Below are 66,636 nucleotides of genomic sequence, written 5' to 3'. Positions count from 1 at the left end.
CAAAATGGATCAAAGACCTAAATATAAGACCTGAAACAATAAACTGCATAGAAGAAAAAATAGGCACTAAACTTATGGACCTTGGGTTCAAAGAAGATTTTATGAATTTGACTTCAAAGGCAAGGGAAGTAAAAGCTAAAATAAATGGATGGGACTATATCAAACTAAAAAGCTTCTGCACATCAAAAGAAACCATCGACAAAATAAGGAGGCAACCAACCAAATAGGAGAAGATTTTTGCAAACAGTGCATCCAATGAGGTGTTAATATCCAAATTACATAAGCAGCGTATACAACTCCACAACAACAAAAAGAACAAATAATCAAATTAAAAAATGAGCAGAGGACCTGAATAGACATTTCTCCAAAGAAGACACACAAATGGCCAACAGACATATGAAAACATGTTCAACATCACTAATCATCAGAGAAATGCAAATACAATCCACAATAAGATATCACCTCACCCCAGTCAGAATGGCTATCATCAACAAGACAAATAGTAACAAGTGTTGGAGAGGCTGTGGAGAAAAAGGAACTCTCATACACTGTTGGTGGGAATATAGACTGGTGCAGCCACTATAGAAGGCAGTGTGGAGGTTCCTCAAAAAATTACAAATAGAATTAACATATGACCCAGCAATCCCTCTCCTGGGTATCTAACCAAAAATATCTGAAAACATTTATCCATAAAGACACGTGTGCTCCAATGTTCATTGCAGCTTTGTTTACAGTGGCCAAGACATGGAAACAATCAAAATGTCCTTCGATAGATGAATGGATAAAGAAGTGGTGGTATATATACACAATGGAATACTATTCTGCCATAAGAAAAGATGATATAGGAACATTTGTGACAACGTGGATGGATCTTGAGATTATCATGCTGCACGAAATCAGTCAGACAGAAAAAGATGAGAACCCTATGATTTCACTGATATGCGGTATATAAAACTGAAAACAACTAAAGAATGGGACAAAAAAATGAAGAAACAAAAACTCATTGACATAGACAATAGTTTAGTGGTTACCAGAGTGTAACGGGGGCGGGTGTTGGTAGATGAGGGAAAAGGGGATCCAATATATCGTGATGGAAAGAGAACTGACTCTGGGTGGTGAACACACAATGTGATATATAGGTAATGTATTACAGAATTGTACACCTGAAATCTATGTAACTTTACTAACAGTACTTGCCCTAATAAACTAATTAAAAAAAAAAAAGTGAGAAGGGCCGAGGACCAGAGATCCCCAGTTGTTGTAGGCAAGAACTCTGAGCTGCTCTCTAATATTGGCTGTGCAAGGCCTCAGGGATATCAGAGGCCTATCTCTTGGGGCAATGAATGGCATGGAGCAAAAGCTGCTGTCGTAGGAGGCTCACTTGAACTTGAACCTGACCCCGCAGGCCTGTGTATGGAATTGCTAGAAGCCTCAGAGGGTTGAGGCCTTATCTCTGGGGATTGTAATTGGCACTGGCAGAGGCTATTTTTTACTATATATGTTTCTGCAAGATATGCCCGGCACAAGGGTGCACAAATGACAGGGTGTGTGTATCTGTGTGGGATATGAAATCTATCCTATACTTTGCTGCTCAACAAGCCTTGTGCCCTAATGCAGGCATACCACTGTTAGCAGAGAAAGGAGAGCATTTTTATACTTGGCCTACCCAAAGGGGTGCCTTTTTCTAGTTAATTCATCTCAAGGAGGCAGTGTTTCTTTTGTAAATTTTTCTGCTCAAGGATAGTGCCTACTAGATACTGCCTTGGCTATCTCAGAAGCACTGATATGCAGATGCTAGATTTCCAAATTCTAATGGGCCTCTTTTAGAAGTCCTGAGTAATCCAAAACCAGCACTAGAAGAGGCCTTTACCCCTTGCCTCTCAGAGTGAGCCTTGGCTTCTCTGCTTGTCTCATGTAAATCAACGTAAGAAAATGACTTTTGTCAGATTCGATCAAGATGGCAACATAAGCACTTGTAATTTTGTCCTCTTTTTCCCCTCCCAACATCCCTTAAAACATCAGAATAGCAAAAGGACCCAGTGTTATAATTAAGGAAAGTGTACCATCAGTAGTTCAGAAGTTGAGATAAATCCCTTGAGATTAGAAATCAGTATGATCATATTGATAAGAGAGGAAGAGTTGTCAAGTCCAAAACCTGCAAAAGAAAATTACTGGAGTAATCCAGAGAAAATAAAAATCTCAGAATGAATAAATGGAAAAAGTAGTGGGTGCCCTCTGGTCAATTAAAAATTGTACTCAGAGAAGACAAACCATCTGAGCTCCACTCTGATTATCCTCTGTCCTTGCCAAAACCCATCCTAAGGTTAAAGGGTAAAATTTCATTGTAAGGAAACTGACCTATTGCTTCCAAGTGTTTTCTAGTCTAGGTGTAGAATCTTAGGAGAAAAATCCTCAAACCAAAAAACAAACAAAAAAGCGGAGCCGACCTTGGTGTAATTTGGACTTCCACAGAATATATGGAAAAACAAAAGATGAGAAGCAGCTTTGGCCAGGAGAGAAATACACTGGAGTACTACACTGCCACAGTAAAATTGTTTTGGCAGTTTGCAGGGAGTTGGAGGAACAACCTTTCTGTCTTATGCATGCCCACCCACTTTAAAGTGAAACCTGACAGGTCAACACAGGCAACCCATTTACACAAAGCCCTCCAGCGCAGGAGACAGGTCAGCTGGGGCCACATAATGGCAGAGGAAACTCAGACAAGCTATCTTTGCTAATGTATTTGCCCCTTATTCACTAAAATGCATAGACAACAAAGGATTACTGGAAATATTTGGAGAAAACCTAGAACATAAAAGAGAAAAACCAAAATCAATAAATAGAACAATTGACCCTGAGCGGGGAAGGGGGTGAGTGAAATAATACACAGGACAAAACTCCAATTTTCAGCTTCTAATTTTCCTACATATTCAGAAAACATTGCAGACATATTCAGAAAATCCTCTATGAATTATTCAGGTAATATTATAGCAAAATGAAAAGTGAATCCCAAAAAGAGAAACGTGGAACACCGTACAAGAAATAGCGGTGAGCAAAGAAACAGTAAAACTTTGAGTTTTCTAAATGGTAGCAAAAAACAAAAAGCACTATTTGAATCAGACAAAAATAGAATCAGAGCTAAAAATATTAAAAGAGACAGAGGGATATTTAGTATTCATAAAAGGCACACTCCACTAAGAACATGCGACAATCACGGACATTTATGCACATAACACCATGAATTAGAGATACATAAAGCAAAGTTTGTTAGAAATTCAAGGAGAATAGAAATTTATAAATAACCAATCATGGGGTTATATTCTGCTCTCCCCTTTTCTGCTTCCCTTCTCTCCTTATCCCTTACCCCTTTCCTGCCTTCTTCCCTACTTTCTTCCAAAAATATATATTTAGCACCTAATGTGTGCCAAATCATTGTGTTAGGTACTGTGAGCACAGTAGCAAGCAAAACAACCTTGGTGCATGTAGCCTGAAGCTTACAGTCTAGTCAGGGAGACAAACATTCAAATATTCAAATACATGTAAAATTACAACTGTGATGAGTGCTCTGTAGGAGAGCTACACAGAGGTATGAGAGGTCAGGGAAAGTTCCCTACCAAAAAAAAAAAAAAAACCCTCAGAAATCTGAAGGATGCACTGGAGTTAAATGGGTGAAGAGGGAGAAAAGGCAAAGCATTCTAAGCAGAGGGGGAGTGGGGGGAAATCATGTGCAAAGGTCCTGTGGCAGAAGGAAGCCCAGTGCATTTGAGGGAGAAAAGAAAGCTGGTGCAGCTGTAGCTCAGTCAGCAAGTGGAGAATTTTATAAAATGAAGCTGGTGTAGATACCAGCCAGGTTATGCAGGGCTTCAGAGGCTATATTAATGATTTATATTCTTATCCTAAGCACCATCAGAATTATTGGAAAGATTAAAAGTGAAAAAGACTATTCTGTCAGTAAAAGGTATTGGATGAGGGGCAACAGTCAAAGCAGGGAGCTCAATTAGAAGTCTGTAACTATATGCCTGAGAAAAGAAGATATACTAGACAAAGGTGAGAGTGGTAGATATTGAGAGAGAAGAAGAAAGCTTTAAGAGAGATCTAATAGTAACAACTGATAGGGCTTCAGGATGACTTGCACATGAAGATGGGAAAGAAGACACAGCAAGGACGCTTTCGTTTTCCGGGTTTTGCAAGTGCAGGGATGATGGTGCCATTCACTGAAAGAGCGAAGTTACTGTTTTATTTTTTAGGGAGAGGAGGAAGAGAAGAATTTGGTTTTGAATATGTTGAATTTGATGTGCTTTGAAACATCTAAGAGGAGATGTGTAGTAGGCATTTGGATAAAAATATCTGGAGCTCTAGAAAAGCTGGAGATATAAATTTGTGAGCTATATGAAACAGATAGTAATTGAAAACTCAGATATAAATGAGATCATTTAAAGAGAGACTATAAAGTGAGAAGAAGGGCTACAACTGAGTTAAATGTTAACATTTAACGGTTGAATAAAGGAGAGTAGGAAGTAAACAGAGGGTCTGAGGACAGCCAGGAGCGTGTAGCTCAAGGGAAGAGAATATTTCAAAAAGAGGGAATGGTTACCTTTGACAAGAGCTGCTGATAAGTTGAATAAATGGAGATAAAAATATGTCTATTACATTTGGCAACATGAAGGCTATTTTTAACGTTTAAGTTATTTATTTCTGTATAACACACAATTCCAAAATTTAGTGATTTAAAACAATTATTATATGTCATGATAATATGGGTCAGAAATTCAGATAAGGGAACACCAAGGATAGCTCATTTCTGTTTTATGACATCTGGGCCCTCAGTTAGGGTTACCTGTATTGCTAGGAACTAGAATAGTTGGGAGCTGGTCGGGCATCTTTCTCTCCAGACAGCCTCTTCACGTGGCTAACTTGGTTTCTTCTCACAGAATGACAGACTCCAGGTAGGCAGATTTTTTACATGGTGCCTGAAGGGTCCAAGCAAGAGTGAGGGTTCCAAGAGGCCCAGGTGAAAGCTGCAAGGCACTGAAATCAGCTCAGTTTTAAAGACAAGGGAATTAAGCTTTACCTCTTCTTGATCTATCTATCTATCTATCTATCTATCTATCTATCTATCTATCTATCTATCTATCTGTCTATCTGTCTATCTGTCATCTATCTATCATCTATCTGTACCAGGGTTGCCAAGAAAATATATACACATTTTAAGAGATGGTCAATGTTGCTCAAGCAGTACTTTGCTGCAATCAGAAGTGTCTGGATGCTGATTGTAACCACTTTGAGCACCTCTTGTAATTGCAGAAGTCAAATGTGACTTGTATTCATCTTTTGTTATTGGTATACGCATATATTGAGTATTACAATTTTAATAGTTTTTCCTTTCTTAAAATGTGTATACATATTTTTGGCACCATCTGCATGTATGTATGTATATATATATATATATACGTATATGTATATATACGTATATATATGTATATGTGTATATATATGTATATACATATATATATACACATATATATATATATATGTATATATATATGAGAGAGAGATCATGACAGAAGGGGATAATTGATAAGGCAATGTTTCTGAGAAAGTGGAAAGATATGGAATTCAAAAGTCAAGTGGAGAGACAGGTCTCAGAAAGAGATAGCTACACGAATGAGAAAAGTTAAATGGAATGGGATGGAGTAGACAGTTTCAAGTTACATGATTGGTAGCAGGTTGATGAGGGCAATCCCATCTTCTCTTCCATTTTATGTATAAAGTAGGATGTCATGGAGCAGAGGAGGGTGGTGGAAGTTTGAGAAAAGTGGAAAAAGTTTGAAATAGTTCAGAATGACTTGACAAGTGATAAGTATTAGGATTTCTGGGCAGACTTTTGGGCACATTTGAGGTAAAATATTTCTCTCAGAAATCAGCAGATCAGGTGAATAAGTAAAGATATAGAAAAGTTCATAACACTCCCTGTCATGCGGGGTGTCATGAGGGTGTATCAGCTCCCGCGCCCTATGGTGAGGCCAAAAAGGAACACCCACGGAGCCATAGGAAGGGGAGTCATACCACTATACTTTCACTGGTGGCTGGGTTGGAGAAACAGGAAACAGGAGCCACACAATTCTCAACCCTCACTGCTCCGCTTGCAAGCTCAGCCACCATCTTCTTGCTAGCCCCCATTTTCTGCTAGCATAGCCTTGGCAGTTATATTAGTGCCCAATGGCTCACTGGTTACAGCTGACGGCCAACTAGCCTCAGCTGATGGCCAGCCAATCACAGTTGATGGCCATTTACTACCTGAGCCAGCACTTTTCTATGTGAGGCCGAGAGCCTGGAAACTGCTCTCTGGGGCTCTGTCCCCACAATCCCTAAAAGAGGTTTTGGGTCTTGTGTGTGTAGATGGGGAGGTGGAATGGAGAGAGTCTAGAAATATAGTTTTGGACATGAATTTGAGATGTCTTTTAGATATCCAAGTACAGAAGTCAAGTAGGCAGTTGGATATACAGTCTGGAGTTCAAGGGAGAGGTCTAGGCTGGAGATATAAATGTGGGTGTCATTGGCATATTTGTAGCTTTGAGACTCGATGAGAATCATAAAGGGAGGGAGTGTGGACTAAGAGAAGACCAAGGATATGCCTGGGCCCCCTCTTAACCACTGTTGACAGTGGGTGAAAACCTCGAGGAAGTGTGGTTTTAGTCCCATTGTATAAGTTTGTTCTTGACTTCTGCCAGGGGCAAGGATATGTATGGGGTCCCCACTGACCTCTTGTTGATGCAGTGGAGGAGTTTTGAGGTTAAGATAGGTGTTAGAGCATAGGGCCCCAATCCCTGATAGTAGGAGGCCAGTAGAAGGAGCTTTGGGGTTCTATGTCTCCATCCTATCCTTCAATCCTCCTGTAGGTGCCTAAATGACTACCAGTAGGGGACTAGTTAAATAAATTATGGTACACACATACTGTGAAATGCCCTATAGCCATCAAAAGCAATGAAGTCAGTCCATTTATCTATCTATCTATCTATCTATCTATCTATCTATCTATCTATCTATCTATCTATCATTATGATCTGACATGGAAAAATCTCCCAGATATGTTTCACCCATAAAGTGAAAAAGCAAAAGCAAAATAGCATGCATAGTATCATCCCATTTATGTTTCTTAAAAGTGCATATGTAAAAATATATATGTAAATACATCAAAAAATTTCTGGAAGGAGAAACACAAAACTTTTACCAGTTATTGTCTATGGGGAAGGAAGGGAGAGAAGAGCTGAGGAGGAGAGAGGAGGACAAGGCAAAGCAGGGGGACTTTAAGTGTTGTGATTTAGAGAGCAGAGTTGTGACTACTTGGATTCAAATCCAGATTCTGGTACTTCATAGCTTGGTATCTTGGACAAACTCCTTAACCTCATTTTTCCTCAGTTTCTTCATCTGCAAAATGGAAATAATAATCGTACTTACTTCATAAAGTCACTCTGAGAATTAAATGTGTTAATACATGAAAGCACTTGCAACAGTGCTTGGCTTAGGGTAAGTATTCAACAGATGCTAACTACTATTATTGTCACACTTCTGTGTTGTTTAGTGTTATACAGTTGGGGCATAATCATATATTTCCTTTGAAATATCTGAGAAGGAGCCAGTATAGGGGGAGAGGTTGAAGATGTAGGAGGGAGGTATTAATAGATTGAGTAAGATAATTGAGGACCCATACGTGAGAGGGATCTGGAACACAGATGGAGGAACTAGACCTAGATTGGAAGAAGGCTATCTCTCATTTTAACAATAGAAGGATGGCAGTTTTGTAGTAGTAGGTAGTAGGAAGTTGGTTTCCTATGTGAAGACTTCTGAATGGATTAAGAATTACAAGTTAGCAGTTACAAAATAGTCATGGGGATGCAAAGTATAGCATAAAGAATATAGTCAATAATATTGTAATAACTATGTATGGTGTCAGGTGGGTACTACGCTTACTGGGGAAATCTCTTTGTAAATTATATAAATGTGTAACCACTATGCGATACACCCGAAACTAATATTATAATGATTGTCAACTGTAATTCAAAAATACAAAAAGGGGTGAGTTATTTCATAGGATTGAAGAAGCTGTTGAGGAGTTGGAATTTTGAGGAGAATGGAGCTTTGAAAGAATAATTAGGGAGAATGAGAGAGTGAGCTGTAAACATAGAAGGATTCCCAGGAATATTGAAAGTCCATTTGAGGTTGGTGACTATGAATTCAGAGTGGTACTAATTTATTCAACTGTGTGATTTTTCTCTTGCAGTGTTTAACAACTCTAGGGTGGAGAGGAAAGACTGTGAACCAGATGCCAGGATCTTCAATGAATGAGTGGAGGACAGCAAAGAGGGAGTAGAGATGCAACCAAATTGTATGTAACTCAGAGGAAGGAGAATCAAGGTTTTTTTTACCTTAGGGTGAAGTAAAAATTATCTGGAAGTTATAATGTGGCTGGAAGCATATGCCCACCTCTCCTCCTGACTCGGCAATACATGCAGTGTGTTGGTATAAATCACTTTCACTTGAAAGGGTTGTAAGGTAAGTTCGATCCTCCTGGGGAAGCCAGGAATATCAGTGGATATTCAGAGATGAGTTTGAGGATGGTAGGAGTTTGTTAATCATGGAATGGTGTTCCAGGAGGCACAGTAGAAGCATTTAGAAGTTAAGGTAGAAATGAGAGGTCAAGTGGGGGGAGAAGAAGCACAGAGGAATATGGGAATGAGGTTAGAGGAGAGGAATAACAACAACAATAGTAGTAGTAAATTAATAATAGTAATAATTTAACAATGTTTTGCATGGACTACCTAATTTAATCCTAATAACCTCATAAAGTATAACCTTTATTTTACAGATGAGAAGACAGGCACAGATTTTTAAGTGACTTGCCCAAGGTCACAGAGCAAATAAGTTGAACTGACGTTTACATATTGGGTGCTGACAAAGGAAAACAGGGATGTGAGTGAGGAATGATGGGTTTGGCTTATCACAAGTTTGACAAGATGGTTAGTCCTGACAGTCTTCTGATAAATAGTGGGCTTTCAGGTCTCTCAAAATTTAGCTGTATTTGAGACTGGAGACAGAAGCTGCTGTTTTGTTGGTGTTCCTCATATTGCCCAGTATGGAAGGATCCAGGTAGTGGCTGGGCCAATGAATTTTCTTACCTGTGCTCTCCAGAGTGATTGGTGGTGGGGATAGTGGTGTAATTCTTATGTATGTCTTGCTCTTGTGGGGGATATGAAGCCAGCTGCAGGAGGCTCTAAAGTGTGAGGCTGAGAGGCAGTTTTGGGGAAAAGTGACCTTAATAGAAGACTTCACAGGCTGTAGGCTCTTAGAGATGTGAGGCCCAGGAGGGGTCTGGCAGTGGCCCAATTCTTTCTTACAGTGCAAGTAACTCCTCCAGAGCTAGGCATGTGGCCTAGCTCCTAAATAAACTTCTTTACTGGACACCATGAAGGGTTTTGGTGCCATGCTTATTGCTCAAGGAAGATTATGAAGAAGAAAAGGAGACCTTACTACAAACTTCCTTAGGCAGCATTTTAGAGTCTCATGTCAACATTACCCTATAGAATCCTTTCAAAATTCTAAGAAGGCAAATACAATCATTAAATGTTTAATGCTTGGTTACTTATTTCAGTAAAATGTGTGATAGACTTGGGTTTTCTGTGTCCTATGCTTCATGTACATTGAGGACCCTTGTAAAATAACTTTCACAGAACACTTACGTACAGATTATAGTACAGAGCATGTATGTCTAAAACATAAAGGTCTTTATAACTATTTATTGCATAAATAAATGAAGTTCATTATTTTACTTTTCGAAGAGGTTTATTTTGAAGTATTTCTGTTTTATGACATATTGTTTGTTGTAGCAATGATTTATTTGAAGGTAAGTCGTTTGTCAGGAGCAAACCCCCACTTATAACCTTGGTAAACAGAATCCACTTCATAATGATACTGTTTACAACACAAAACCAGAAACACATTGCGGTGACAAGTGGGCCCTGCTTATATATCTGTGTAGGTGGGTTATTAATGAAGGTATTCATGCACTCATACAGAACTCAATACCTCATTAATACTAATGACCTAACCTGTCATTTGTCATAACTCAGATTTATTTTCTGTGATTAACACAATGTATGTGAGTGGATTAAAATATGTATGTACAACACCTGAATTTAATATAATATTGAATGTCAACTGTAACTGAAAAATAAAAAATTAAAAAAATATGTAGCGATATCTATTCCCATGCATGTGGGATTTGTCATAATCTACAGTATGTTTAATTTTTATAGAATTAAAAATTAGCTCTCATTTCTAACACTACAAAAATTAAGCATAATACTTTTTAATAAGTCTAAAATTAGTAGATTTCTCAAACCAAAAATTCAAGAATTTAGGAAGCCCATCTAGGTGTTATTAATTTTGGGGACCACCAAGTTAAACTTCACTTGCTAGTGGAATATACAGCTACTACATTGTATTATCATGTTGCTAGTGGAAGATATAGTTATTACATTGCATTATCATGTATAGATTGAATACAAATTATCTATTTTCACTCACCTCAAACTGCTTAATAGTGACTGTTTTATCACCGTTATAATGTATTTATTGTTACATGGCTAACTCCCAGGATGATGTGAGAGTTGCCAGGGGAGGAAAGCTCTTTGGCAAGAAGCCTAACAATGTAGCACTAACCACAGCCTAGGGTCTGAGCCTCAGTTTTGCACGTTCATAAACTCAGTATTCTAAAAGTCATGGAGTTGATTGATGGTGGGAGTGCGAAGTCATGCTAAGGATGTTCACAAGAGTCTGATGTGTAAGCCAGAATGCCAATTTATTAATTTAGAAAAACAAACAATTTTTCACAGGGATTTGATTTGAAAATAGTATTTTTTTTTCTGGGCAGATCTTCATGGGAAGCTAAATTATAATTAGAAGATTGTTGCTACCATAGAATAAAGGCAGGGTGAGTTAGTTGCACAATTCAAATACATAGTAGCTTTTGTTATGATTGCTCCAAGCGCTCATCTGCCTAACAGAGACTAGAGTATTTGCTCCATGGAGAGACTGGTGTATTTGTTTTACAGGTCAGTGCACATCTACCCCAATGCCTGTGGGTAGTGCCTGTTTAGGTTTGTATTTTTGTATGCTTTCTTTGCTGATCAAAACCCTGATTCGCTCTACTTAAAAAAATTAAATAAGTAAGACTTGTTTTTTTGTTATCTCTTCCATCAGATTAGTCTAGTATTGCTCGTTCAGAGGCCATTCTAGCACTCAAAGACATTACCTCTTTTGATTTATAGCTCAACTTATAGGTATGGGGGTGAGGTAGGGGATAACAAACTAGTGAATAATTCTACGTGGGCACCTCACTGTAGTCAGTGAATATGGTTCAAATTGAAACACACGATGCCCAATTAAATTCAAATAACAAGGAATTTTTTAGTATAAGTATGTCCCAAATATTACATGAGATGTAGTTACACTTCAAAAAGTATTCATTGTTGATCTGAAATTCAAATTTAAATGGGCAACCTGTATTTTTATTTTTTTATTATTTAATTTATTTAAATGCTAACCAATATTATTATTATTGTTTTTTATTGGGGAACAGCATGTTTCCCCAGGGCCCCTCAGCTCAATGTAGTTGTCCTTCAATCTAGTTGTGGAGGGCGCAGCTCAGCTCCAAGTCTGTTTTCAATCTTTAGTTGCAGGGGGGACAGCTCACCATCCCTTAGGGAAATTGAACCGGCAACCTTGTTGTTGAGAGTTCTCACTCTAACAGACTGATGGACGCCCCTCCAGAGGCTCAGCGGCAGGTCATTGTCTTCAATCTAGTTGTGGAGGGCGCAGCTCATTGGCCCATGTGGAAATCAAATCCGCAACCCTGTTGTTCAGAGCTTTTGCCCTAACCAACAACTGAGCCATCCGGCTGCCCCATGGATGTCCTGTATTTTTCTTTGCTAAACTTGGCAATCCCATAAGTACATTAACATGGGGCTATAAGGCTAGCCTGGGTTCATGCTGGTACGTAAGTACCCATCCATTCATTTGTCTCATGGTACAGAAAACCTTTCCCACTAAAAAACATTTAGGTAGGTCGCAAGGAAACACAGAGAATCTTGACCCTTTGAGGAATCCGTAAGTGACGCAACTTCCACAAAGCTTTGATTTTCCCGCCCACTGCAGTCTTCTCTTCCTGTAACTAAAATGATTACTCTCTCTCTCTTCTTCCTTTTCAAGTCCCGCCCTTTCAGCTACCGGTTCTGGAGAGGAATCGGTTGCCAAAAAGGGACGGCAAAAGCGCCAACGTGTTCGGAGAAGCGGAAGTAGTCAAATTTCACTGAGAACCGTAAAGTGCGGCTGGCTGTCTCCCTTTCCGGATAACGACTACAGCTCCGACTATCAGTGCCGGCCTTCCTCGTGGACCCTTGCTAATTCAATTTTTTCCCCATTCCCTATCATCGCCCCCTTCACCTTGGATCATGTTCAAGAAGTAAGGACGTGCTGTGGCCTCCATCGGCTGCTTTTAAGATGGTGTGGGTGGGAGTGGGGAAGAGGGCCAGAGCAAAGATCCTCTTTCTCTCTTCCCCGCTCCTGCCATCCTTACTCCTTAAGGTTTTCTATAGTACTATGCTCTCATTCGCAACTTGCAACATTTCTTTCAGTTTTCCATCCCTAATAAGTTGGGTTTTGGTTCTCCCACCTTTATTTTCTTTCTTCTTACCTCTCTTTCTCTTTTGCCCCCACTCCCAATGTTATCTTCATTCCTAGGGTTCTACCAATCACACCATTGCACTGAGATTTAGGAGCATTAGTTAAGAGAAGCCCTGCACTCGCTGCCACATGTTTATTAGTTATGAACTGAATAAGGGAAAGCTTGACTTCCTGGGTCATGCGAGTGAAGGAGTCTGGGTGACAGGAAGCAAGCGGGCTGTCATGCCTGTTACCTAGCTGCCGGGTTAATGTCTTAAAAACAGCGTGATTGCTCCATAGTCTATTCAGTGTAAGGAAGACAAAAATTACTTGGGATCCTACCTACTGGGTTTGGTTTCCAGATTTGGTAGACGCAAAAAGCAAAGGGGTACCATGGGCAAAGGAAGGTGGGTTTTGTTCATGACATACTGAACAAAAATAAATAGGGATCTTAGAAATCATCATCACTTTAAGAAAAACACCTCAGTAGGTTATATAGCCTAGCAGGGACCGATTTTCTGGTTATGTTTGGGCTAGTCTTTTGTATCTCAACACTTGAGTGCTCTTTTGGTTTGGTTTGCTTTTGTTTTTTCACACAGATTTTGTTATAGGTGGGAATCTATTTTTTCCTGGGTAGAGATGAATAAGGTTTCCCAGAAAAGGCATTTTTGTAGATGATTAGACATTATAATGTGAAATATGCCTCATATCCTCTCCCCAGCTAATGGTGTATACACAGCAATTTATTTTAATATTGTATTAACACGTTGGTTGTGCTGGACACAATAAAAGGGAAATGTTATTTTAAAAAACTATTTCATAACTATTTTAAGCATCTAAATACTTGCTTGGGAATAGATGACTAATTAAAACAACATAGTTAGCTATTCTGATATGTGTGCTTAGAAATGCCTTTTTTATCTTGCAAAAATCATTTGGCAGATTTGATGAAAAAGAAAATGTGTCTAACTGCATCCAGTTGAAAACCTCAGTTATAAAGGGTATTAAGAACCAATTGATAGAGCAATTTCCAAGTATTGAACCATGGCTTAATCAAATCATGCCTAAGAAAGATCCTGTCAAAATAGTACGATGGTAAGTCTTTGTTTTTCTCTATGTAAAGCTCAGAGTAAGTAGCTGAATATCGTGTGATTAGATTGCACTCATAATAAATGGAATTATTTTCACATTAAATATTGATAGAGTAATTATGGGAGTAGATAAATAGAATAACTCTAAAACTAAGCAATGTTCAAATGTTCTATGTGAAGAATGTGGCTTTATGTTTTATCCAAGTTAAAAGTTTTTATTCAGAGTTGGATTTATTTCAGCTTGTACTTTATAGAAATTTGTTTTATTGAATTATCTAATAATGAAATTAAAATAATATGTGAAATAAAATTGATTGTAGCAGGTAATATTTTTTTTTCTTTTTATTCTCTGCTGGACTGGTATGATAGGTAAAACAGTTTATGCATTTTTTTTTGGCGTGGATCTTTACTGAAATTTTAAAAAAGCTTACTGTGTCTCTGTTATGGATGTTTCATATTTAAAGAATATTTGGCATATTCATTTTTGAAAGAAAATATCTAACTGGGTACTTTGTGACATTTGTCTTACAGCCATGAACATATAGAAATCCTTACAGTAAATGGAGAATTACTATTTTTCAGACAAAGAGAGGGGCCTTTTTATCCAACCCTAAGATTACTTCACAAATGTAAGTCTTGTTAGAAAATATGTATTTGGCGATATGGGAACACACAAAAGGAGCAGAAAGTGACTTCTAGTAATTTTTTATTAGTACTAGATACTAATGAATATAAAACTAAAATGAACCCCCATCTTATGGTAAATCTGAAAAAAGCAAATTTTCTCATTATGTATTCCAGAAAGCCCAAGAAAGAACATTCATTCATTCAACAAATATATGTTGAACTTACTATGTGTCAGGCACTGAGCTAGGTACTGAGAATATGATGGAAAGCAAAGACAGACATGGTTCCTATTCCTATGAAACTAAAAGTCTAGTTGGGAGAATAGATAACTATTAGATAATTACACAAATATGTATTCACAAACTGTGATAAATAATGTGAGCATTTCCTTTAAAACTTATATCTGGATTTTCCTCATACTCGTAGAGATAATTCTATGTAAGGAAAAGTATTATCTAATTGGGGTCCCAGTATTGTTAGTTGAGTGCCAAGTTCAGGTGTTATGAAACAAATAATGTTTATTAATGTCCACTTTTGCACATTGTTAGATTGAGTACATTACAAAAGAAAATCCAAAGGAAGATACAGTCCCAGTGCACAAGTATTTAATTGTGCAGTAAAATTTCTGCTTTACAAACCAGTATGTATTTGGCATTCTAGTCAAGAGGCGGAAAGGGAGTGACTGGAGGCTCTGTGTAGGTTTTATTGGTGAGCTAATGAGTTTGGTTTTTGGTAAGAGGAAATAAATTTTGACGTACCTGGTGAAGCAGAGGTCTGGAGCAGTAAAGCTGTTAGGCAAATCTTAAAAGAGGCAAAGCATTTTAATATTTAAAAAGGAATATTTACAATTATTCTATTAAGTATTGATTTCATCAGGTTAAAAAAAAACTATGATGAAAAGAAATTGAGTCCCAATGCAATGGGAACAAGTTTAAAATTAAAATATTTTGGTGACATTAAGACATTTTGATGACATTAATTCCTACTCAACCAGAAGAGAACAGAGAAAAAATAATCAAATGTAACTTTACTATTGTCACACCAATAAACTTTAATTAAGAAAAATAATCTACTCTGTAATAAGTATTTCATATTTGTATTGTAAAAAAAATCAAATGTATTGCATGAATCTAGATTGGATCCTGGTTTGAAAAACAAACAAAATTCAAGCCCTCCCCGCCCCCAACAAAAAAAGATATAGAAGACTTTCTTGGGACTATTGGGGGAAATTTGAATCTGGTTTGACTATAAGATGATATTGTAGAACTGTTGTTAAATTTTTAGGTACGATAATAGTGTTATTGTGTAGAACGACTTTATTCTTAGGTGATGTGTGCTTATTTATGGTGAAGCATTGTCTGAAATTTAAAGTGGTAGAGGAAAAATTATGTGTGTTTAAATAGAATGAGATAAAGTAAATATGGCAAAGTGTTAATGAACAATTGTTGAATCTAAGTGGATGGTGTCCAGGTGTTCATTGAACTATTCCAGTTTTTCCGCACGTTAAGCATTTTCATAATAAGTTGGAAGAAACAGATGTTCCTATATAGCACTATTTTGCTGGGAACCAACCTTTTTTGAACATCTTAAAGTTATTCTCGTGGAAGAAGCAGGATAATATGGTGGTTAAAAACATGAACTTGGAGTTAGGCAGACCGGGGTTCAATCCCCAGTGTATGTCACTTTTGTCGAGTCACTTAAATTGTTTAAGCCTCATTTCCTTATCTTTTAAAATGGTCATAGTTGTGTATTACATCTCCTACAGTTGTGAGGATTAAATGAGATAGTACATGTGATGTACCTAACACAATACCTGGAACATAGTAAGTGCTCAATATATGATAGTCATTATATTGATGTAGTAATTGTTTAATAAATGTCCACTAGTATTATTGACATCATAATTAAAGGGCAGATATTAATGAAGATGGAGATCTAGAAAACAAATTATGGCTTGTGAGTAGTAAATGCATTAATTCATTCAGGTTCCTTTTTATCAGTAAGATGTTTAAATTAATTTGGAGTCTTGGCAGGAAGAAGACTTACTTGTTCTCTGACTAGTGGGAGGGCTAGTGGTAAAACATTAAAGTGAATAAATTTTACCAATGATTGTTGTTATTATCCCTAGAGAGCCCTGAATGGCCTAAAAAGTTTTCCCCTAGTCATTGTTTTAAGTTCTCCAGGGATCCTTTAATTGTTAGGTTATGAATTATTTGTAGACACACACAGGCAAAAATAATATTTTTAAGATTACAAAAGGAGTGTGTTCATTCTAGAAATGTGGAAAATACAGAAATAAAATCATTTCTGTATTCCCATAACCTAGAGATAACCATTGTTAATATGTCAGTGTACTTTCCTCCAATTATTTCTTGTGTTGTGTCTATGTAAATGTATATTCTTTTCCTTTTTAAATTGGGCTCCATCATATAGTTATTTTTTAGTTAAAAGACATTTTTAGAGCAGTTTTAGGTTTACAGAAAAATTGAGCAGAAAGTAGAGTTCCCATATTCTTCCTCCCCACCCTTCCCTTATTATTAACATCTTTCATTGGTGTGATACATTTGTTACAATTGCTGAACCTGTATTGATACATTATTATTAACCACAGTCCATAGTTTACTTTAGGGTTTATTCTTTGTTTTACATCCTGTGGGTTTTGCCAAATGCATAATGTCCACTGTTAATATATCATACAAAATGGTTTCACTGCCCTAAAAATCCTCTGTGTTCCACCGATTTGTTCCTCCTTCCTCCCTCTCCCCATGAACACCTAGAAACCACTGATATTTTTGGTAGTATTTTTATTCTGCTTTTTCCACTTAACGTTATATTGTGAACATTTCCCAGGGTATTTATGTATTCTTCAAAAAACTATGGCTCTATTATATAGATATTGTAGATACACCTGAAGTCCTGTATCTCTTATTGTTGGACATTTGATTTCAGTTTATTTCTATTATAACTATTAGTGTTGCAATGAATATCTTCCTCCTGAAATATTTTGTACATCTCTCATTTTTTTCTTAGGATAAATCTTAGAAGTAGAATTATTGAGTCAAAGAGTTTGAGCCTTTTCAAGGCTGTTGATACATGTTGCCAAGTAGTCCTAAAGAAAGGTTATACCCATGTATAAGCCATCTAGAGGTATATGGGAATACCAGTTTTCTTACACTCTTGCTAGCACTAGGAAATACTTTTCTTAAAAATATTTACTGACTGGATAAATGAAGGATGTTTCCCTTTTATTTTGCATCTGTCAGAGTACTGCAATTTTGGGAAATATTTGTTCATATCCTTTGCATTTTTTCTGTTGAGTTATTTGCCTTATTAATTTATGTAATATTTTTTTCCTTTTAGATCCTTTTATCCTGCCACACCAGCAGGTTGATAAAGGAGCCATCAAATTTGTACTCAGTGGAGCAAATATCATGTGTCCAGGATTAACTTCTCCTGGAGCTAAACTTTACTCTGCTGCAGTAGATACGATTGTTGTATCCTTCTCAGGCTATAACTGGTGAAAAATGTATTTGTTGTATTCTTTTCATTACTGAAAGATCTATCACCCAAAAGAACATTAGAAATACTTTTTTGGGTCATATTTCTGATTACATTTGAAGATGTGGGAAATAACATTATTTTTTGAGAGTAAATTATGTCCCATCTTAGAAATTTAATGAAAACAAATAATAAAAGTGTCCCAGCTGCATTTCAGCCCAGTTAGGGCCCAATGTTATCAGATTCAGGACAGTCTACAACTCTCGATTATTCATAGAGAAGATATATCTGATATGATTGGATCACATCAGCTTGCTACTTTTATGTTTGACTTACGCAGATACACTGGAGTAAAAGCATTCCTAAGGGAAAAGAACTTAGATACCAGGTAGAGTGTTAGAACTGGGTAGTGGGAAATAGTGGCAATCCCTAAGTTTTATTTTAAAGTTCATTAAAATAAAATTTCATTAAAATAAAATTAAGTTGGTTGTTCACATCTCAGAACATGATTTCTTGCAGAGAAATGTTGAAGTCCCAGATAGTCCTTAAGGATCTATTCAACTAATGATGTAGCTGAATAATTCAGCATTATTTCCATTTCTGTGGTGCTGTTTCAGCTAAATTCTAAATTAAATAGGTTTTTGTCAACCAATCTGGACAGGAAAACATCTTCTCCATTGTCATAGAGTGGCCATTTGCCTCAGGTTGAGAAATGGAACCATAGGGAATGGGGAAATCACTGTGGAGTGGGGAAGACCATTGGAATGGATTTTAGAGTGTGTTCTGTGCTTAAAAGGAGGGTGTCCTCTGTTGTGGCAGTTATATCTAAGGGGTAGTATAAATTGTATGTTTACATATTAGGAACAACTTATATTGACATAGATACTGGTCATATAATAGGTGCTTAAATATTTGTGGAACATTGAGTGAATGAATTGAAAATCAGTGGAGAAAAGTCTTCAATAAGGACAGATTACCGTTTTATGTTTGTGATTTTTCTAAGTGTGGTAAATTTATAGTTCTGAAGTTCCTTTAAATGAGAATTTTTCTTAGTACCTAGCCTTTACTTTTAAAATAATTTTCAAATTGAAATAATTATAGACTTTTAGAAAGTTGCAAAACTAGTACAGAGAGGTACTCTGCACCCTTGAACTCTTTTAAAAATAGATACTGCAGTGTTTAACACTGTAGATGCTTCATTCAACCAAGAATGTTCTGGTTGAAAAGGTTGACACTTACATTGAGCTCTTAAAGATAGTTTGGGGACATAATTATTGTTTTACTGTGTCCTTTATATAAAACTATCATTCAGTGATTAAAATACTAGAACAATTGATATTTATTTCACAGTTTTTAATATTTATGTACAATAAATTTTATTTCCTTTTTTGCATGACTTACTCTGATTTTGTTGGCGTTGAGTTATAGTATTAACATTTGATTTAAAAACCAAGAATGATTATTAGATTCATTCATTTAGCATTGAGTATTCACAATGTACCCACAGACTGTACTAGGTCCCTGCCCTCAAGGAGTTAGTGGTCTAGGCGAGGATACAAAATGGGTTTAAAGTGGCTTAACTAGTAATGTGATCATTATTTGACACCCCCTCTCCAAGGCATTTTGATAGTTTTCTTAGCTGTGTGTTTTCAGGCCATCATGGCAGAAGGAAAACAGCATGCTCTGTGTGTCGGAGTCATGAAGATGTCTGCAGAAGATATGTAAGTCTTACCTTAGGCCCCCTTAGCTTTTGAGATATGGGTAACCTACATAGGAAGCATCAGAATTACAGGTTAAATTTGCTCTCATTCATACCACATCTTACAAATGTATAAGCACAGAAGCCTCATTTCTGATTTTTCCTAACATTTAGGAATCCATTGAAACCTATTTTGTCTCCAGGATTACATTCTTTCTTAAGCACTCTAAAAAGAACCTTGTGCCAACACATTTGTTTTATATGTACGTATGTGGTGTTTTAGGAATTTTTTTATTTAGTATAATTTAAATTGGTTGGGGGGAGAGATTTTTTGCTACTAAGGTTTAAAACAGTGACATAGTTTGGCACCACACAGTATTTATCTTATATTTGGACCTGGTAGTATAGAATATTAATGAAATATTTAAAATATATTACCAAAATATAGTCAATATATTTAAAAATGTTGGAACTCATTCGATGACCAAATAATTCCTATTCGTTTTATTTCAGGGTTAATTGTAACACTTTGATGTTCTCCTTGTATGATGACACATCATTACTGTTTCTATAAACCCACTAGTTAGATTACTAGAATCACTTTAAGACATGAACTGCAGCAGAATAATGTAGTTTAATGTAGACAATAGTGTTAGTGTAATGTAAATAAATTACCTACATGTGGCTCAATAATTGCAAAATATCAATACACTTTGAACTATATTTACCATGACTAAGTTTATAAAAATGCATAACAATATGTTTATGTGCTTTTTTCCTTCTACAGTGAGAAAGTCAACAAAGGAATTGGCATTGAAAATATCCATTATTTAAATGATGGGCTGTGGCATATGAAGACATATAAATGAGCCTCAAAAGGAATGCACTTGGGCTAAATATGGATATTGTGCTGTATCTGTGTTTGTGTCTGTGTGTGACAGCATGAAGACAATACCTCTGTGGTTGTGCTGAATAAATTCAATAGACGCTAAAATTCTGTTAGCTTGAATAATTATTTTTGTTTTTCTTAAACCCCAGATAAAATTGGGTAACAAACTTGGACATTAAAAGGTATCTGGTAAGTAACCAAACTCAGACAACTTCATGTCCTTTCTTAGGCTAGTCATGTAAGATGAAGGGCAGGACTTGTTAAATGAATTTGCCAGTATATGGCTGACCCCCTCTCCCAGAGAATCTGATAACTTAATGGGGCTGGAAGCTAGACTGGGAATGGTATCCCATTATCCCAGGGCACCTGGAAGTGCCCCTTCTCTTTTGTATGTGTTTTTTGTTTGTTTGTTGTTACTGTTTTTAAACTTTTTGTTATGGAAAATTCCAAACATATACAAAAGAGTGGGGAGAATAGTATAATGGACCTTTTCTGTGTCCATCACTTAGCTTCAATTCATGGCCAATCTTATTTCATCTATATCTCACTTATTCCTTCCCACCCCACTCCCTGAATTATTTTGAAGCAAATCCCAGATATATCATTTCATCCACAATTACCTTAATACATATCTTTAAAAGATAGTGGTATTTAAAAAAAACACACATAACCACAATGTCATTATCACACCTAAATATATTACCTATTTCTTAATATCAAGTATCTGGACTGTGTTCAAATATGTGACAAATGGACTTGATTGTCTCCCTCTTTCATTTTCTGTAATCGTTGGTATGCGTGATATAGCTACCAGACTAGGTCCATATATTGCATTTGGTTGTTATTTATTTAAGTCTCTTCCAATCTGTAAGTTCTCCCTCTTCTTCCCTTTAAATCAATTACTTAAGAAGTTTAGTTGTTTTGTCTTACAGTGTTTCCTCCCACTTTCTGGATTTTGTTGATTATATCACTATAAAGTAATTTAACTTGTTTTTATCCTCTGGGTATAGCCTGTAAACATATAAGCTGGAGGAGATTCAAGTTCAATTTACTTAGTGCCCTCTCTTGAAGCTACACAGATGCCCAGAACTTCCAGGTTTGGGTCCCCACTGTATTCCTTAAATAATGTGTATATGTCCTATCATAAGTGGCATATGAAGGCAATGGACCTACTTCAGTAAGAACAGTAAGCGGCTTTGGGAGTTAAAATGAGCAGTTATTAATTTATATAGTGATAACAGGCCTTTTTTCCTAATAACCTTGATGTTATTCTAGTGTTTCAGCCATTTTCATTTGGTTGTTTACAAATGTATGCATGTTTTATTTTTCAGATGGATACAGACATTTACATAATTGTGATAACCTGTGTTACAGTTAGAAATTGGTGAGAAAGGTGAGGGTGGGCAGTAAAGAGAGAACATTTGGCTGGCTATTGCAGCTGGGGGTCCCAAAATACAACATAGGTGAAGGTAATAGATCCAAGGTTTGACCCCCAGACTGAGAAACTATTTCCCACTAATGAAACTTGTGAGACTTGGAGATTCCCATGTTAGAATGTAAATGTATTAATTTATAGTGATAAGTCTGCTTAGGGTAAACAGTTAGTAAATAGGAACTTCCTTGGTGAACATGGCTATAAGCAAAAATGGTTGATAATTTAGAGGAATATTTCATCTGGGCTAGGGGAAGACTTGGAGAATTTTTCCTGCTTCATCACTAATTAGAATGCTTGTTGTCTGCCATAATTTTCTTTTCTAGCCCATAGAGGTGCTCTGATATTTTACTTCCTATATCCTTTTAAAGTTCTGTGTAGAATATTTTCCTTTGTTATGACAGGTATATTCTATAGCTTACCATATTGTTTTATTTATTCCTGGTGGATAAAAGTGTAAATAGTCTCATCAGTAACTCATTTATAAATCATCTTTCAGGGTAGGTTTCTTCAACAGATAGTCTCCTTTTATGCTTACTCGTTTGAAATTCAGATGTCTCCCCATTTGAGGGAAGGAGGCACCCTATTTGAGGCCTGTAGCTCCTTATAGTCTTAAAAATAGAGTAAATTAGTCATTTATGTCAAAGCTAACTTTGAACCTTTAATTTTGGTGCTAAGATAATGTTAATTGACCAAGATTGACTAGGGAGTGTTAGCAATGAAAAACAAAGCACATACATATATTATAGAAGGTAAAATCTTTTATTGCCTGATTTCTGAAATAATTTATACTTGCTTCTAATCACTGTTACAGTGGGTGTAGGGAACACTTTTAAAATATTCAACATCATCATCTGTGCTTGTTTTTCTACTATGCTGAGGTACACTGACTGTGTTGCCTTGGAGATACAGACTAAATATGTATGTTTCCTGCTTCCCCTGGTTTCAGGCCTCAGGTAAATTGGTATTAATTAGGAGTGTCACTCTATACATGGGAGCCCCTTACCAGTTTCTGAACATTAGCTCATGCAGGGAACTCAATTCAAAGAGGTTAAACTAACATATATCAGCTTCTTTAGGAACTATACTTAAAGGAAGCTTAGTTTACCCACATTCCTGAGAGTAGGAATACAGGGAGAGCCTGTTTTCTCTCAGGCAATGTGTCTTCAGTTCATTTTTAGTTTCAAAATTAATTTTGTATCAAGTCATCCTACAGTCTGTCTAGCAATTTCTGTGTATGTGACACACTTTTACTCAGGCAAGGTCACTTTAGCTCAGTGAACATTTATTGAGTATCTCCTAGGTTCTAGGTGATGTGGCACAAAGATGAATAATGAACAAGAAGCCATTGCTCTTAAGGAGCTTCTAGTTTAGTGAGTCAATTTACATTTTAAAAAATCTGGGTAATGGTGACAGCCCAGTACCAATTTTTAAAGCCAGTAGGAAGTTACTAATATTTTTCCAATTTCAGTCCTCAAAATTTGCAAATTATACATCAACCAAATATAAAAATATTCCTTAGATTGTATCAAATGTGAGAAGGTTAAAAATATCCAGATGTCTTGGAGTTGCAACAATTCAGCATTCCAACTCAGATGGTTGTCCCAGTAATATAAAGGACTGATCAACCTTCTCCTAGCAGACTGTTTATTATAGTGGTTTGGTGGTGTTCTGTTCACAGTTGCATTTTTCCTTTTCTTTTTTCTATTCCTTTGAATTTTCTAGATCCAAAACAAGCAGCTGAATTTATCCCAGGGGTAGTCATGAACATTTCAGTTTGAGGGATTTGATAGTTACCAAACAGAAGGTCATATGGCATTTGTCAAATTATAATTATATCCAAGTTCCCCCTCCGTATGTAAATCAGCTACTGAGGATACAGTATTTCTAAGCATAGTACTTCAGAAAAAGATACAAGAATGTCAACTAAATTTGCAGAGATATTTCATTATAAAAATATTTTCACTTTTTTATTGTTAATGAAAACAATGCAGCTATTATATATTAATAGAAATATGAAACAAATGTACAAAGAAAATGTTTTAACTTCATCTAGGTTCCTTAATTTTGAGAATATATCTCCCAAGTCTCTTCAGGAAACTCAAATGTTCCAATTTCTATAGGAGTATCCACTGAAACTGATTTAGAATCAAAGGAAAAAAAATGAAAATGTACGCATCCTATGTCAATATAACCATCCCTGGGGCCGGCCCCGTGGCACAGGTGGTTAGAGCTCCGTGCTCCTAACTCCGAAGGCTGCCGGTTCGATTCCCACATGGGCCAGCGGGCTCTCAACAAAAAAAAAAAAAAAAAAAAAATCAAAAACTACTTTAAAAAAAAATATATATATATATATAACCATCCCTTCTGAGATCTTAAGCAATCAGAAACTTACTCAAGAAATTCCATAACTTGTAAGAATTAGGTCATTAAAATATATTTCTAAAGTCCTTCAGAACACTTATGTGTAGTATATTATTAACTGTATAATGGCAATAATTTAGAATAAGTATAATTGTATTCTTAATATCCCAGTCTCAGCAATAGTTCCTAATGAAGTCATGTCTGTCAACAGGGAGATTGATGCATAGAAATGCACTTTGTATTATGCGTTTTTACATTTTGTATGTATATTATATAGTAGGTAAAAAAATGAGTAGATATATGAGGTCCAACAATTAAGTTCAAGAACTCATCCTAGAAAAAGTGCTATATACCTTATTGCTGAATATCACTATGGTCACCTTTGAAGTACTCCCCTTGGGAAGCTATGCACTGATGCCGGTACCTAGTCCACCCTTCAAAGCAATTTTGGAACTCTTTTTCTGGAATGGCCATCAGAGCTATCATCATATTACCCTTGATGTCCTGAATGTCATCAAAATGTCTTCTTTTCAGTATTTCCTTTATCTTCAGGTAAAGAAAGAAGTCATTGGGGGCCAGATCCGATGAGTAGGGAGGGTGTTCCAATACAGTTATTTGTTTACTGGCTAAAAACACCCTCACAGACAGTGCCGTGTGAGCTGGTGCATTGTCGTGATGCAAGAGCCATGAATTGTTGGCAAAATGTTCAGGTTGTTTTCGTCTAACTTTTTCACGCAGCATTTTAAGCACTTCCAAATAGTAAACTTGGTTAACTGTCCAGTTGGTACAAATTCATAATGAATAATCCCTCTGATATCAAAAAACGTTAACAACATCGTTTTGACTCTTGAATTGGACTGATCGAACTTTTTTGGTCGTAGAGCATTGGCTGACTTCCATTGTACACTTTGACGCTTTGTTTCAGGGTTGTATTGGTACACCCATGTTTCATCACCAATGATAAAACAGTCCAGAACATTATCTGCCTCTCCAAAAGGTCTTGGCAAACTTCGACTCTCTTGCTTTTGTTCATTGGTGAGCTCCTTTGGGACCATTTTTGCACATACCTTTCTCATGCCAAGATTTTCACTTAAGATTTTCCTGTTTCTCTATTGATGTTTACTTGGTCTGCTACGCTTCTCACAGTCAGCCAATGATTTTGATGCACAATTTGACACATTTCTGCAATGTTTTCGTCAGTTCTGCTCATTACTGGCTGCCCTGACCTCTCTTCATCAGTGATGCATTCTCTCCCCTCAGAAAAACGTTTAATCCATTTGTATGCTTTTGTTTTCTTCATGGTGTTATCCCCAGAAACTTGGACTAAGACGTCCCTGATATCACTTCCACTCTTGCCAAGTTGAACAAGAAATTTAATGTTTGTTCGTTGCTCTAATTCAAGCTTAAACATTCACGCGATGGCACACAAAAACATGCATTAATGAATGCCACTCAGCAAGACACTGCCACACATCGACGCGAACACAGCTGTGAGACACTGACATACCAGGGTTATGAAACCTTACAGAGCTGTTTGCACAGTGCTGCCAATGTAAGCACATGGTGGCAAGTTTGCGAATTTAATTGTCAGACCTCTTAATAAGCTATAACACTAATTTGTTTACTAATGTATTTAAACTAATTAAGTACTTGTAAAGGACTATTACTCCATCAGAACAGGAGTGAATGAACACGATTAAGAGCTAGTTTTTCAATCTGTTGAGACTACTAGGCAAGTAGGTCAGTTGGTTGAAGAAGCTGGCCTCTTGGAGAATATAATTTATGTATGGAAAGAGATACAGGAGATAATTCACTGGAATTTCTCCTAATATCATATGGATATTCATAAGAACAGGTCATGTGGAGGAAAATAGATAAAAACATATAAACTAATTAGTACTATTAAATTAGTGAAAAATTAAAGACCACATTTTATACTTGAACACTGTGAGAAATAAAGATCAATTAGCGAGGGAGCATTTGAGAGCTTGCTTCCCAGCATGGCATCAGTGTGGCTCAAATACACTGAAACTCTCATAAAAAGTCTCAAAACAAATAAATTAGTGAAGTAATTTCTACTTAAAACTCTGGTTGTTCCAGAGGACATGCCTCACGATGGTGCAATTCTAATTAAATGGAATTAAATGGATTGTCTTATAAATTTTTTAAAAATCTCCTTTTAAAAGTGAAACATTTTTTCATATGTCTATTTGCCATTTGTAAGTCCTCTTTGGAGAAATGTCTCTTCAGGTCCTCTGCCCATTTTTCAACTGGGTTGTTTTTTTTTGTTGTTGAGTTTCATGAGTTCCTTGTATATTTTGGATATTAGACCCTTATCAGAGGAACTGTTTGCGAAAATCTTCTCCCATTCAGTTGGTTGCCTCATTATTTTGTCAATAGTTTCTTTTGCTGTGCAGAAGCTTTTCAGTTTCATATAGTCCCATTTTTTTATTTTAGCTTTTACTTCCATTGCCTTTGGAGTCAAATTCATAAAATGCTCTTTGAACCCAAGGTCCATAAGTTTAGTACCTATGTTTTCTTCTATGCAGTTTATTGTGTCAGGTCTTATGCTTAAGTCTTTGATCCATTTTGAATTAATTTTGGTACATGGTGACAGATAGTCCAATTTCATTCTTTTGCACGTGGCTATCCAATTCTCCCAGCACCATTTATTGAACAGGCTGTCTTTCCTCCATTGTATGTTTTTAGCTTCTTTGTCAAAAATTATCTGTCCATATTTATGTGGTTTTATTTCTGGGTTCTCAATTCTATTCCATTGGTCTATGTGTCTGTTTTTCTGCCAATACCATGCTGTTTTGATTATTGTAGCCCTGTAGTACAAGCTAAAGTCAGGCAGTGTGATACCTCCAGCATTGTTCTTTTTTCTTAAGATTGCTTTGGCTATTCGGGGTCTTTTTTGGTTCCAAACAAATCTGATGATTATTTGTTCTTTTTCTTTAAAAAATGCCATTGGGATTTTGATGGGGATTGCATTAAATCTATATATGGCTTTGGGTAATATGGCCATTTTAACTATGTTGATTCTTCCAATCCATGAGCACGGAATGTCTTTCCATCATCTATAAATCCCATTGTGTGTTCACCACCCAGAGTCAGTTCTCCTTCCATCACCATATATTTGATCTCCCTTACCCTCATCTCCCTCCCCCCACCCCCCTTACCCTCTGGTAACTACTAAACGATTGTCTGTGTCTATGAGTTTTTGTTTCTCATTTGTTTGTCTTGTTTTTGGTTTATATACCACATATCAGTGAAATCATAGGGTTCTCAACTTTTTCTATCTGACTTATTTCACTTAGCATTATACTCTCAAGATCCATCCATGTTGTCACAAATGTTCCTATATCATCTTTCCTTAATGCTGAATAGTATTCCATTGTGTATATATACCACAACTTCTTTATCCATTCATCTATCGAAGGACATTTTGGTTGTTTCCATGTCTTGGCCACCGTAAACAAAGCTGCAATGAACATTGGAGCACACGTGTCTTTATGTATAAATGATTTCAAATTCTTTGGGTAGATACCCAGGAGAGGGATTGCTGGGTCATATGGTAATTCTATTTGTAATTTTTTGAGAAACCTCCACACTGCCTTCCATAGCGGCTGCACCAGTCTGCATTCCCACCAACAGTGTATTAGGGTTCCTTTTTCTCCACAGCCTCTCCAACGCTTGTTGCTATTTGTCTTGTTGATGAAAGCCATTCTGACTGGAGTGTGGTGATATCTCATTGTGGTTTTTATTTGCGATGTAATACAGAATTGTACACCTGAAATTATGTAATTTCATTAACAATTGTCACCCCAATAAATAAATTTAAAAAAAGTAAAACAAATGGTAAGATTTCTTTTTTCTTGTCTTCTAAGTCGCTGATTAGATGGGCGGGGGCATGGGGATAAGGGGAAAGGTGAAGGGACTAGAAAACAGTCGGTAACCACAAAATGGCCTCAGGGTTTTTGAAAAATAATTTGGGGAACAAAATCAATAATGTTGTAAAGATTTTGTAGGGTATCTGATGGACACGTGTCCCACTTGGGACCTACTTCAGGGAAGATGTAGATGCTTGATCAATGTACTGTACACCTGAAACTGAACAATGGTGAATGCCAACTATAATTTTATATGTATAATGTGATGGCTCCATGCGATGTCGGAGGGATAGTGGATGGGGGGATGGGGGAGGGGGGTGTACAGTGTGAGGGATATAAATGATGAACGTCTAAGTATTACCTTGTCTTGTGCACCTGAAACTAATAAAAAAAGTAAAACAAGTCATGATTTCCACACCATAATTTTTGTTGCTCTTATTCCATTCCCCAATTTTAAAATGCTTTAATTTCAGCAAATGTATGAATGTAGGGGACTTCTAAGGCATAATCATTTACTTCACTCCCTTCAAGTTCATTATAATTGTTCTCAGAACTCTACCATGGTGAAAGGTGGGGAGAAACCCTAAATTTAAACAATACAAAGATTTACTTTCTTCTAATTTTAATTTTTTAATCACAAGACTTGATTATCAATGAAGTTATGAACTTTATGGTGAAATAAGTAATTTCTTGTGATTTTCACAAGCATAAGAGGAAAAGACCATGTTTGAAGCAATAAATCATTTAAGCACTTGCTTGAAGATTTCTCCAAGCATATGCCTTGGAAAGCGAATTCAGTTCCCTTGGGAAAAGCCATATTGGGGAGACTTGGGCTATCCATTTTTATTCTTACCAGGTTATGTTTCAAAAGGGGACACTTTCTGTCTTTGTCCCGAAATGCTTGAATTGTCCTTCTATGCAGATGCATGATGAAGCCCTGAGGCTTGGAAACTTGCAAATCAATGAGATTATTTTGTGATGAAACTGCATGTTATATTGACAGTCTATTAATAGTACTTAAATAAGCTTAAATTTGAGACAACTTTTAAAAGCCGTAACATGCACTTTCTTCTAGTTTGCTTTCCTATCAGTGGGGCTTGAAATGTTTGATTCTGTATATTGACATTTTAACAAATTTTTCTGAAAGATTGCATATGTACTTCTTAGTTTGGATGCTGTTTTCATCAGTTCTAATGCTGCCCCATTCAAAATTAATTTTTAAAGCCAAAATTCACTGTTCATTTAAACATCTGGACTAGATTGGGCAGGGTGAGGAGGATGGAGGGAAGAGTCCTTTTTGCCTTGTAGGATCTAGACAGCTTTCTTAAGACTTGACTTATCCAGGATTAGGAGAAAAACATGCTTTTGCATGACTAAGATCGTTCTAAAGTTTGCTTGTGTAAGCATTTTTTATTTAAGAAAGTTCAACCTGAAATGTATTTGAATATAGAGGCAGAAACAGCTTCATTTAGTGGGATAACAACAATCTCTAATCCATCAAATTAATCTCTAACCCATCAAATTGAATAGCTTTCAAAAAGCACGTGACTGGAAAATATTTTTCATAGCAATGCTTTATTGTTTTAAAAATAGTAGGGGCTAAAATATAGTAAAAACTTGGATTTTTATACTGCACTTACTTTATGTTGTGTTCTACAAGGTCAAAATTTTATATTTTGTAAAATGTTTTAAAAGGAGTCCACAAAGTAATTAAGCTTTCTTGCTTCCAAATGCAGGAGTCTGAGAGAAGGCATATGGCCTCATTAGCTTCTGGGTGTTGTCAAACCCAATCCTCGCTCAAGTACTAAATGCCCAGATAAATTTACTGGGGATGTAGGAGTCTCACTTAGCCAATGTTTTTTGCCAACATAAAGAGAAACATCTTGATTAAAGTGTGAAGAGAGAAACCATACTGATCTGGACAATTGTGGCTCCAGTGATGTCTAATTTGCTGTGAAATGGGAACATGATCTAAGTTAATGTTTTTAAAAGCAACTTCTGAATTTCTCCTTAAAAGTATTTCTTTTATAAAAAAGCTGTTTGAGGAAGAGCTATTTTATTGAATGGCACAGATAAAATGTACAGATGTTATCTTAAAACTATTAATTAAGGAGTTCCCTTGTGAATTTGAATATTCAACACCAGCTGCTATTCACATATTTCAATATTTTACAATCAAGATGTTTAATAAAAAGGATTGATACATATTTAACTGTGTAAAGTGCTAGTTAAACTTGTAGGCGGCAAAGGGAAGTAACATTCCCTGACTACTATATGCACAAGCTCTATTTCCATATCTTGCTTAACTTTTATGATGATTTCATGAGGTACATTTTAATTCACATATTACAAATGAGGAAACGAAGGCACCAGAGGGGTTATATAACTTTCCTAAAGATACATAGCTAATGGAAGAATTGGAATTTGAACTTAGGTCTGCCTGACTGCAATGCCTGTTTTGCAGACAATCTCCCTCATTTTTTATAAAATGTTAACCTCAGCCCACAGTCACATCACCACCTTTGTTTATGGGTTGCCAAAGAGAAGTACAAGTTGGCCAAGCCTCTGTTCCACAGTGGGAAAATATGAGTAAGATGTGAATGCATATGAGTGTGTTGCTTGTACAGTGTCTTATTTGTGCTTCTGCAGGAATGTTTTGGTTTCCCTCTTCAGCAGTGCATACCTTTTGAAACTGGACTCAGTCCTGAGGTCTGAACTTTTTCTGTTATTAGTCACCTTCAAGCCAGGATTTGTGACAGTTTAAAGGTTATGTCATTCAGAAGCTGCTGGTGGATCTTTTTAGAAAAGGATACAAGGGGGAGGGTTAGTTAAGAAGTAGGGAGATGAATGTAGAGTATAATATGCAAAGGAAGCACTAGCGGCTGCTTTGTGACTATCAATATATCCAAAAGATGGATAGGGAGGAGGATCAGTGAATATTAAAATTAGTGACAGGAGCAGTTTGGTTCAATTATAATCTAAGAAAAAAAGCGAGGGGCCTAATCTATATTTTGCTTCAGATCCAGTGATTTAATTTTGCTAAGGAAGATCCAGCGAGGAGATATCCTGACGTCTATTAAAAGTCAGGTTGCAATTTCCATAACACTCAAGACAAACAGGAAAATACATAGGACTTTTAGAAGAAACCAAATTTTCTCCCATTCACATGTCAGCCTCAGGGTTGGGGATGGGATCCGTACACTTCTGGAATTTAGACCTGTGCTGTAACTGTAAAATACATATTGGATTTTAGAGACTTAATTAAAAAAAAAGAATGTAAACTATCTTCATTTTTTTCTATTGATTACATGTTGAAACATTTTAGATAAATTGCTTTAAATAAAATACAATACTAAAAATAATTTCACCCGTGTCTTTTCACTTTGTTAATGTGGCTACTAGAAAATTTAAGGGTGATGTCAGTAACACATGGCATGAAGGGTATTCCTTGAAATCTCCCCTAGAAATTATAACAAATTGAACAGCTACAATTCAACAAAGGATACCCTATACAACACACAAGCATATCTGAGAGATCCGCACATCAACACATCTGAAAGTGGGCAAACCTGGGCAAACAAGGGAGGAGGGAAGGGGGGAGTGCAGAGACATGGGCCAGAGGACAGAGTCCAGAGATCACTGTGGTCTCGGGAGAGGGAAGGATTCAGGCTGCAGGTGCATTTTCTGTAACCCACAATCCTGCTTGAGGGATCAGCATATGATACGGCTGAAGCAGGTGACAGGGTCTGAGTGACGGGGGCAGAAACCTTGGGGCAAAGAACAAAAGACAGAAAACAAAGACAAGGAGCCACCCTCCCAGTGTTAGAAGTAGGCTCCAGAAGAAACTGTAGCAGTGTTGGATTAAAAAGTAGGATACGTACAGCCATGAAACTGGAGAGACAGTCCCACAGCAGCAGACGCACTGTGCGGCTAATTCCAGGGCCAGGGAAGGAGCCATAGGGGCGAGACAGCTGTGTGTTGGAAGTCATCATTGCTCAGAGCCAGAAACACACCTGCCATCTCTCAGAGTGCACCCTACCCTAACCTTCCAGGGCTGATCCCTGTAGGGGCAACAGGGCTGCTGACACACACGAGCTCTGCATCAGGCTTCAGTGGCAACACTGGGGATTCAGAGGCCCAGAACCCCACTGACCACCACATCGTCTCATGAGGGCAGTGCTCTGAGACCAAGGTAACCTGATCACAGATGGGGCCATTTCCTAGGAAACCTATTGAGTGACAAGCCGGACCAGCACAAGAGAAAATAAAACATTGCAGAGTGAAGAAAATAAAACACTCCAGCAACATCTACTGGAAAGAAAGATCTCTTCATATCAACCTGCTGCAGAATCCCCTCATGTAGCTGCCAGGAAGAGAAATAACTCATTAAGTGAAATGAATAACCAAGGTAACAAGGCAGCTCAAAAAACAAAACAAAAAAAAAACATTTCCAGATAATGAACTTAATGACATGGAAATACGTGACTTAAATGACAGAGAATTCAAAATTGCAGTTCTGAAAGAACTTACCCAGATGCAAGAAAATTCACACATCTTAATGAACTCAGAAATAAAATCAATGAAGGAAATGAAGATTTTACCAAAGAGACTGAAATTAAAAAAAAAAAACAAAAAAAACCCTAGAGACGAAGAACTCAATAAAAAAAAGATGAAGAATGAAATAGCCAACTTAGGAAAAAGAGTTGACCAGATGGAGGAAAGAATTAGTGATACTGAAGACAGAAATCTGGAAATTACATACATGGAAGAAGAGAGAGACTTGAGAGTTAAATAAATGAAAGAAGTCTATAAGAACTACCTACCTGACTCCATCAGAAAGAGAAACAGAAGAATAATTGTATAACAGATGGAGAAGAGAGGCAGAAGGGAACAGAGAATCCATTCAAACAAATAGTCGACGAGAACTTCCCAAACCTATGGAAAGAGCTGGATCATCAAATTCAAGAAGCGAAAAGAATACCTAATTACCTCAATCCCAACAGGCTTTCTCCAAGGTACACTGTATTGAAGCTGTCAAAAATTAACAACAAAGAAAGAATCCTCATGGCAGCCAGGGAAAAGAAGATGGTAACCTACAAAGGAAAGCCCATTAGATTATCATCAGATTTTTCAGCAGAAACTATACAAACCAGGAGGGACTGGAATGAAATATTCAAACTATGGAAAGAGAGAAATTACCAGCCAAGAATAACATATCCACCAAAGGAGTAAAGACCTTTCCAGACATACAGAAGCTAAGGGAATTTTCTACCACACAGCCTGCATTATAAGAAATAATGAAGGAGATTATTTGATTTGAAACAAAAAGTCAAAAGGATACAAAATCATGCATAAGGTTACTAACAGACAGAAGCAAGAAATAGCAACTACTACACAGAACAGGGTACTATACACTTAAACATAACAAAAATGGTAAAGAAGAAAAAAAAATTAAAAAAGAGAATAGATAATTTGCTAATTCAACTCAGAAATCAACTAACAGCAAAAATAGAGATAATCTGTGACAACAAATACATAAAAGGGGAGAGAGTAAAGATCTGAATTTGCAAAGGAGAATGGAGATAAGAAGCATGCTGAAGAAAAAGGACTACCATAATATGAAACTTTCTTTTACATAAACTTAATGGTAACCACTCAAAAAAAGAAAAAAAAAATCAGTACTGAGACACATAATATCAAAAAAAAAAAAGGAACAGAGGGGAAAAATCATAGAATACCACCAAACTAAAATAAGAGAAACAAAAAGGTAGAAAACAACAACAACAACAAACAATGGAGACACGGAGCTAACAAAAAACGAAAGAAAAATGGCTATAGGAAATCATCATATATCAATAATTACCCTAAATGGAAATGGATTGAACTCACCAATAAAAACATACACAGTAGCATATTGGATCAAAAACAAAACCCAACCCATATGCTGCCTCCAAGAGACACATCTCAGCATGGAAAACGATACTCCATACGAATGGAATCCAGATAAAAGCAAGTGTAGACATACTTACATCTGATAAAACAGACTTCAGGATAAAAAAGGTAACAAGAGACAGAGATGGACATTTCATAATGATAAAGGAGTCAACACAACAGGAAGACGTAACACTTATCAATATATATCCCCCCAAACAGGGAGCAAAAAATTATACAAAGCAACCACCCACAGAACTAAAGGGAGAAAACGACAAAAGCATAATTATAGTAGGGACCTAAATATGTCCCTAAATATGTCCCTAAATATGTCCCTAAATATTTAGTATGACCTAAATATGTCATTGACAGCTATGGATAGATCATCCAAACAGAAAATCAGTAAAGAAATATCAGCCTTAAATGACACATTAGACCAAAAGGACATAATTGACATTGATAGCTTCATCCTAGAACACCAGACTATACATTCTTTTCTAGTGTACTTGGAACAGTCTCAAGGATAGACCATATATTGGGACATAAAACTAGCCTCAGCAAATTTAAGAAGATTGAAATCATACCAAGCATATTCTCTGACCACAAGGCTTTGAAATCGGATATTAACTGCAAAAAGAAAGCAGGAAAAACACACAAATACATGGAGATTAAACAACATACTTTTAAAGAACGACTGGGTCAAAGAAGAAATTAGAGGAGAGATCAAAAGACACATAGAAACAAATGACAATGGAAATACATCGTACCAAAATTTTTGGGATGCAGCGAAAGCAGTTTTAAGAGGGAAATTTATATCATTACAGGCCTATCTCAAGAAACAAAAAAAATCCCAAATAAATAACCTCAAGTTACACCTTAAAGAACTAGAAAAAGAAGAACAAGTGAAACCCAAGGTCAGCGGAAGAAAGGAAATAACAAAAATCAGAGCAGAATTAAATGAAATAGAGAACAAAAAGACAACAGAAATAATTAATGTGACAAAGAGCTGGTTCTTTGAAAAGAGTAACAAAACCCTTGGCTAGACTCACTAAGATAAAAAGAGAGAAGACACTAATTAACAAAATCAGAAATGAAAAAGGGGAAGTTATCATGAACACCACAGAAATACAAAGGATCATTCAAGAATACTATGAAGGACTATATGCCACCAAATTCAACAACCTAGAAGAAATGGACAAGTTCTTAGAAACATAGGGCCTTCCAAAGCTGAACCATGAAGAACTGGAAAATCTAAACAGACCGATCACCAGTAACGAAATTGAATCAGTGATCCAAAACCTTCCCAAAAGCAAAAGTCCAGGACCAAATGACTTCACTAGTGAATTCTACCAAACATTCAAAGGGAATCTAATATCTGTCCTATTCAAACTCTTCCAAAAAATTGAAGAGGCAATACTTCCTATCTCATTTTATCAGGCCAACATTACCCTGATATCAAAACCTTGTAAGGGTAACATGAAAAAAGAAAACTGCAGACTAATATCTCTGAGAAACACAGATGCAAAAATCCTAAACAAAATTTTGACAAGTCAAATACAACAATACAGTGAAAAGATTATACATCATGATCAAATGGGGTTCATTCCAGGGACACAAAGATGGTTCAACACACTCAAATCGATCAATGTAATACACCACGTAAACAAAATAAAAGATAAAAATCATATGATTATATCAATAGATGCAAAAGAAGCATTTGATAAGACACAACATCCATTTATAATTAACACACTTAATAAAATGGGTATAGAAGGAATGTACCTCAACATAATAAAGGCCACATATAACAAACCCTCAGCTAATATCATACTTAATGGTGAAAAACTGAAAGTTTTTCCTCTAAAATCAGGAACAGGACAGGGTTGCTCCCATCATCCCTCTTGTTCAACATGGTATTTAAAGTCCTAACCAGAGCAATCAGGTGAGAGAGAGAAATAAAAGGCATACAAATTGGGAATGAGGAAGTTAAATTGTCACTTTTTGCAGATGACATGACCATACATATATATAGAAAACTGTAAAGACACCACCAAAAAAACTATTAACAACCATAAACGAATACAGTAAAGTTGCTGGCTACAAAAAATCAATGTACAAAAATTCACTGCATTCCTATATACTAATAATAAACTTTCAGAAAGAGAAACGAAAAAAACAATTCCTTCTGCAATTGCAACAAAAAGTATAAAATACCCAGGAATAAATTTATCAAAGGATGTGAAAGATCAACACACCGAAAAGTATAAGACATTTTTAAAAGAAATTGTGAAGAAGACAGAAAGAAATAGAAAGATATTCAATGTTCATGGATAAAAAAAATCAACAGTTAAAATGGCCATATTACCCAAAGCAATATACAGAGTTAACACAATTCCCATCAAAATCCCAATGGCAGTTGTTTTCAAGAAATAGAACAAAACATCATCAGATTTGTATGGCATCACAAAAGACCCTGAATACATAGCCAAAGCAATCCTAAGAAAAAAAGAATAATGCTGGAGGTACCACATTCCCCGACTTCAATTTGTACTACAAAATGACAATAATCAAAACAGCATGGGTTTGGCAGAAAAACATATACACAGACCAATGGAATAGACTTGAAAACTCATAAATAAACCCACATATATGTGGACAGATAATTTTCGTCAAAGGAGCCAGAAATATACAGTGGAGAAAAGAAAGCCTCTTCAATAAATGGTGCTGGGAAAATTGGAAAGCCACATGCTTTTCAAAAGAATGAAACTACACTGCTGTCACCATATACCAAAATTAACTCAAAATGGATCAAAGACCTAAACATCAGACCTGAAACAATAAATTGCAAAGAAGAAAGCATAGGTACTAAACTTGTGGATCTTGGGTTGAAAGAGGATTTTATGAATTTGGCCTCAAAGGCAAGGGAAGTAAAAGTAAAGATAAATGAACGGGGGGTGGCTGGATGGCTCAGCTGGTTAGAGCATGAGCTCTGAACAACAGGGTTGCCAGTTTGATTCTCACATGGGCCACTGAGCTGCACTGTCCACAACTAGATTGAAGACAATGAGTGGCAGCTGATCTTCCAGAGGGGGTGGTCGGATGGCTCAGTTGGTTAGAGTGCGAGTTCTCAACAACAAGGTTGCCGGTTCAATTCCCGCATGAGATGGTGGGCTGCACCCCCTGCAACTAAAGATTGAAAACGGCAACTGGACATGGAGCTGAGCTGCGCCCTCCACAACTTGATTGAAGGACAACTTGGAGCTGAGGGTCCCTGGAGAAACACATTGTTCCCCAATATTCCTTAATAAAAAAAATATAAGAAAAAAGATTTTTTTTAAAAGACAAATAAATGGGACGGTATCAAACTACAAGGCTTCTGCACATTAAAAGAAACCATAACAAACAGGCAACCAACCAAATGGGATGGGAGAAGATATTTGCAAACAATGCCTCAGATAATGGACTGATATCCAAAATATATAAAGAACTAGTACAACTCAACAACAGCAAAAAATCCAATTAAAAAATGGGTAGAGGACCAGAACAGACACTTCTCCCAAAAACAAATGGCCAACAGATATATGAAAAAATGCTTAACTTTAGTAGCTATTAGGGAAATGTATATCAAAACCACAATGAGACATCACCTCACCCCTGTTCGAATGGCTATCATCAACAAGACAGTAAGAAGTGTTGGAAGCTGTGGAAAAAAGGAACCCTCGTACACTGGTGGTGGGAATGTAAATGTGTACAGGCACTATGGAAAACAGTATGGAGGTTCCTCAAGAAATTAAGAGTAGAATTACCACATATCAGTGAAATCATAGGGTTCTCTGCTTTTTCTGTCTGTAAACAAAAAACAAAACAAGAAACACAAATGAGAAACAAAAACTCATAGGCACAGACAATAGTTTAGTGGTTACCAGAGGGTAAGGGGAGGTGGGGGAGGGAGATGAGGGTAAGGGGGATCAAATATATGGTGATGGAAGGAGAACTGACTGGGTGGTGAACACACAATGGGATTTATAGATGATGTAATACAGAATTGTACACCTGAAATCTATGTAATTTCACTAACAATTGTCACCCCAATAAATTAAAAAAAAAGAATGAGGAAAAAGAAAAAAAAAGAGTAGAATTACCATATGACCCAGAAATCCCTCTTCTGCATATCTACCTAAAGAGTCTGAAAACATTTATCCATAAAGATATATGTACCCTGATGTTCACTGCAGCATTATTCACAGTGGCCAACACATGGAAACAATCAAAGCGTTGTTCAATAGATTAGTGGATAAAGAAGATGTGGTAGATATACACAATGGAATACTTACTTGGCCGTAAGAAAAGATGAAATATTGCCATTTGCAACAACATGGATGGATCTTGAGATTATCATGCCAAGCGAAATAAGTCAGAAAGAGTCGAGAACCGTATCACTTCACTTATATGTGGGATACAAAACTGAAAGCAATAAAGGAACAAGACAAAGAAACAAAAGCTCAGACACAGACAACAGTTTGTGGTTATCAGAGGATAATGGGAGATGAGGGATGGTAGAAAAAGGAAAGAGGGATCAAATATATGGTGATGGAAGGAGAACTGACTCTGGGTGGTGAACACACAATATATAGATGATGTATTATAGAAATGTACACTTGAGATCTATATAATTTTACTAACCAATGTCACCCCAATAAATTTAATTTTAAAAAAGAAAACTTGAAACTACACATATGGCTCACATTATATTTCTATTGGACTGCTGGAATGGAGAATGGGCAGTATTCCCTGAAGCTTCCTTTTAGAGGTAAGTGCCTTATAGTGGCAAATAGGGAAAAGATTCTCAGTACCAGTAGTCTTCCATCAAGCTAGCATCAGTTTTTTTCATTTTCCCTTCAGTGATATGGGGCTGATGTTTTGACAGTTAGGATGTCCCCATTCAACACGTGAAGTACCTATGTGGTTGTCTCTTATAAGTAGATTAAAGCACTTCTTAATTTTTTTCAAGTGCAAGCCTGTCATATATTAAGGGCACACTTCCTCCCTCACTCCCATCCATCCATAAAAAATCTGAGTCTTCATATCAGGGCTTTCGCCAAAGTGCAATAGCAATGCGATAACCAATGTGGCCAGTCTTGCATGGCATCAGTAAAAACTACCAAAATAATGATAATCATGTGGTATAAAAGAAATAGCGTTTATCAAATTGAGGACTTTTAAGGCAAATAGAACACCATATTCTAATAATAAGCTAAAGCTTGTTTTGTTGCTCAGGCAAAACACACAAAGTGATTATTTATTTGACTCTGTATGAACCATGAGTTTAGGATCCTTTTACTTTCTACAAAATACCTGGCCTAGTTTTGAGATTATATATATTCAATACATACAAAGAATATAGGGTGTAGACTCCACACTAGTAAAGGTAGACTTCTCTTTTTTGAATAAGGGAGACACCATCATTTCATTCTTTTTCGAACAAGTCATTGTTCCCATTACACTTTAATGCTTTATAGTATTTTATTGTTGACGATATCGGAATTAAATAAACTTTGGAAGACTTCTTTGCAGGGAGGTTGGCAAACATTTCTGAGTTTCTTTGTATGCCAAAAGAAAGCTGAACTTTTATAAACATGCTCTTCATATAATCACTCAGACAGACATTGAATGCATCAATCCAAGCCAGCTGGCACTAAATGGAACACCATATTCTTAACAAATGTAGGGCAGATTAGTGGTACATCATCACTAGACTCTGTGCTTTCAGTAACTTTTCTAATACATATGTGCCCTGCTCTAAGAAATCACAATAGATAGGTATGTTTAATGCATTACAGAAAAACGTGAGCATTACAACTCAGTTTTGACACACAAGCAATCTTTTAACTACATTAAAAAAAAAAAGAAGTCAAGGGGTCTATTCTGTAATTTGCTCCAAATCCAATGTTTTAATAATTTTGAGAAGGAAGATCTAGTCATTGAACTTGTGTAAGGAGATGGCCTGGTACTAAGAGTTAGGTTGCAGTTTTCACTGCATTCAAGACAAACAGAAAGATTAAATACAACTTTTAGAAGAATCTTCAAGTTTTCTCTCATTCATGTCTCAGTCAGTGGGTTTCACACTTTCAGAATTTGTTACACCTATGTTATATATTCACAATTATGATCAATTTCCATAAGACCTTCATTCTTCCCAACTCTTCCTCCAATAGCAGAGTGGGGTTAAAAGCTACATTTTTTTGGCTATTGAATGCATGGTGATCAAATCTGTAACCATTACCTCAGTAGTACTATTTTCTGTTCCTGATTCAGATTTTATCTACAAGACTGGGTACAAATAAGTTCAAAGAGACAACATATTATTTAAAACAACTAACATTTTATAAAAGAATACTCATGTATATAAATATAATCAAGAGCATCAATATGGTTTAAAAGCAATTGTTACCTTAGCAACCCACTAGGAAATCAAACAATGGAATGCATTATCTGATATATTACAACTATACTTTGACACACTAATGTAAATGAAGATGATAAATACGGTAGAAATTTAATATATTGGTTTGGGGCAAGGTGACAAATAAACTGGGTGTCACAGTCAGTGAGATAATGTCTATCATTGTACTCACACCAAACATGATTTGATCTATAGTAACTGCATTTGAGACCACATATTAGGGTGCCTGATAAATGGGTTTTTATTGTTTTTCAAAATTAATAACTCTTCATTTTAACCAAAAGCCCAAATAAGGAAAATCAGATAAATTAAAACAAAGCACTTTTACACAATACTCTGATGATCAATAATTTGAAGTCCAACGCCCTCTTGAGGAAATTCTTTCTGCTTTGCAAAAGCTGTGGGAGTCCATTAACATTATGAGGCCAGTTACAGAAAATATTGATCTCTAATATGTCATGGACCCTAGGGGGTCTTATGGACCTGACTTAACATAGCATGTGCAGGCCCAATTATAGGATAAGTCAGGTCCAAGTATTTTACACATTTGTAAGGACAGGAACCATGGGGTATCCACCACGGATGAAGCTACTGGGTAGCCACTGAAATTAGGCAAATGGTATGATAATCCAAGATGAATGATGAGGTTAAGCCTTCCATACTAAAAACAGATGGATACGGTACAACCATGAACATGGGGAAAATCTCAGAATTTGAACAGGTAAACATAACCAGGGTGCACTCAACTCAGGTAAGTAAAACTGCCCGACTGCCAAAAGAAGTTTTGCAAAGAAGACTTCTACAGAACTCATTTGCCCAGCTGAAGTAAATAAATCTCAACTGATATATTTTTATCCAAGCCACAGCTGAGAGTTTGGTTAACAGGGAAAGAGCAGAGTTAAATGACATTACATTCTTCATAGTCACCACTCCAATTTCAGTAGTATCTGCATAGAGAAGTACAGAGAGTTACACTGAAATTGTGTATGCTGAGGAATGCCACTAGATTAGCTCCCAGGAAAATTATTAACCTTTACAATATTTTTTACTTTTTCTCTCAAGGATAGATTTCAACTTTCACTTTTACATTGGTAGGGAACATTTCCTTTGTTGCCTGGATGTATATTTTGAAAAAGCAAATCCAGTGGCACTTGTGAAGGCTTAGAACATAAACCAAGATTAAAAGTAATGGAAACACAGCTAAGTTTTACTTTAATCACAAAATCACAACTAGAGATCCATTTGCATATCTCAGCTAAAAAGACATTAAATTTTTAACCAATCAGCAAAAATATGCCACAGATTTTAATGTTCGTAATCTAGAATTTTTCACATAAATATAGTATTTATAAATATAGCCTTTATTTGCAAAATTATTATTCTTAAAACATTTCTTTCCAACATATTTGAAATTTTCACATGTGTTTTAAGGGAAAAAACAGCCTATTTTAAAATGTATCACTAAACTTTAATGTGTGATTAAACCAGTGCCACCAAACTAAAAAAGAAAAAAAAAAGAAACATACTGCTGTTAGATATGTAGTCACTACAAATAACACATGTCCTCTACAGTGATCATGTACATGCTCTTGTTTCACTTCTCAGTCATTGTCTGATCCATTCGGAGGTAAGAAAACCAATGTATCATTGAAAATATGCCCAAATGCCCTAAGACGGTATACCCCATACATCATCACATGCATCTGATTTGGAGTCAGTCCATTAAAAGTAACAGCCATATCTGAACAACATCCTTCTACTACCAGGTTAGGGTGATTGGTCATTGCCTCTTTAATAAAAAGCCCAACAGATTTGGTATTAAATACATCTTTTCCTTCAGAATCTTCTGCATTTTCTGCAAACACTCCAGCATATTTCAGGCAGACTGCTAGCTGCTTATCTTCAGATATCTTCCAAATCATCCCTCCCTGTTCAGGACACTTTTCAGGGACACTGAGAAGGCTGTTAAGTCTTTTCATTGATTCTATACTTAAGACAATTCCTCCTTCTACACTCACATATTCAAAGTCTCCAGATTTTATAGTGTGGCCCAGATAGAAAGGTTGTGATGGATCCTTTTTTAACAAAAAATATTTTAAGTTTTCAATAATAGCAAACGTGGAGGGGCGTGCAAGGAAGAACCAGTTGTACTGGTCTCTATATTTATCAAAGGTGTATTTGTAAGCTTTTCTCATTATTAACCACATGTCATTTGTTTCCATATTAATTGACTCAAACACTTTAACATTTTCAGAACTGAAGAACTCCGCTTTGTCACAGTGTTTGGTCCAAGTCTCCTTCACTGCAGCCCAAAGACTCACATCTTTGGGTTTTACAAGGATGATACAGTATACCCGAAAGCTCTTACTGAGCTCCATGCGTTCATCCTCTGAAATTTTCAAGATATCTTCTTTCTTAGGAGGTTGTAGGTGATGATGCTCATGGTGGTACATTCTATTTCCATAACCAATTCTAATGTGTCCTAGCATAGTGATCAAGGCACAGAAAATGCTTCCCAGCATCACACCCTTCAAAAATGAACTGCTTTCAGAAAGCATTTTTCCTATAAAGAAGAAAAAAATCCTTAGGATACTTAAAAGAAAAGGATTAGCCTAGTGATTTGATTTGGTATTCCATATATATACTTACATTTTGCTCTTAACATTAAATAAAGGTTCCCAAATTTGAAATCAAGTTAGTTGCATGTAAGTACCAAAGGGTCTAATAATAATTAGCTTCCAATTTATACTGTTCAGTATAAACTGGAACTTTGCAGCAACACCTCTCTGCAGAATTTCTGGGAGGCTATTTTTGTACTTTATCTATTTAATTAACCAAGTACTAAAAGCATTAACTCGAGAAGCCAATGTTACATAGGTTATCCTTCCATCACTCTGTTTAAAGGAATTTCATATCAGAAGCTTGCATTATATTTAAATACCTCCTCAGATACAGACTTTTACATCAAAATCTTAAATTGAACAGATAAAATCACCCACAATTGGCAAATCAATGGTATCTGTGCTGGCATTTTTGTTCTCAACCTAGTGCTTTATTTAACCGATGATTGTTGTCCTTGGGTGTTTTGAGTACATCTAAAGCAAGTTTCTTGAAATTGACACAGTGTATGTTAATATTTACCCTATTGTTCCTAAGACTAAATGGTTTCCAATACAGTATCCCAACTAACTCATGTAATCAAAGCCCACAATGAAAATAGTTAAATTATTTGAATGAGAACTGATTCAATACAGGCATATCTGGGGAACCATTAATGAACATTTTTATTTCCTCCAAGGCATTTTCTTATTCTTTGGGGAAATAAAAGGAGAAAAGTTTACACTTTTATTTAAATTATAAATTAAAAGAAAACCCAACATTAAATAGAACTGTTGAGATTTTCCCAATCTCCCCTCTATCTCCACAAGGAATGGTGTACTTAGCTACTCAGATTCTCCCTTTGTCTCTTAAAGTTGAAAAGGGTCTTAGAAGCTACCTAATGTAATTTCTGTCATTTTACAGATAGGGAGAGGGTCCAGAGAGTTTAAGTAACTGACCCAAAGTCACACAGTTAGTTAGTGGTAGAACTGAACTAGAAATCAGATCTTCCTGACATCAATTTAATGCCTTTTCTATTACAGAATAATGATCTCAACAGTGCTTCTACTGCCCCTGAGCCATTTGAGAATTTATTGATATTGTCGAGAATTTAATAAATAAGTTACTGAATAACCTTGTTTTCCTACAAATGAAAAAAACAAAAACCTGTGGGATTTTTAACCATAGCTGACACTTTGGACACGACATCACTACACTGCTACAAGGAAACCATCCCTTGATTTTCTTCTACAGGAAATGGACTTGGACTTGTACTAGAAGGACAAGGTGTGGAATAGCTTGGCAGATGTAATTCCTGAGTGGGGGTGTGGGGGTGGGGAAAGAGGCAGGATGGTTTTCCTGTGCCACTCACAGAACTTGGTCAATAAACACAGCTCTAAGAAGGAAAAGAAAATTGACAGGAAACAAGCTCTGCTTAATATTATAATTGTCAGATGCACTCTAAAATTGATTTAGATAGAATTTTCGCACTTCATATTATGCTTATTTTCATTTCCGGCTAATATATGATAATTCACACGTGTCTCTTAGCTTAATAATGTATATGTATGTCAGAATTCTTCCCGATGGGGACTCTACTTATGGCTTATTTGCACCAATTATTACAAAGAGATCTTTTTATCCATCCGGGTGGCAAAAAAATGTAACACGGGAGATGCACATGATAGGATATTTGGTGCAGAGGAGAGGGAAACTTAAAACTGCACACAGGCACAAATAAAGCAGACAATACCAGTGTTTTCTGAGATGCATCGTTTTAGAAGGTGAGGATGTTTGGGGTATAGAAAAGGGAGGACGAAATGGACACCAGGAGGGAGGACATGGTCACCTCAAGATCCCATTGCAGGGCCAAAGAGGGCCTTCAAGAAGGCGGTTCTCGGTCTACCACCCGCACTACTCCCACTGCACCTGCCCGGGTACCCCGCATACAGCATGCTGGGAGTGGGCCAAGGCCCAGGCCATCCCCCAAAGAAGGGCGGGGTTGGGCCGCTCCGGGGGCCGCTCCAGATGCAGGCCGATGCCCCCAGCACTCACCAGCGTCTAGAACGGTTCAGGGGGGGGGAAACACACCCGCGCACCGCTTTCCTCTCACGTTCGCGCGCGCCCCTCGGGTACGCTCCTGGTCGGGCTGCTCTAGATGCAGGCGGTGTAACCTCGTTGGTTTCGCTAGAGGTGGGTAGGGCCAGGAAGTGGACGCCGCGACAGCGCAGGCAGCGGGGCGGGCCAAATGAGCCCTTGGCCAGGCGGAGACATCGGCCCGCGCAGACGTCGGAAAGACCAAGCGCGCAGCGCGCACGCAGCGCGCACGCAGCGCGTCCTTTCTCCCCGCCCTCTGCGGAGGTCAGAGAGGCGCGTCTTGCTGGCGTGATCCGCACGGTCGCCTGTACCAATGGGACGCCTAGAGAGGTGTGCAGGCGTAGGACCTCTTCATTTTCGGGGCGTGAAAGCTGCGAGAGTAAGGAAGAGCATTGCTGGTTGCAGCTCTTGTTGGCATACCTTTCAATGGTTTCTCTAATGTACTCCTCCGTTACTCCTAGGCTTGGGCCAAAATGGAAGCCACTGAAATAAACATCGAATTATGAAGGCAAGGATTCACTGTGGTTATTGGAAGGACATCTGAAGCTCCAGTGTCTGGAATCCAATCCGTCTTCACTGTGCTCTTTGGTATGCTAGGAAAGTTGCTTCACCTCATTATGCTTCAGTTCCCTCCTTTGTAAAGTACAGAAAATATCACGGTAGTGCTATTTCATAGGAGGTTAAATGAGATAGTGCATATGACTCCAACAAAGGACCAAGCATAAAGTAAGCATTCACTGAATTTTGGCTATTATTTTTTACCCCTGTATCACTAGCACTTAGCCTGCTGCTAGCCTGTAGTAGACAGTACACGTTTTTGGAATTAATGAATGCTAGAGCTACAGATGAGGAACCAGGACCAGAAAGGATAAGGCATTTTCTAAAGGCCACAGAGAAATTAATGTCAGAGGTAGGACTAGAATCCAGGTCTCCTAAATTACACTGAACATGCCATCTTTTTAAATTGATTTTTGTGACAGACGGGTTTTGCTAAAAAAGTACAAATTCTTACAAACATTTAAAACGTACTGTTAACTAGCTTCCATCCAAATAACGCTGAGTGGTGACTTACTCCACGCCTGAGCTCCTAAAGACACGTTTATTTGACTATTGGTAATGACCTAGTTTAAGTAGACTGAAGGTTTCAAGAAGCACTGAGACAATGCACAAATCGATTTTAGGCAATTACTATCCTGGCAGCACTCCTAAATTCTGGAGTTACAGTGGTGAACAAAATTAGTTCCCTGCCTTCATGAATCTGTCAGTCTAGCAGAGAAGAAAGACAAACAACTGATTACAAATAATAGTAATAGTGTTATATCCTTTAAAGAAATACAAAAATGAATTTTAGAACTGGAAAGGAACTTAAGACTGCAGAGTATATTCACTGTATTTTGTTAAATAATATATATTGTCTATTTTCACATGTAGATATATGTATATGTATGTGCATATGTATATGTATATAGTTAAGTGACACAAGTTGCAGAATAATGTGTACAGTATGATTATACTTTGCTGAAAACGAACAGAATTTTCTTGTTTTTAAAATTTATTAGGGTGACAATTGTTAGTGAAATTACATAGATTTCAGGTGTACAATTCTGTATTACATCATCTATAAATCCCATTGTGTGTTCACCACCCAGAGTCAGTTCTCCTTCCATCACCATATATTTGATCCCCCTTACCCTTATCTCTCACCCCCACCCCCACCCCCTTACCCTCTGGTAACCACTAAACTATTGTCTGTGTCTATGAGTTTTTGTACGAACAGAATTTTCTATGTGTGCACATATATTTGATCTGTTTATATGAGCAAGGAGTTGTGGAAGGCTCCTCAGCAAGCTGTTACTGTTGATTACATCAGGAGGTCGACGTGTGGGTGATTAACTTTCTCTTTATACATCCTCCTATTGTGTTGTTTCACTGGTTATAACAAGCATTTGTTACTTTTGAAGACCAGCAAATAAAGGGACAAAATTAGAGGGACAAAATGGGCAAGAGGAAAAGATACTTCTTTTAAAGAATGCAGAGAACCAGTCTCTTCTTGCCAAAAGGCACCAAGGAAGGACAGAAAGAAATGACACTCAGAGTTCAGAGACAGTGACAACCAGGCAGTTAAGAAATACAAATTGGTAGTGACAAGAGTCACAGGGATGTACAGTATGGGGAATATAGTCAATGATATTGTAAAAACTGAACACTGTCAGATGGGACATAGACATATGGAGGTTATTACTTTGTGAGGTATATAAATGTCTAATCACTATGCCATTTTGTACACCTGGAACTACTGAAAAAATAAATACAATGTATCTTATATCTAGTACAGGGAGGTTAACCAAACTGGAAGTATTGCTACAAGAAATAGAAAAACCTCAGGATTTTCAACACCAAAAGCACTGTTAATGGGAGATTGCCTAAAAACCCATTCTCTACTTAAAGCAGAGCTTAAATATTTTTAGCATTGGAAATGAAGTTAGTAAGATGATTGACTTGCAATTAGGTGATTGCATTTTTAAAACACCATTATACGTTATAGCCCTAACTTAAAAATGCATGCAATTAATATCTGTTAAAATTAAGAATATTTATACTCTTTGGCCCAGCAAACCTGCTTCAGGTAATCTCTCCCCCAGAAATTAAAGCACCAGAATATAAGGCTAAATGTATAAGGGCAAATACATTGCTGTATATAAAATGGCAAAAGTGGGGAACATCCACCAACAAGAGAATGGTTTAATTAATTATGATACATCCATGTAGTGGAATATTAAACATAAAATAAACATCTTATTTCAGTAACCTGCACTAAACATTTCACTAAACACTAACCTGCACCTTGTCGGGGAGGGTTGCTTTTGAGTTTAGTTGCCTTCATGTACCCAGTAGGTAAGTAAGGCAAGATTGCATTCAAAACTGAAACAATGCATTTTTGGTAAAGCCCTCCTGCCAAGTGCATGCATTATTCAGCATGAGAAGTCATTAATTTCCAGTAATTGGCGATTCAGTTGCATATGATCACTCGAATTTTCGAAATCACTGCAAAGACCTTTGGGAAATGAACATGGCTTTCTACAACAGTTCACTGGAATAATAAAATCTACTTTTGACACAACTACCCGTTTATAAGGAGCATGAAGGACAAAGAAACATATTAAAGGAAACAGGATGAGACTATTTGCATCAGACTGGGTAAATGCACGAGACAAAAAAACAGATTTCTTCAACAAAGAAGATGAACAGTTGTGAAACTCTGGGCGGAAGAAGTACACGTACTACAGGTACTTAATGTTGGTAAACACAGGAGACATTTTGTTTTTATTAGTTTCAGATGCACAAAACAATGTAATAGACATTTACCATTTATATCTGTCACATAGTGACAACCCACCTCCCCCCATCCACTATCCCTCTGACATCACACACAGCCATTGCATTTCCACTGTCTCTATTCCTAAGGCTGTACTACACTTCTTGTAAATATATATATGGTTCCATATATATATAAATATATATATATATATATATATATATATATATATATATATATATATATATATATAATTGTAGTTGATATTCATTATTGTTCAGCTTCAGCTTCAGATGTACAGTGCAGTGATCAGGCATCTACATCATCCCTGAGGTGGTCTCCCTAATGGGATAAGTGTCCATTGGATATCCTACAAAATCTTTACAACATTATTGATTACATTCCCCAAATTGACTTTCATATCCCCGTGGCAATCTTGTAGTTACCGACTGTGCTTTCTAATCCCCTCACATTCCCCCTTATCCCCACCACCCTCCCGTCTAGCAACCCTCAGTTTTTCCTCTATGTCTCTGAGACTGTTTCTGATTAGTTCATTCATTTATTCTTTTCTTTAGATTCCACATATAAGTGAGATCATATGGTATTTGTCTTTCTCTGTTTGACTTATTTCACTTAGCATAATGTTCTCTACGTCCATACATACTGTTGCAAATGGTAAGATTTCATTCTTCTTTATGGCTGTATAATACTCCATTGTATAAATGTACTACAGTTTCTTAATCCAGTTGTCTACCGATGGGCATTTCGGTTTCCATGTCTTGGCTATTGTGTATAGTGCTGCAATAAACATAGGGGTGCATACATTTTTTGGAATTAGAGTTTTGGATTTCTCCATATACATACCTAGGAGTGGAATTGCTGGGTCATAAGGTAGTTCCATTTTCAGATATTTGAGATTCCTCCATACTGTTTTCCATAGTGGCTTCACCAATCTGCAATCCTACCAACAGTGCACAAGCGTTCCTTTTTCTCCACATTCTCACCAGCACTTGTTGTTTGTTGATTTATTGATGATAGCCATTTTGACTGGGGTGAGGTGGTATATTATTGTGGTTTTTATTTACATTTCTCTAATGATTAGTGAGATTGAACATTTTTTCTTACATCTGCCATCTGTATGTCCTTTTTAGAAAAAAGTCTCTTCATGTCCTTTGCCTATATTTTAATTGGGTTGTTTGTATTTTTTGGAGTTGAATTGAGTGAGTTTTTTATAAATTTGGGATATTAACCCCTTATTGGATATATCATTGGCAAATATCTTCTCCCAACCAGTAGGATCCCTTTTTGTTTTATTGATGATTTCCTTTGCTGTGAAAAACTTTTTAGTTTAATACAATCCCACGTTTATTTTCTCTCTTATGTCCTTCGCCCGAGGAGATATATCAGCAAAAATCTTACTCTGGATACTCTGTGAAGTTTTTTCCTATATTTACTTCTAAGAATTTTATGGCTTCAGATCTCACATTTAAGTCTCTAATCCATTTTGAATTTATTCTTGTATATGGTGTAACGAGTTACTCCAGCTTCATTTTTGGCATGTGTCTGTCCAGGTTTCCCAGCATCATTTATTGAATAGACTGTATTTACCCCATCATAGATTCTTGCTTCCATTGTTGTAAATTAAATGACCATATAGGCATGGATTTATTACTGGGCTCTCTATTATGTTCCATTGATCTATGTGTCTGTTTTTATGCCAGTACCATGCTGTTTTGATTACTGTAGCATTGTAGTATAATTTGAGGTCAGGTATCATTATACCTCCCACTTTGTTCTTATTTCTCAAGATTGCCGAGGCTTTCTGGGGTCTTTTATGGTGCCATATAAATTTTAGGATTATATGTTCTATTTTTGTGAAAAATGTCCTTTGTAGTTTGATAGGAATTGCGTTGAATCTGTATATTGCCTTAGGCAGTATGGACATTTTAACTATATTAATTCTTCCTATCCATGAGCATGGTATGTGTTTCCATCTATTTGTATCTTCTTTAATTTCTCTCTTCAGTGTTTCATAATTTTCTGATTGCAAATCTTTTACTTCTTTTGTTAAATTTATTCCCAGGTGTTTTATAGTCTTTGAAGCAATTCTAAATGGGATTGATTTCTTAATTTCTCCTGATATTTTATTATTGGTATATACAAATGCAACTGATTTCTGAATATTAATTTTTGTATTCTGCTATTCTACTAAATTCATTTATCAGTTCTAATAGTTTTTTGGTGGACTCTTTAGGGTTCTCTGTATACAGTACCATGTCATCTGCATATAATGACAGTTTTACTTCCTCCTTACCATTTGGATGCCTTTTATTTCTTCTTCTTGTCTGATTGCTGTCGCTAGAACTTCCAGGACAGTGTTGAATAGAAGTGGAGAAAGTGGGCAACCTTGCCTTGTTCCTGGTCTTAAGGGAAATGGTTTTAGCTTTTCCCCATTGAGTATGATGTTAGCTGTGGGTTTATCATATATGGCCTTTATTATGTTGAGATATGGTCCCTCTATTCCCACTTTCTTAAGGGTTTTTTATCATAAATGGCTGCAGGATTTTGTCAAATGCTTTTTCTGCATCTATTGATATGATCATATGATTTTTATTTTTCATTTTGTTGATGTGGTGTATCACATTAATTGATTTGCGGATGTTGAAGCACCCTTGCATACCAGGAATGAATCCCATTTGATCATGGTGTATGATCTTTTTAATGTATTGCTGAATTCTGTTCACTAATATTTTGTGGAGGATTTTTGCATCTATGTTCATCAGAGATATCGGCCTGTAGTTTTGTTTTTTTGGAGTGTCTTTGTCTGATTTTGGGATCACGGTGACAGTGGCCTCGTAAAAAGTGTTTGGGAGTCTTCCTTCCTTCTGAAATTTTTGGAAGAGCTTGAGGAGAATAGGTGTTATTTCTTTTTTGAATGTTTTTTTTTTTTTATTAAATTTGTTGGGGTGACAATTGTTAGTAAATTTACATAGATTTCAGGTGTACAATTCTGTATTACATCGTCTATAAATCCCATTGTATGTTCACCACCCAGAGTCAGTTCTCCTTCCATCACCATATATTTGATCCCCTTTACCCTCATCACCCACCCCCCACCCCCTTTATTGAATGTTTTGTATAATTCACCTGTAAAGCCATCTGGTCCAGGGCTTTTGTTTGTTCTGAAATTGTTGATTACTGATCAATTTCCCGGTTGGTTATCAGTTTATTCAGGTATCCGTTTCTTCTTGAGTTAGCCTTGGAAGGTTGTATGCTTCTGGAAAATTGTCCATTTCTTCCACATTGTCTAATTTGTTGCCATATAGTTGCTCATAGTAATTTGTTAAACTTTTTTGTATTTCTGTGGTGTCTGTTGTCACTTCTCCTTTTACATTTCTGATTTTATTAATTTGGGTCCTCTTTCTTTTTTTTGATGAGTCTGGCTAAAGGTTTGTCCATTTTGTTTATCTTCTCTAAAATGAACTCTTGGATTCATTGATCTTTTGTATTGTTTTTCTGGTTTCTATTTCATTTATTTCCACCCTGATTTTAATATTTCCTTCCTTGTACGTCTTTGGGCTTATTTTGCTGTTCTTTTCCACATCCCGTAAGTGTAAAGATAAACTGTTGATTAGTGCTGTTTCTTGTTTCTTTAGGTAGGCCTGCTGTGCTATGAAGTTTCTCCAAGGACTGCTTTCCCTGCATCCCATAGAATTTGGGTCGTTGTGTTTTCATTTTCGTTGTCTCAAGATATCTTTTGTTTTCTTCCTTGATCTCATGGTTATCCCATTCATTATTTAGTAACATGTGATTCAGTCTCCATGAATTTGTGTGTCTTCCAGTTTTTTTCTGTACTTGATTTCTGATTTTCATAGCACAGTGGTCAAAGAAGACAAGTGGTATGATTTCAATTTTCTTAAATTTATCAAGACTCGTTTTGTGGACTAACATGTGGTTTATCTTGGAAAATGTTCTATGTGCACTTGAGAAGAATGTGTATTCTGCAGCTTTGGGGTGAAATGCTCCGATAATATTGATTTAATCCAACTGGTCCAATGTGTCATTTAAGGCTGTTTTTTCCATATTGATTTTCTGTCTGGAACACCTGTCCCTTGTTCCTCAGAGGTGTGTTGAAGTCTCCTGTTAGGATAGTGTTACTGTTGATCTCTCTGTCTTTATGTCAGTCAATATCTATTTTATATATTTAGTTGCTCCTATGTTGTGTGTATTGGGGTGTGTCCTCTTGTTGGATTGATCTCTTTATTATTATATAGTGCCCATCTTTCTCTGTTAATATGTTTTCCATTTTAAAGTGTATTTGTCAGATATAAGTATTGCAACTCCAGCTTATTTCTCATTTCCATTTGCTTGAAATATCTTACTCCAACCCTTCACTTTCAGCCTGTGTGTGTCTTTTGATCTGAGGTGAGTCTCTTGTATACAGCATATACAAGGGTCTTGCTTTCTTATCCACTCAGCCACCCTACTTCTTTTGATTGGAGCATTTAACCATTTACATTTAAAGTGATTGTTGATAGCTACATAGTTATTGCCATTTTTTAAATTTGCAGTTAGATTGTTTTCATCTTTCTTCTGTTTACAAAGCCCTTTTAATATTTCCTGCCATGCTGGCTTGGTGGTAATAAATTCCTTTAGCTTATTCTTTTATGGGAAGCTCTATCTCTCCTTCAATTTTAAATGATAGCCTTGCTGGATAAAGCAATCTAGGTTGTAGGCCTCTTTTTTCCATCACTTTGAGTACCTCCTGGCCTGCAATGTTTCTGTAGAAAAGTTCCCTTGTATGTAACCTGCTGTCTTTCTCTTGCTGCTTTTAGGAGTCTCTCTTTGTCTTTAAGCTTTGCCATTTTAACTATCATGTGTCTTGGTGTGGACCTGTTTGGGTTTATCCTGGTTGGAACTCTCTGCACTTCCTGGGCTTGTATGTTGGTTTCCTTTATCAGGTTAGGGAAGTTTTCGGACATTATTACTTCACATATGTTCTCGATCCCTTGCTGTCTCTTCACCTTCTGGTATTCCTGTGATACACATGTTGTTGCGCTTGATGTTATCCCAGAGGTCTCTTAAACCATTTTCATTGTTTTTTATTCTTTTTTTCTTTTTGTTGTTCTGTTTGGGTGATCTATGCTAACATGTCTCCTAAGTTACTGATTTGATCCTCTGCCTGATGTAACCTGCTGATAATTCCTTCAAGTGTGTTCTTTATTTCAGTCGTTGTATTCTTTAGTTCTAACTGGTTGTTCATTATGATTTCTCTATACTTCTTTATGTTGTCACAAAGCTCCTTAAACATTCTTATCATCAGTGTTCTGAATTCTGTCTCCAGTAGGGTGGTTACCTCTATTTCATTTGGTTAAAATTCTGGAGGTTTCTTTTCTTTTTTTATTTGGGACATGTGTCTTTGTTTCCTCATTCTGGCTGACTCTCTGTGTTTGCTGCGATGTATTAGGTAGATCCCCTAGAGTGCTTAGTTTTTTCTGGGTTAACTTAGGTAGTATGTGTCCTTTATATTTGACTTGCACCACTTCCTTATTCTCCTATGTTTTGCTCCAAAAGTGACTCTTGTGTATATTGTCCTGTGAAAGTTGATCTTTAATTGCTTTTGGCTTGTCAGTGCCTGGGATTGACTCCTAGGCTGACTAGTTGTGAGACTTGGCTCTGCCCACAGTGGATAATCTTGCATGAGTGTTGACCGCTCAAATGAGGCGGGGCCCCTATTGTCTCTTGTGCCTGTAGATAATTCCCTCTGGGCATGTCACTTGTAGGTCAAACCTGGTAATACTCTCGTATGGTCTGGCGTTGGCCTCTAGTTGTGTTTAATCTTGTGCCTCTTTAGCTGGGCCCTGGTGTAGGGCAATTTCAGAACAAAGCAAATCACCAAGCACAACAACAACAAAGAAAAAAACAAATACACTCACATGTAAAAACAACTGATAACCCACACTCAACACAGGCAAAATATCAAAAATACAAAAACAAAACAAAAGAAATAAGCAGGGTCAGTCTTGGCTTAAGCCCACCACGTAATCTCCAGGTTGTCCTCTGCTGTACCAAAGAGTCCTCCATGCTGTGGAGAAAAAGGAACCCTCATACACTGTTGGTGGGAATGCAGACTGGTGCAGCCGCTATGGAAGGCAGTGTGGACGTTTCTGAAAAAATTACGAATAGAATTACCGTATGACCCAGCAATCCCTCTCCTGTGTATCTACCCCCAAAATTTGAAAACATTTATCCATGTCCTTCGATAGATGAATGGATAAAGAAGTCGTGGTATATATACACAATGGAATAATATTCAGTGGTAAGAAAAGCTGAAATAGGACCATTTGTGACAACATGGATCGATCTTGAGATTACAATGCTAAGCGATGTATGTCAGACAGAAAAAGCAGAGAACTGTGTGACTTGACTGATATGTGGTATATAAACCAAAAACAACAACAACAAAAAAACAAAAACAAATGAGAAATAGAAACTCATAGACACAGACAATAATTTAGTGGTTACCAGAGGGTTAAGTGGAGCAGGGTGGTTAATGAGGGTAAAGGGAATCAAATATACAGTGATGGAAGGAGAACTGACTGGGTGGTGAACACACAAGGGGATTTGTAGATGATGTAATACAGAATTGTACACCTGAAATCTATGTAACTTTACTAACAATTGTCACCCCAATATACTTTAATTTAAAAAAAAGAGTCCTGTGTGTCTTTTGCAGGCAGAGCCGGTCACCTCGTGCCCAGAGTGACCCTGGGATTGCAGTTTTAGATGAGTGGGGCTATGGGTTCTGGATGGTAGTTTTTATAAAGTCAGTGTAGTTTCCACTCTAGCCTGTAGATATGTGCACTTAGAGTAACACAACCTGTCCTGTGTCCAGGTCTCGTGAGTCTTAGGTCTTAGGGCACTTCTTCCCTGTGTGTGTGTGTGTGTGTGTGTGTGTGTGTGTGTGTGTGTGTGTGGTGGGCGGGATATTTCTGAGATGCTAAAAGCCCAGAGCTGCATCTGCCCCTGCTGCTGATCCCTGAGAGTTTCTCAGCAGTTGTAATTGCCCTGCCCTAGGCAGGCCAGAAAAGGTGGGGGTTGGGGATGGAGGAGTCTTTTCTGTCCCAGAGCAGCAGTGTCACACTCTTCCCAGCCTTTTCCCTGGGTCAGAGCTGCAAGCGGATCTTCCCAGATCCTGAGTGCTAAGGCTCCCCTGTAATCTGACACTACTCCTTAGTTCAGAGGCCAGCTTGAGTCTCTGGAAGGATGGAGGTAGGATTGAAAGAGCAGTGGGAGGGTCCCAGGTATGCAGTTTGTGTCCTTTGTCTGACCTAGGGCCCAGCTGGATGTCTCAGGTGAGGTTACTGCCTCAAATGCTAGATATGCTGCTCTCTGGGCAGGAGAGATCAGCTGTGGGACGCAGACAAAGAGCCCAGCTCCTGGCTCTTGTGGTCTCTGTTCTGTCCTGGCACCCCCTGCATCTCCGCAGCTGTGGATGCTGGTTGGGAGGAGACATTTTTAGTGCTCAAAAAGATGTTGTGCAGAGAACAATCCACGTTAGATTTTCTTCAACATTTTCTCTGTGTTTGGAAATTTGTGTAATAAAAATGTTAAAAGCTTAAATAGGTGCAAAACCAAATTGATTAACCTTGCCTATATCCATTTCCAGACAGTTATTTTTCTATTACTGTCCCCTTATCTTCCTAGTCCCTGACTTCTATACCCAGTCAGTTGCTAAGCTAAGTCAGGCTGAGACTCCCTTTACAGTGAATCCTGCTTCTATCCTTTCTTTTTAAAACTGCCACCCTTCTCTTAATTTCTTCATTACTTCTTGCCTGAACTAGTGTAATGGCATTCATAAATTTCTCCCCATTTCTAGTCCCTCCTCACTTGGTGTATGTAAAGCATCTAGCATAGAGCTTGGTACTTAGTCCCTTCTCCCTTTCTTACTCATGGATTTATCTTCTTTACTGCTGCCTGCTTAACCCTCTGCTGACATCTTCCCCCTTGCCTGAGAGAGATTACTCCTCACTCTCTTTCAACTTTCTTTTCTCCCTATCTCTCCTGTATCCTGCAACCTCACTGCGGCCTCCACTCCACTCTAACTGCCATGCTTTGTGGAGGAAGCATGTGTGACTGAATAAAGACTGATTTCTTTGTTCCAAAGTTAGATATAAGAGCAGGAGTTTTCCTAACTGTAGATGAGGAGAGCCTTCACCTACAGTCAAAACAAGCATACTATGTGTGAGGAAAGGAGAAACAAGTTTTAAAGCTGTCTTGTCTCTCTAACTCAGTGGGGAAGAAAAGGGAGGATCTCTAGTCCAGAGGGATCAGCTTCTAGATCTAGGCAGGGTAGGGTAAATGCTGATGGCAAAGAAGGAGCTGGATGGATATTCTAGCAAGATGGGGGCTTGTTGAAGAAATACATCTTGCCTAGTCTGGCTAACGGAGGAAATGTTAAAACTGCCTCCACTGGGTTTGAAGGGCAACATCAACAATATGGGTTGGTCAAAGGTCCTGTATCCCAGGGCTGTTCCAGAGAAATGCCTATAGAACCCTTGCTTTTGGTGGCCTGGATGGGTGTAGTTCTGTTATGGAGAGCAGCCAAGCATTCAGGGACATTACTGACCAAGGACAAATAACCCCCTACCCTTTAAAAAGAAAATGCTATAAGTCAGTTACAACTGAAACCAAACTACTGTATTATAATCAACATGCATCCACTTGTTCTGTATTTAAGGCCCACAGGGTTCAACTAATTTAAGTGACCATCTGGTAAGAAAACTAGAAAGTCTCATTACAAAGTAGCATTTGTTCACAGGCTCAGGTCTCAAAAGGGATTATCCTGGGGACACCAAACAAATTCCTGTGCCAGTGCCCAGTGCTCTGGATTCTACCACTTAGGGACAAAGCACGGCTTTGGAGTTGGACAGGTAAGATTCAGTTCCTCCTCCAAGGCTTACAAACTGGGTTCCTTCAGCTACAGGACTTCTGAGGTTTGAGTTTCCTCATATAGAAAATGGGAATTAGACTATACCTGAAGTTGTTGGAAATATTAAAAGAAATAAAGTCTCCCAGAGGGAGCCTAGGATTATTGTTTCCTTTCCCATGATCCATAACTTAATTCTCCTACTCATTCCCTGTGAGCCTTGCTCTTCCTGCCTTCTTTGCCTAACATCCATTTTCACATGCATAGACATGAACATGCTTTTAAACAGATCTTTGAACAAAAGATAAAAAATAAGTTTTATTCTAAAGCTGTTATTTGTTCACTTCTCCAGAAGGTAAAGAAGTTAAATGAAATTGCTCTGGGATACACTGGTCAGAAGGCTATCTTGCCTTTTCTTGCAGTATACTCAGCAAATCTATTCTCAAAGTCCCCCTGTCATACGTTTAAGTAATTGAAAGCATTAGACCAGTTAGCTGGGACAAATGCCAGTTGCAGCTCAGGGGCAGGAATAGAGGGAGTTGGGGAGCAGATTGGTTAGAGATAGAAAATCTGGGAATGGGGATGCTTTTACATTCTAACTAGATAACTGCTGCTTAGGTAACAGTTTTATTTCAAATGAGAATATGAATTTGGGTGAATTCCTAGTTAGAATCCAATTGCTCAAAAATTCCTGTATTTCATCCTTTCTAATGGCAGAATAGTATTCCATTTTGTATATTTACCACAGATTCTTTATCCAGTCATCTGTTAAAGGACACTGGTTGTTTCCATGTCTTGGCCACCGTAAATAAAGCTGCAGTGAACATTGGAACACATAGATCTTTACGGATAAATGTTTTCAGATTTCTTGGGTACATACATAGGAGAGGGATTGCTGCTGGGTCATATAGTAATTTTATTCTTAATTTGTTGACGAACCTCCATACTGTTTTCTTTTTTTTTTTTAATTAATTTTATTGGGGTGACAATTGTTAGTAAATTTACATAGATTTCAGGTGTACAATTCTGTATTACATCGTCTATAAATCCCATTGTGTGTTCACCACCCAGAGTCAGTTCTCCTTCCATCACCATATATTTGATCCCCTTTACCCTCATCACCCACCCCCCACCCCCTTACCCTCTGGTAACCACTAAATTATTGTCTGTGTCTATGAGTTTTTGTTTCTCATTTGTTTGTCTTGTTCTTTTTGGTTTATATACCACATATCAGTGAAATCATAGGGTTCTCTGCTTTTTCTGTCTGACTTGTTTCACTTAGCATTATTCTCTCGAGATCCATCCATGTTGTCACAAATGTTCCTATATCATCTTTCCTTAACGCCGAATAGTATTCCATTGTGTATATGTACCACAACTTCTTTATCCATTCATCTATCGAAGGACATTTTGGTTGTTTCCATGTCTTGGCCACCGTAAACAAAGCTGCAATGAACATTGGCGTACACGTGTCTCTATAGAGAAATGCTTTTATATTTTTGGGGTAGATACCCAGGAGAGCGATTGCTGGGTCATATGGTAATTCTATTCGTAATTTCTTGAGGAACCTCCACACTGCCTTCCATAGTGGCTGCACCAGTCTGCATTCCCACCAACAGTGTATGAGAGTTCCTTTTTCTCCACAGCCTCTCCAACACTTGTTACTATTTGTTTTGTTGATGAAAGCCATTCTGACTGGGGTGAGGTGATATCTCATTGTGGTTTTCATTTGCATTTCTCTGATGATTAGCGATGTTGAGCATTTTTTCATATGTCTATTTGCCATTTGTAAGTCCTCTTTGGAGAAATGTCTCTTCAGGTCCTCTGCCCATTTTTCAACTGGGTTGTTTTTTTTTGTTGTTGAGTTTCATGAGTTCCTTGTATATTTTGGATATTAGACCCTTATCAGAGGAACTGTTTGCGAAAATCTTCTCCCATTCAGTTGGTTGCCTCATTATTTTGTCAATAGTTTCTTTTGCTGTGCAGAAGCTTTTCAGTTTCATATAGTCCCATTTTTTTATTTTAGCTTTTACTTCCATTGCCTTTGGAGTCAAATTCATAAAATGCTCTTTGAACCCAAGGTCCATAAGTTTAGTACCTATGTTTTCTTCTATGCAGTTTATTGTGTCAGGTCTTATGCTTAAGTCTTTGATCCATTTTGAATTAATTTTGGTACATGGTGACAGATAGCAGTCCAGTTTCATTCTTTTGCACGTAGCTATCCAATTCTGCCAGCACCATTTATTGAAGAGGCTGTCTTTCCTCCATTGTATGTTTTTAGCTTATTTGTCAAAAATTATCTGTCCATATTTATATGGTTTTATTTCTGCGTTCTCAATTCTATTCCATTGGTCTATGTGTCTGTTTTTCCGCCAATACCAAGCTGTTTTGATTATTGTAGCCCCTGACTACAGGGCTACAATAATCATACTGTTTTCCATAGTGGCTGCACCAGTCTGCATTCCCACCAACAGTGTATGAAGGTTCCTTTTCCTCCACAGCCTCTCCAACACTTGTTATTATTTATCTTGTTGATGATAGGTATTCGAACAGGGTTGAGGTGATGTCTCACTGTGGTTTTGATTTACCTATCCCTAACGCTAGTGAAGTTGAGCATTTTTTCATATATCTGTTGGCTATTTGTACTTCTTCTTGGAAGAAGTGTCTGGACAGGTCCTCTGCTGATTTTTAAATAGGATTGTTTTGTTGCTGAGTTGTAGCAGTTCTTTTTATATTTTGGATATTAGCCTTATCGGAGGCGTTGTTTGCAAAAATCTCCCATTCAGTTAGTTGCCTCTTTATTTTGTCGATGGTTTCTTTTGCTGTGCAGAGCTTTTTAGTTTGACATAATCCGATTCATTTATTTTACCTTTTATTTCCCTTGCCTTTGAAGTCAAATTCATAAAATGCTCTTTGAACACAAGATCTATAAGTTTAGTATCTACGTTTTCTTTAATGAAGTTTATTGTTTCAGGTCTTATGTTTAGGTCTTTGATCAATTTTGAGATGATTTTGGTACATGGTGAAAGATAGCAGTCGAGTTTCATTCTTTTGCACGTGGCTTTCCAATTCTCTTGGCACCATTTAATGAAGAGGCTGTCTTTTCTCCATTGCATATTTTTTGCTTCTTTGTCGAAAATTATCTGTCCATATTTATATGGGTTTAATTCTGGGTTCGCAGTTCTATCCATTGGTCTGTGTGTCTGTTTCTCTGCCAGTACCATGCTGTTTTGATTATTGTTGCCCTATAGTAGAAACTTAAGTCAGGTAGTATGATGCCTCCAGCATTATTCTTTTTTCTTAGGATCGCTTTGGTTATTCGGAGTCTTTCGTGGTTCTAAACAAATCTGATGATTTTTTGTTCTATTTCTTTAAAAAATGCCATTGGGATTTTGATGTGGATTGCATTAAATCTGTATATTGCTTTCGGTAATATGGCCATTTTAACTATGTTGATTCTTCCAATCCATGAGCACGGAAAGTTTTTCCATTACTTTGTGTCTTCTTCAATTTCTTTTAAAAATGTCTTACAGTTTTCAGCATATAGGTGCTTCACATCCTTGGTTAAGTTTATTCCTAGGTATTTTATTCTTTTTGCTGCAATTGCAAAAGGAATTATTATTTTTTTTGTATTTCTTTTTCTGAGATTTCATTGTTGGTATATAGGAATACAATGGACTTTTGTACGTTGATTTTGTAGCTGGCCACTATACTGTATTTGTTGATTGTTTCTAATAGCGTTTTGATGGAGTCTTAAGGGTTTTCTATATATAGCATCATGTCATCTGCAAAAAGTGATAATTTAACTTCTTTATTCCCAATTTGGATGCCTTTTATTTCTTTCTCTTGCCTGATTGCTCTGGCAAGGACTTCCAACACTGTGTTGAAAAGCAGAGGTGATAGGGGACAGCCCTGTTATGTTCCTGAATGTAGAGCAAAGGGCTTCAGTTTTTCACCATTAATTATGAGATTAGCTGAGGACTTGTCACATATGGCCTTTATTATGTTAAGATATTTTCCTTTCACACCTATTTTATTAAGTGTTTTAATCATAAATGGATGTATCTTGTCAAATGCTTTTTCTGCATCAGTTGATATAATCCTATGATTTTTGTCCTTTATTTTGTTTATGTGATGTATCACATTGATGGATTTGTGGATGTTGAACCATCATTGTGCCCCGGGATGAACCCCACTTGATCGTGATGAAAAATCTTTTTAATGCATTGTTGTATTCGATATGCTAGAATTTTGTTTAGGATTTTTGCATCAAAATTCATCAGATATATTGGTTTGTAGATTTCTTTTTTTGTGTTGTCCTTAACCAGGTTTTGGTGTCAGGGTAATGTTCGCCTCATAAAATGAGTTAGGGAGTATTGTCTCTTCTTCAATTGTTTGGAAGAGTTTGAGCAGGATTGGCATTAGATCCTCTTTGAAGGTTTGGTAGAATTCACTAGTGAAGCCATCTGGTCCCAGATTTTTGCTTTTCGAAGGTTTTGAATGACTGATTCAATTTCATTACTGGTGATTGGTCTGTTTAGATTTTACAGTTATTCCTGGTTCAGCTTTGTAAGGCTATATGTTTCTAAGAACTTGTCCATTTCTTCTAGGTTATTGAATTTGATGGCATATAGTCCTTCATAGTATTCTTGGATGATTCTTTGTATTTCTGTGGCATCTGTGATAACTTCCCCTTTTTCATTTCTGATTTTGTTTATTAGTGTCCTATAGCTTTTTATTTAAGTGAGCCTAGCCAAGGGTTTTCCAATTTTGTTAATCTTTTCAAAGAATTGTCACTTTGTCTCGTTAATTTTTTCTATTGTCTTTTTATTCTCTATTTCATTTAGTTCTGCTCTGATTTTTATTAATTCCTTTCTTCTGCTGTCTTTAGGTTTCATTTGTTCTTTTTATTTCTAGTTCTTTAAGGTGTAATGTGAGGTTATTTATTCGGGATTTTTCTTGTTTCTTGAGATAGGCCTGTAATGATATAAATTTCCCTCTTAAAACTGCTTTTGCTGCATCCCAAAAATTTTGGTAGGATGTATTTTCTTTGTCATTCGTTTCTATGTATCTTTTGATCTCTCCTCTAATTCCTTCTTTGACCCAGTCGTTCTTTAAAAGTATGTTCTTTAATCTCCATGTATTTGAGTTTTTTCCTGCTCCATTTTGCAGTTGATATCCAATTTCAAAGCCTTGTGATCAGAGAATACGCTTGGTATGATTTCAATCTTCTTAAATTTGCTGAGGCTGATTTTATGACCCAATATATAGTCTATCCTTGAGAATGTTCCATGTACACTAGAAAAGAATGTATAGTATGATGTTTTAGGATGAAGTGCTCTATATATGTCAATGATGTCCATTTCATCTAATGTGTAATTTAGGGCTGCTATTCCGTTATTTATTTTCTGTTTGGATGATCTATCCATAGCTGTCAATGATGTATTTAAGTCCCCCAGTATAATTGTGTTTTGGTCAATTTCTCCCTTTAGTTCTGTTAGTAGTCGCTTGGTATATATTGGTGCTCCCTGATTTGGGGCATAAATATTGATGACTGTTATGTCTTCGTGTTGTGTAGTCCCCTTTACCATTGTGGAATGCCAATCTTTGTGTCTTGTTATATTTTTCACCCTAAAGTCTATTTCATCTGATATCATTATGGCTATACCTGATTTTCTCTGGGTACCATTTGCTTGGAGTGTCAATTTCCACCCTTTCACTTTGAGTCTATGCTTGTCCTTGTAGCTGAGATGTGTCTCCTGTAAACTGTATATGGCTGGGTTTAGTTTTTTGATCCAATCTGCTAATCTGTGCCTTTCTATTGGTGAGTTCAGTCCATTTACATTTAGGTTGATTATTGATATGTGAGGATTTCTTGTCATTCTATCTTTAGTTTTCTGGTAAGGCTGTGTCTCCATTGTTTTTTTGCCTTTTTGTTGTCTATTATTTCTGTGTGGTGGTATTCTATGATGTTTCCCTCTGTTTCTTCTTTTATTACAGTATATATTTCAGTTCTGGATTTTTTTTTGAGTGGTTACCCTTAAGTATATGTAAAAGAAAGTTTGATATTTAGAGTATTCCATTTTCTTCAGTATGCTTACTTTCTCCATTCCCATATTCCGGTTTAGGCCTTTACTCTCCCCCTTTTTATGTTTTGGTTGCCACAAGTTGTCCCCGTTGATGGTGGTTGAACAGTCTTCTTTAGTATTTCTTGTACTGCAGGTCGTGTGTTGGAAAATTCCCTCAGCTTCTGTATGTCTGGAAAGGTCTTTATTCCTCCTTCATATCTAAAGGATATCTTTGCTGAATATATTATTCATGGCTCATAATTTCTCTTTTAATAGTTTGAATATTTGGTTCCATTCCCTCCTGTCTTGTAGAGTTTCTGCTGAAAAATCTGATGATAATCTAATGGGCTTTCCTTTGTAGGTTACTGTCTTCTTTTCCCTGGCTACTTGAGGATGCTTTCTTAGTCATTTATTTTGACAGCTTGAAAGCTATATGCCTTGGAGAAGGCCTGTTGGGGTTGAGGTAATTAGGTGTTCTATTTGCTTCTTGGATTCGAGGGTACAGTTCTTTCCACAAGTTTGGGAAGTTCTCATCTACTATTTGTTTGAATATATTCTCTGTTCCCTTCTCTCTTTCTTGGCCTTCCGGTATGTCCATTATTCTTATATTGCTCTTTCTGATGGAGTTAGAAAGTTCTTGTAGAGTTCTTTCATTTTTTTTAAACTCTCGTCTCTTTCTTCTTCCATCCATGTCATTTCCATGTTTCTATCTCGATGTTACTGATTCTTTCCTCCATCTGGTCCACTTTACTACGTACGATGGCTATTTTTTTCATCATATCTTCTATTGAGTTTTTAATCTGCAGATATTCTATTTGGTTCTTTTTAAAAAATTCAGTCTCTTTCGTAAAATGTTCATGTTGTTCTTTGATTGTGTTTCTGAGTTCATTAAACTGCTTTTCTGTGTTTTCTTGCATCTCGTTGAGTTTTTTCAGAACTGCAATGTTGAATTCTCTGTCATTTAAGGCACATGTTTTCATATCTTTAAGTTTATTGTCTGGAGACTTTTCACTTTATTTCTGAACTGCCTTGTTGCCTTGGTTATTCATGGCAATTAATGGTTTATTATTTGTCTTCCTAGACATCTACAGGAGTGGGTTCTGCAACAGATTGATAGGAAGAGGAGTTTCTTTTGTTTTTGAGTATGTGTTGGTAGAATGGTTTATTTTCTCTCTGACTGCATCCTTTTTTTCTCTCTCACATTGTAGTGTTATGTTTTCTTGGCACTATTTCAGCTTCACACATAATAAAGGATTCCCTCGAACGCTGGATTCTCCTCTGTTATCAGTTCACCTGGGTCATAGGGCACCGTGTCTCTGAGGGGATGCGGAGAGCTTTGAAGTTCCGAGTCTTTTACTGCACGAGATTCAGAGCCCGTGTGTTTCAGCAGTTCTGTTTACTCCTGCACGGAACTTCCCAGATAGGTGGGGACATGGGTGGGGTGAGCTGTGAGAGGTGACCCAGAGCAATGATGGCGACGACCACCAGAGCTGGTCCTGCTTCCAAAGCTCCCTCCTCTTTGCTGGAACTAGATGGGCTGTGAATCTGTGTCTTTGGACCACAGTTCTCAGAACTGCAAATATTCTGTTCTTTTTATCTGACACTGCTACCGTTCTGCATCTAGCACTGGGCAGGTGGGTGCGGGGCAAGCTCTGGGAGGGTAGGGAGGGGGTGGCTAGTTTCAGTGCCTAAGGCTTCTGTTCTCTGCTAGGCAGTGAGGGCTTAAACCACCGTTTTCAGCCTTCCTCCCTCAGTCTTTGCTCCGAGGTCTCTGCTGTGAGCATTGGGTTCAGTCATGTTATATGCTGTCCCATCAGCCCTGTTGGCCATAAAGGGAGCCCTAGACATCCGAGTTCTTCCCTCTCCTACAGCTTTAGTAGTTTGGGGATGCAGCCAGCTCAGAGCACTGAGATAGTTCTGCGTCCTGCGTCCATGTGGCCCCGTCTCCACACTCTCCATTCCATCTTCCCCTGCTCGAGCAATTTGCCCACCTTTAGGTGAATTCAGTAGTGAGACTGTTCTTTTTGCCTGTCAGCTGTGCAGGGAGTCCTTTGTGGAGTTATAGTTGTCGTTTTGTTGTAAATTCCAGGGGAGATTTCTAGAGGCTCACCTCACGTGGGTATTTTGATTATGTCTTTTTCTATGGTTTCTATGTCCTTCTTTATGCTTGCTATCTCTTTGCTGAATTTCTTACTAAGTTTCTTAAGCATTCTTTTTAAAAATTTATGATTTATTTATTTTTAATAGACATTTATCATTTATGTCCCTCACACACTGATAACACCCTTACCCCCCATCTACTACCCCTCTGACATCTCGTAAAGCCATTACAGTTCCACTGTATCTATTTCTAATGCTGTACTCCACTTCTTGTAACTATCTATTTATATATAAAATTGTAGTTGACATTCATTATTCTTCAGCTTCAGCTTCAGGTGTACAGGGCAGTCGTCAGGCATCTGCATCATCACTGAGGTGCATTCCGTAATGAGAGTGTCTATCAGATATCCAACAAAATTTTTACAACATTGTTGATTACATTCCCCAAATTGACTTTCGTGTCCACGTGGCAATCTTGTGGTTACCGATTGTGCATTCTAATCCCCTCACATTCCCCCTTATCCCCACCACCCTCCCACCTAGAAACCCTCAGTTTTTCCTCTATGTCTCTGAGAAACAGTCTCAGAGACATAGTTCATTCATTTATTCTTTTCTTTAGATTCCACATATAAGTGAGACTATTTGGTATTTGTCTTTCTCTGTCTGACTTATTTCACTTATTTGACCTAATGATATCTAGGTACATCCATATTGTTGCAAACGGTAAGATTTCATTCTTCTTTATGGCTGCGTAGTACTCCATTGCATAAATGTACCACAGTTTCTTAATCCAGTCGTCGCATTGTGCTTGCGACATTGTGGGCATTGTGGTTGTTTCCATGTCTTGGCTATTGTTTAGAATGATGCAATAAACATAGGGGTGCATACGTTTTTTTGAATTAGTATTTTGGATTTCTCCAT

The 66,636-nt window shown here is 37.1% G+C and overlaps 2 protein-coding genes across 5 annotated transcripts; one reads left to right on the top strand and one right to left on the bottom strand.

Moving 5' to 3' along the window:
• The first annotated feature begins 12,206 nt into the window (after window positions 1–12,206).
• Window positions 12,207–20,625, top strand: MCTS1 (MCTS1 re-initiation and release factor). 3 transcript variants are annotated; one of them, XM_081042110.1, is made up of 6 exons: window positions 12,207–12,520; window positions 13,663–13,815; window positions 14,343–14,440; window positions 17,799–17,932; window positions 19,590–19,657; window positions 20,423–20,625. In XM_081042110.1, the coding sequence occupies exons 1-6, from the start codon at window positions 12,510–12,512 to the stop codon at window positions 20,502–20,504; spliced, it is 546 nt and encodes a 181-aa protein (XP_080898236.1). In that variant the 5' UTR covers window positions 12,207–12,509; the 3' UTR covers window positions 20,505–20,625. The 3 variants fall into 3 exon arrangements, with proteins under 3 accessions (XP_080898236.1, XP_080898237.1, XP_080898235.1); XM_081042109.1 differs by lacking the exon at window positions 12,207–12,520 and adding an exon at window positions 12,938–13,127; XM_081042111.1 differs by lacking the exon at window positions 13,663–13,815 and having other exon boundaries at window positions 12,411–12,520; window positions 20,423–20,624.
• An 18,796-nt stretch (window positions 20,626–39,421) lies between these two features.
• Window positions 39,422–45,556, bottom strand: C1GALT1C1 (C1GALT1 specific chaperone 1). Of its 2 annotated transcripts, none has more exons than XM_081042108.1 (2): window positions 45,297–45,556; window positions 39,422–43,170 (listed from the first exon to the last, which is right to left on the bottom strand). In XM_081042108.1, the coding sequence occupies exon 2, from the start codon at window positions 43,163–43,165 to the stop codon at window positions 42,209–42,211; it is 957 nt and encodes a 318-aa protein (XP_080898234.1). In that variant the 5' UTR covers window positions 43,166–43,170; window positions 45,297–45,556; the 3' UTR covers window positions 39,422–42,208. The 2 variants fall into 2 exon arrangements, with proteins under 2 accessions (XP_080898234.1, XP_080898233.1); XM_081042107.1 differs by having other exon boundaries at window positions 45,261–45,404.
• Window positions 45,557–66,636: the final 21,080 nt, after the last annotated feature.

Source organism: Rhinolophus hipposideros (assembly GCF_964194185.1).
Source record: "Rhinolophus hipposideros genome assembly, chromosome: X".
In the NCBI taxonomy this organism is placed as follows: Eukaryota; Metazoa; Chordata; class Mammalia; order Chiroptera; family Rhinolophidae; genus Rhinolophus; species Rhinolophus hipposideros.
The sequence above is the reverse complement of the archived record's forward strand: the minus strand, read 5'-3'. Positions and strand labels throughout refer to the sequence as shown.

Bases quoted from the DNA above. Each gene is read 5' to 3' on its own strand.
- MCTS1 (XM_081042109.1), top strand. The intron at 17,933-19,589 runs GTATCCTTCTCA...GTGTGTTTTCAG, and splicing joins CTGCAGTAGATACGATTGTT to GCCATCATGGCAGAAGGAAA. The intron at 19,658-20,422 runs GTAAGTCTTACC...TTCCTTCTACAG, and splicing joins AAGATGTCTGCAGAAGATAT to TGAGAAAGTCAACAAAGGAA.
- C1GALT1C1 (XM_081042108.1), bottom strand. From the start codon at position 43,165: ATGCTTTCTGAAAGCAGTTCATTTTTGAAGGGTGTGATGCTGGGAAGC.